Raw genomic sequence first — 72,089 nt, forward strand, 5'->3', positions numbered from 1 at the left:
TGTAGAAAACATTTCTCACAATAAGGTGTAAGTTTCTTTTTAACGAATCAATTATTTTCCTTTTAGGTTTCTCTTTCTTACTTTTCTCTTTTATATTAATACTTTTGTTGAGGTACTCATGCTAAATTTGACCCTTACAGATGCCCTAAGTGGATTTTTTTCTAGAAGATGGGACGCAAAGGAGTTGTGAGTCATCAGTCTCCATTAATGCATGCTAAGAAGGCATTTTGTGGTGACACTTCAAAGGACACTTGTCAAGGCTTCCCTATGCATTCCCTGACTATAAGTACTCCCCTTGTCTTTAAATTAGAAATTTATAAACCCCAAAGATTAATTTCTCAGTCGTTCTTGTTGTTCTTGCTAGAGAGAGAAAGTAGTCAAAAACCAATAAATTTTCTAAGTGTGTGAGGTGAGTGTGAGGAGTCTTTGCAGTGGCTGATCCTTAGACTAGGATCCGCTGCGTTGTGTTAGAAAGGTTGGTAAGTTTTTAAATTTTCGTTTGAAAGTGTTCTTGAGCCATTAGGCTTCGTAAATAGGTTTTGGTAAAATTAGGCTGTAAGCGGTTGAATGTATGTTCAGGCCATGATCGTGGCCTATCTTCTGAGTGAAGAAATAGGTGGATTCTGGGGGATGTTTTTAATGTGTGTGAATTAACCGTGTGTGTTGCAGGAGAAGAGCTTAGATCGGGTGGGTCTTGAAGCTAAACCGAGAAGCGGTTTGTGTGTGAACCGTATGGGTGTGTGGTAGACCCCATGCGTGTGTATGATTATGTGATTGTGTGATTGTGATTATCTGATTTTGTGTTGATGTTGGTACATGCTTGTGCGATCGATTGTGTAGTTATTTGCATGCTTGTCTAATAGTAGTGGAACAACATGTGTAATGTAGAAATGGTGAATCATACTTGTCTATACATTAAAAGTGAGTAGCATGCATTGAGTATTGTGATTATAGTATGCCTGTAGATATCGTGGTTAAGTAGCATGCAATGTGTAGTTGATTTGTAGCATAGCTATCTACAGATTGTGGTGATTTGCGTGTTGATTGAGTAGTTACTCTCACATGCCGTGAATTGTGGTATATGCATGTGTGATTGCATATTGGTTAGTCGATAGTACTGCATGTGTTGCATATAGTTGTGTGGTTGAGTCTAGTTTAACCATGTAAGTGGCTGCGACTAGTGTGTGTGTTGAGTGGTTGCATGTCGAGTCTTGCGTGACCATGTAGGTTAGCTCAGTGCAGACATTGACAATTTAAAGGCTGAAAGAAACTTAAAAAAATAAGGCATATCAAAAGTAAAGATATCAACTAATTCATATTTAATACAGAATTAGCCAAAGCAGAAAGTCAAACCCATCACGTTTTAAATAATTTTAGGTGCATTTACCGCTAAGCTACTTAGTGACTTTTAAAAAAATTCGGCCAGTAAACTACTAAATGAAATGAGGACCGGAAGCTCAAGCTTCCTTGGATTCATTTCAGGTTTGTCTCTGGTTAGCTACAACTAGTGTGTTGTTTTGAGTTGCCAATTCGCGGAGAATAGTGTGTGTGTGTTGAGTTATCTATTCCAGGTGTAATAGGGCATGCAGCTTCTTGAATCTTTAAAAGAATAGGGAATTGGAAGAAAAGTGTTTTCTTCTCACATTAGATAATGCTACAAGTAATGACTCGATGCAAGATATTATCAAATCACAGCTGATGTTGAGGGATGACTTGTTGTGTGGAGGCGAGTTTTTCCATTTCAGATGTGCAGCTAACATACTCAACCTCATTGTGCAAGATGATTTGAAGGTTAGTAGAGGCTCTTTGCACAAAGTAAGATAGAGAGTATAAAATATGTTACAACAATAGAGGCGCGCGAGATATTGTTTGGAAATTGCATTAATGTTGTGGGTATAAAGCTGAAAGCATGTTTGATTTTGGATGTGCAGACAAGATGGAATTCTACTTACCATATGCTTAAAAGAGCCATCCAGTACCGTGAAGTGTTCGATAACTTGGAAATATTTGATAGCAGAACCTACAAGTTCTTGCCTACAGCTGAGGAATGGATAAGAGCCGAGAAGATGTGCGGTTTCTTGAAGCTTTTTGCTGAGATATATTGTTTGATGTCAGGTTCAAATTACCCAACTTCAAACTTATATATCTACAAGGTCAGGGAAATCCATAATTGGCTTCAAATGAATGAGGAAAGAGAAGATGATATATTCAAACACATGGTCATACCAATGAAGGAATAGTTTGATAAGTACTCGGAAGAAGTTAGTGATGTTTTCACTGTGGCATCAGTCTTTGATCCACGTCTGAAGCTTACACTTGCAGAATATTGTTTATTGAGGCTTTACATGAGTACACGTGATTTGAAGTTGAAGAATTTGAGCTTTAAGATGGATACTCTATCTGAATCCTAATACTCTATCTGAATCCTACGATAAAATATCAAAGTTCGGCTCACCGTCTAAAGAGCGATGTGAGACGGTTGCAGAAAATGTTTATGATGAGAGACCTAAGGCAACGTTTAACAACTATGATGTGAGTGTTTCTTCCAATTAATTACATTCTGATTTTTTTTTTAAAGGATCAGTTCTGATTTTTTTAACTTCCATAGGATTTCTTTGCATTTCATAAAGTCAGTGTTGTTGTAAGTGGAAAGAGAACTCTACAATCTTATCTTGATGAACAAGCATTGAACTGTGGTAATTTTGAGAGCTTGTATAGTCCCTACACTACAAAAAAACGAGGTTTGTAGCATCACTTATTTTTAACTTTTATATCACTTATTGAATGACACAAATGTATTACCATCACTTAAATAAGAACAATACTTAGATTCATCCCTATGGTGAATGGTTAAATTCACCACACTCTTCATAACCAACCAAAATACCACGTAGGAATAGTTTAAAAAGGCGATAAAAATAAAAAATTAAATAGCTGTAAAAAAAACAACACCGACATTAATTAGCGCCATCTAGAAAATTCTAAATTCCAAAAACCCAAACTCTAAAACCATAACTCCTTAATCCAAAACACTAAACCATAAACCCCAATCCTAAAATCTAAACCCTAAACCCTAAATCTTAAACCCTAAACCCAAACTCTACACAATAAATCCTAAATCCTAAAATCTAAACCTTAAAGCCTAAACCCAAAACCCTAAACCCAAAACTCTAAATCCTAAAACCTAAATCTTAAAATCTAAACCCTAAATCCTAAACCCTAAACCCAAAACTTGAAATCTTAAACCCAAAACTTTAAATCTTAAACTCAAACCCTAAATCATAAACCCTAAACCGTAAATCTTAATCTTATTAACTAGCAGATGGGTTTACGGTTTAGAGGTTTGGGTTTAGGGTTTAGGATTTAGAGTTTAGGGTTTAGGATTTGAAGTTTTGAGTTTAGAGTTTAGGATTTGAGTTTAGAGTTTAGGATTTAGGGTTTAGATTTTAGGGTTTATGGTTTAGAGTTGTGGGTTTAGGGTTTAGATTTTAGGATTTAAGGTTTATTGTTTATAGTTTGGGTTTAAGGTTTAAGATTTAGGGTTTAGATTTTAGGATTGAGATTTATGTTTTAGTGTTTCAGATTTAAGATTTATGGTTTTAGAGTTTAGGTTTTTAGACGGCGTTAATTAATGTTGGTGTGGTTTTTTTTTCAACTATTTTTTTTATTTTTATTGTTTTTTTTAACTATTTCTACATGACGCTTTGATTGGTTATGAATAGTGCGGTGAATTTAACCATTCACCACAGGGGTGAATCTAAGTATTGTTTCTTAAATAATTGATTCCGATAGTGGCGATGCAATATAAGGCATCGGTTATAGTAACTGATGGTTATACTTCTATCAATTATAGGAAATGATACTATAATGCATCCCTTATCATAACTGATATAAATATTTGTGACGCTTAGCATAAATGATTTAATTTTGTGCATCGATTATTCTAAACGTTGTAAGTACTTGCGTCATGTTTTTTAGATGATGCATTTTTTTATCATTTGAAATATGTGATGTTAATATTAGCATTACTTCTTATAAACGATGGAAAATGTGTTATCAGTTATAACAATTGATACTATTAATTGTAACGCTTTTGTTTAAGTGATTGGAAAAAATTGTTTCACTTATTTTAATTGTTGATGTTAATATATCACTGTTGCATCATTTAATATACTTGCTACTAATACTCACGCATCACTTATGTAACTGAAGTAATATATTTTCATTCAATAATTACAAATTAAATTCATTAAAATCATAAAAATATATTAATAATAAAAAGAAATTATTTTTCAGATAAATATCAAAATGCATACAAAAGTCTAATATTAAAACGAGAACCAAACATAAAAACCATAGTAGCTAATAAAATAAATAATCTAACCAATGCTCTAAACTTAATTATTAAAAGTGCATGCGCCGTACTCTAATCCACGTGATATCTGTTTTGGGTTGCCTGTAAAAAAATATCAGATTAGATTTATTTCTTTTGAAAAAAGACTAATGCTTAAACTAAATAAATAAATGTTTAACATAAAACTCGTAAAGTAGCTCAGAATTTTGTTGGTTCTTACGTCTGCTCCCGGCATTTTCATTTCTACTCTATTTTTTACTCTAAAATAGAGTAAAAGTGAATATGGAATAAGGAATGCTCCAACCCAACTTCATATCTTATTCCATAATGAAATTTACTCCATAAATGGAGTAATCTATTTTTTGTTTGTTCATCATTCCATTATGGAGTGGAAAATAGAGTAGAGTTAAAGCAATTTTACTCCATTTTCACTTTTACTCCATTTTGAAAAAAAAAATGGATTTTTACATTGGAGATGCTCTAATACACTTAGAATCCTTACATCTGCTCCCTAATACACTTAGAACATAGTTCTTTTTTGTTTTCGGGTTATCAAACTAGAATTTTGTTTGTAACAAAAGCCATAGATTTTTTTTTACAAATTACTAGTTTTTTTTTTGGCAACAAACGGCTATTCTATTACTCAAACTTGAGGTGGCCTGGGTAACGAGACCAGAATAGAACAACCAACAAAGCACAAAGACCTATGAAAAGAACGTGCATTCCTAGCTAATGAATCAACAATTCTATTTTGCACCCTTGGGAAGTACTCGATTTTTAAGTCCGAAAAACACATCTTGAGAAGTTGAATGACCTCTAGCTCGGTTGAGAAATTTGGCCATGCTTGTGGATCTACTACCATTGCAATCAGGTCCTTGCAATCCGTCCCAAATCTCTGACATGTCGAGTGCTGTAGCATGCTCTACATTGCCCATCTTAAAGCTTCCAGTTCAGAGTGTAGTGATTTCTCACGCCTCCTTAGATTCCTTGTCCCCATTAATTGGATCTTCCCTCTATCATCCTTCCACACCCATCCAATTCCACTGAATTGACCTCCAAGCTTAAGGCTTATGTGTCTTGGCCCATTTGTGTCTGTGGAGGTACAAGTATAGAATCCTTTGCATTGTATCATGCCTGGCATTCATTCTCTGCATATCTGACTAGTTAGAAAAGTATAAAACCAATAACTATGTTGCAAGAGTAATAATATTTTTTGTTACCAGAATAATGTCCCAGGCTTTGTCCTTCCTGTGAGGAGCGAATACCTTCCAATCGGCATAGTCAATTGGCAACAAATTAACATCATTGCTCAACTGACCTAACCAAGACCCCAATAAACCTCCACAATCTTCATCAGGCTGGCTACAATCATCATCAAAATGAACTATCACTCTACCGTTTTGCAGTTTCCAAACTTCTTTTGTTGTCAACGTTTGTTCTTCTATTTTTCCATTTGCATCTATTTAATAATTAGACAATGCAATAGTTATCAAAACTAAAACTAAATATATATCAGTTACATAACACTAATATGTGTCAATAAAAAAACTGAACGTTACCTCTGAGTTGCACTTTCCATTTGAAAGTGTTACACTCTGGAGCAAACTGTGGCGGACAACTGAAATCCAACTGCGTCTCTAAAAACTGTGAGTCCTCCGATGCTTGCGTATCATCAGAATCTGTAAAATCCATAACTCTACATAGAAAAATATAAACCTAATATTGAGAAATATACTGATGAAATCACATTAACGATAGTTAAAACTAGTAATATTTGAAATAACTATGTTATATAACCTGAACCGTAAGCGCTATAAATATTTACTTCTTCAAAAAAATATTATGATAGGCTACTATCCCCCATGTCATATAAATCTCTAGGTTGGACATGCACATCAATATTCCATCCTTGCTCACATGGATCTTCTACATAATACACCATTTTTGCTTGAGAGGCCAAGACATATGGTTCGTCTTCTTCTTCATCCCCCGTGTGTAACAAACGATCAAAGTTCACCATGTTATGACCATAAACATCATGTTTGCAGCCTCGACTACTGCGAGTATCAGTCTATTTACGCTTGAAAAGCACAACTCTAAAGGTCTCATAATAGTTTAGTTCGATAACTTCTTCTAACTTCCCATAATAAGCTATATCTCCTGCTTTAGGATTTTGATCACGCGAGCTCGCATAACTCACCGTATTAGCATTCACATAAACACCACTGTTTTGTGTTTTCAGGCCATCATCTCTTCCTGATGCTCTAAACTTATAGCCATTGATACTATGATAAATATTTCACTACTTTTTCAGACGGGCCCAAAGCTAAGCATCTAATATCGTGAGACACACCTTCAACATCATTTTTTCTACCCTATCTTTAAGCCATTTCAAACTCCAACTATTCAAACGAATCAGAGATTAAACCTAAATCAGATAAGAAATCTAACTACAAAAATGACGAAGCAACAATCAACTGACAAATACTAAATAAGGATTAGATTGTCTAGAGAGCAATGGATTCTTTTAATACCAATGAATAAGAAATCTATGAAACCAAATCAATAATTTACTTGTTTACAGAAATAGTCATGTGTCAATAGTCTACCTTCACTATATTAACAACGTAAAGAGGTAGTATAAATTACCTCGCTAAACGTCGTAAGCTGATTTGATTCACGAAACTCGTCAATGATAGGTTTCTCCTGAAAAGCCCTAAATCAAAATACGTTTGTGGTGAGTATTTGATATATAAAGATATTATATCTCCCTTATATATTAAAGGAGAAACATTATAATAAATGCGTTCATACTAAACTGGAAAAATGTCACGTGTAGAAGCATTATAATAAATGCGTTCACACTAAAATGGACGCATATGACATGTAGAGAGCTTCTCAGCCAAACTCTACATAAATATGTTTCACATTATGTACTTCACGTTTTTTTAATATAAAACTCACATGCGTGGTTCTTCTTTACGTTATTTTTACTGTTTACGAATAGAGCTGGACAAATTATTCATAAATTTTGATTCGATTAATTATCCATTTTGATATCCGTTACTCTACGAAGCAAATCAAATACTAAAATGCAATGTCCGTAAAAAAAGCAAATCACAAATATCAATATTTATAGGAACGGATATCCAATTGGATCCGTTATATGATATATATACATATATTTAAAGATTTATATATAAGTTATATATTATAGTTTATATAAATTTTAAAATATTTTTGTTTTTAGATAATTTCATTTTAAGAATTTTATTTTTCATGCATTATTTTGAAAAAAATGTCATTTAATATTAATTAACAGTATCTTTATATATTTGTCAACCATCTTTATATACTTTTACATACACTTACATGTGCACATTGACGTGAACACCTTATAACTAAGTATTACCACAATTGAAATATCTAATTTCTTTTGAAAGTTAAAATATTTTTTTTTCTTAATGCTTCTTTCACTATCGACCAAATTATAGTAAAATGATTTGTCTTGATAATTTTCTTTTTTTTAAACTATTATCCGTTTAGAAACTATAATATGAAACCATTGGTTTGACATCACGACTATCTAAGATTCATAACATGAAAACAAACAAATAATAGTGATTATCACAGGAAAAAAAAACTAAAAACATCAAACATTTTAACCGAACAAACCAAATAAATAATGATTTAAAATGATAATTATATTTTAGGAGATTAAAAACCAAAAAACAACCTAAAACCAAACTAATATCCAGATTAAACAGATTAATATCTCTTTATTAAAAAATAACAAAACTAATACTCACATTCCGCTTAAGACGCGGGTTATTACCCAGCAGTGATATAATTCACTTCCCGCTTTGATCAAAAACAAAAAAATTCGCTTCCCGCCTAACGTAGAATATTTTAGGGGATCTGAAAACAAAATTTGATTTTAAATAATTATCAACACGAACAAATCTCAGCCACTATCTATTAAAATATACACTTATAAATAAGTTGTTAGATTCATTATTTATCTTCTCAACAGCATAGGGAAATGTTTTTTTTAATCATTAGTTTAGATGTACAAAATTTAACGGATATGCATCTTCTCAATTAGTTAATTAACCAAAAAAATTAGATAAATTAATGCATTAGTTATCTAACCGTTACAAATTCACTATATTAGCGTTATTGTCTGAAAGTGATACAAATACATATTTATTAGCGACACTTATAATGAACCGACGTTATATTAGTTTTGGAAAGTGATACAAATATGTATTTATTAGCGTCACTTGTAATGAACCGACACAAAAAGAATTTACAATGACATCACTTATTAACACTGATGTAAAACTGTGTAAATTGCATCATTTATTTTTAAGTAATTCTAATTTGTGTCGATAATCTTTCTGATACATTTTAACTGATGCTACAGACCTCGTTTTTTGTAGTGTTAGTTCTCGAAAGATAATACTCATATATGACTATTTGTTAGTAATGGCTTATCATCAACTTGGTATTCCTATTACAACAGTGACTTTAGAGTCATCCTTTAGCATTGGATCGCGAATTCTTAACAAATACAGGAGTCTACTTCCAAAAATATGTGCAAGATCTAATGTGTAGTAAGAATTGGCTAAAGGGAAATGAAGCTTTTGAAAATGGTAAATTATTCACATCTATCTATCTATACATATAAAGTAGGTTTTTTTTCTATTCTTATGAAATGTGTAAAGCTGATTTGCTGTCACATGTCCCATATATATATATATATATATATTTTACATTTTAAGTCTTTCTTTTTTTAGAGTTGCAATCTAGCCCAACACTTTCTAGTTGTGCACTTTTCTTCTTGGATTGGTCACAAATTTTTTAATAGTAGCCCTAACCATACATATGAATGACTCTTAAATACAACTCAGAACACTAAAATGATCAAAAATATGAGACGTCACATGCTACCTCCCATCTTTCTCTATCTCTAGATTTGAATCTACAATCATTTCATTGATCTAAATGATCACCAGAAAAAAAGTCTACGAATTCAAATTGAATTTGTCATCATCGAATCCACTATAAATGTAAAAACCTAAAACTCTATAGGTATTAAAAAATATTTGAGAAAGAGACTAATTTTTTGGTTAAGAAAAATGTTTTCTTTTTCCATTACAAATAGCAAACAAAAACGAGGTCTCAGCACACAATAAAAAAATGGTTCAAGTTATAGCGTCTAAGTGGCAACATGCAGAACAACTGCAGTGTAGTACTAATAGTAACAAAAACACATATATATATATATATAGGTATGTGAAGATTTTGTTACTAAAACAACAGTGTGGTTTGTAAATATTCAGAGCCATAGTTTCTTTTTGTTGGTTTAGGTATTTGAGATTTTGAAAATCAATAAAATAGGGTATCAAAGCGAGAGGTATTTAAAAGAGCATTTTTTTGTAAATGTCTATTTTTTCTTTTAATTTCAATCACTAAATTAAACATGATCAAATTTGATAGTATGACAGGTCTGAAGCTTTTAGTTAATCCTTTTCGTATTAACCATCATCTTATGAAGTTTTGATAAACTATTTTATTGGTCACTAAAATTCAAGATGAATAAATAAAATAATATAATATACTTTAAATATTTAATTTATTTACAACTAAAAATAACATAAAATTTTACTATATTTATTATTATTTACTACTTTTCTATAATTTATTTAGAAAATTACATATTTATTTGACTATTAAAAATCATAAAATAATCAAACTAACAAGAAGAAAAAACTAGAACACAACACAAATGTAAACCTAAAACCTCTACAATCACATAGAAAAGCAAAATGTCATAGTATCACTAACTCAATAAAGGTTTGACGCTGAAAAGAGATCAAGAAAGCGGGTAAGAGGAAGAATAATCACTGGAAGGCCAAAGTCACTGCAAACAAGATGACACATGCCTAAACCACCGGAAGCACAACCACCAGCTAAGAGGTAAGAAATACCTCATAAACTAAACAAACACTTACAAGTTGCTCATGCCAACGAAGAACCACAAATCTCTAGATAGAATAGACCAGAGCTCTAAGAGACTAACTCCGCACACATATACCAAGTGAAGCAGGAGAAGAAAAGAAAAAAAACCTGAGGGAGTGAGAATGAAAGACAACCACCAAGAAACCAGAGCCCAAGCTTGAGACAAGAAATAATCTTCCAAACCCACAGAGCGTACATGGAAGAAAATACTATCCAAACCTGGAGTGGCAAACATGGCGAAAGGGAGAGCCACTAAAGATATGAGCAGCGATGAAAGGTGCAACAAGATGAGAGAACAGAGAGGGAAGTAGAGAAAACTGAAATAAAAAATTTGTGGAGCCGTCCTTGAGCTATGAAAGAGAGCATAAAAGCTGATCACTAGAAACCAGATCTTGAAAACCAAGACGAGCAAGGACTATCGACGGCAAACCAACGACGAGGAAGATACCATCAAAGGAAGAATAGGAGTAGCCAATATTGACCGAACCATCCTACAAGGCCGTGAGGAACAACCGCACAACTGAGAAATCATAAATCTGATCTACAACAAATACCAGATAATCTCACAGGAGAAGAAGGCGAGGAAGAACAAGAGCATAGAGCTGAGTCTTTTCTGGTTATGGTGAGAAGCACCGCACACCGGAAAGGTAAACGAAAATGCATAGATGGTGACGGCTCACGATTAAAATATAGGGAGAGGATTAAAAAACAAAATTTTGAAAAAAATAAAATACATTTTTGACGCTGAAACCGTAAATCTTAGAATCAGCAAATGCCTAAATGAAAATTTATTAAAATTCAATATGCTTTAAATTAGAGGCTCAATTCATTGTTAACAAGTCCTAGTATACACACAACAACACATTATTGAAAAAACAAACACAAATTAAAGATATTAACCTATTACCTACTACTGCACAACACAATAAAAACATCAAATAATTCTCTTAATAAATAAGACGACCACATAATTATATCATCCAAAAATATTATACTTAACAACAATATTAAAAGTACCTAACCACTAATCCTTATTAACTTCAACCATTGATATTTTTCGGAAGATGAAATTGATGGTGACAAATAGACACTACCATCATTTGAGTCCTTTGTCAATGATGAAGATGGAAAAGAAGAAACTTGATTTGTTATTTCAATTTGGTGTTTTGCTTTCATCTATATGTGAGATTGATTGTTTGGATTTAGTTTTGGTTTCTATATACATTTAGGATTGATTAAGTGAATTTGGTGTTTTGTTCAATTTATAATGGTTAAGACATAACAAGATTGCAGCGTACGTTTGTGCTTTGGTAATCAACTGGTAATGACTATCATACGAGTAATACACACGAGCTACATACGTAAATGAAGCATTCGTAATGGTTTGGTAATGACTTGGTTATGAAGCATTGGTTTGTGAAGCGGATTACATATGATACACTCGAGCTACATACGAGTAATACACACAGCAAACTACAAATTACAACTTATACTTATGTTCTCTCTTGTTATCCTAGGTAAAGTACCTTTCTTTCCAAGCAACAACCAAGGAACTACAACTCTACAAAGTCCAAATCATAACAAACGTTTTGCAGCAGCTGTTGGAATTTGTAACATATGGAATAAGCTCTGCATTTTAACGGCCCGCCGGCTGACTCGCGGGCTAGCCCGCAAAGGCCTATGTAGTTAGCGGCGCAGGTTTGGGAAGAGGTTTAGGCTAGCCCACAAAGGCCTATATAGTTAGCGGTGCAGGTTTGGGCAGAGGTGTTGAGTACTGCAGTCACGGCGGGCTGACCCGCACTGATCCGCCAGAGATGGAGACGGCGAAGGGGCGGGACACGGCGGGCGGATAATTCTAATTGCCATCACTAACACCCAGTGGCGGACCCACTTGGTGAGTTATGAGGTCAGTTGACACCACTAAAATAACAAAAATTTAATTTGTTGGCAATGTTCATTAATCATTTGTGGTGCAGTTGGTTAGATAATTCACGATTGAACCCACAAATACCGAGTTCGAATATCTTCGTTGACACCTTGAAACTTTTTTGACCCCACAAATATTTTTTTTTGGGTCCGCCACTGCTAACACCATGTATCATATAAGAATAATTATTATGTAACATTATACTAACCACTTATTAATTAACATGTATCCTAAACGACGATGAAGAATTGGGAATCTTCTGGTACGTATGTAATATCGGGTAATTACAAAATTGCTAGCTAACATAAATGTAATTCATAAATGTTATTCGTAATGAAGGAATTTGAGGATGATCATGTTAGAACTCATCTTAAAGGAGAGAAAATCTGTAAATCGAGACTTCTTCAAGCTCAACGTCAACAATGACGGTGGTCTTTGCAATCACCAGCGCGGCGGATTCCAGATGAGTGAAAGAGACGTTTGATTTTTTATTGTTTACACGGATTTGTTATCTACTTTTTACCAGTCAACAAACCATGTATCGTGTCAACCAACAACGAACAAAACATGTGGAATTGAATTTTTGTGTTGTTCAACAAAAAGTAACTGAAATAAAAGTCCTACGGGTTCCACTGCATTCCAATAAACAGATATACTCCTTCCGTTTCATAAAGTTACATATTCTAGAGAAAAATTTGTTTAAAAAAGATCTATTTTTTGTATTTTTAATGCATGTTTTATTAACTAATTGCAAACTTTTAAAAACTTAATTGCAATTATTAGATTTTTATTGGCTTAAAAAGTTAAAATTATGGGAAAAAGATAATTACAAAAAATTATGCAAATTTAATGTGTTTTATTAAAATGTGTGAAAAGTCTAAAATATGTAACATTTTGAAAGGGATGGAGTATTTACAAAGGGATTGCTGACATCTATGTTCAACACATTTTTGAAAACTTCTCAAACACGGGTGAAAGCGAAAAAGAAAAATCTCCCCCATGAAGACAAACCACCGCTCCCTCCTTTCTCCTCCGGCCTGGTTATCGCTGTCACCGGTGCCGGAGTTATTTGTTCTTCTTGTTTTTATTTCCTTTGCTCTCCTCTCTCCTTCCTCTCTTAGTTGATATGCTTTCTCAGATTTGTTTTTCCGATCCGGTAACTTTGAATCTGGTGTGACGGCGAGACGAAAGGGGTGAAGGCGGTAGAGTAGGGTCGGCTTTTAGGGTATCTAGGGGTTGGATCTGTGATATTTTTCTCCTTCGTAGAGATTCAATCCCTTTAAGGAGGTAGCGTGTGGGGAAAGACGAGTCTCCTCCTAGCCGGATCTAGAAAAGGGCTTCGGATCTTCTCGATCTAAGGGTCCGTTGTAGGAGTGGGCATTGGCTAGGGGCAGATCCTTGTCTCAGCGAGTTGACTACGGTGAAGCTCTTAGTCGAAGCCAAGGTCATATTCAACGGGATTTTCTCGGTGACGCACGTGCGGAGAGGATTTTGGTTTTCGTGTGTTAACAAAGCTCTTCCGGCTAAGACGTTGCAAATCAAGGTTTGCAGTGCCGTGTAGGGTCATCTATGGCTCCAGCGGTGGCGTGTCTAGCGGTTGCTCTTCTTTAGAAATTTGGTCTCATGGCTTCTTCGCGTCAGAGCTTTCTCGGGAGATAGCGACAGTTTCTCTTTGGGAGGTTTTATCAGTTTACGTTCTTCTCTGTTGTGGTGGGTCTCCGTTGCTAAACAGATTTTTGCTTCGGTGGAGCAATATAGAGCCGTCCTTTAGTTCTTAAAGGCGGAACGCGAGAAAGAGATAGCGGATCTGGTGTTGTCTACCTGAGTCGTTTTTTCTCTTGGTGGTGGCGCGTTTCAATTTCACGCCCTTCCAGTTGTCAAAAGGCTGTAAATCTGGGTCCGTATTTGGCAGGCCGTGCTTAGTTTCTTGTTGTGCAGGTAACTGATTCTCGATCGATGTGGCGGCTTCCTCCACTACCCGATTTTATTTTGGTTCTTATAGAAAGGCTCTTCTCTTTTTCGTCTTGGTATCTTGGCGGTGATGTGCAAAATCAGGGTTTTGACTTCAAGGTGATGTGGTTTCGTGGCGAGGTTACTTCCCCGGTTGCGAATCAGTTAGCGCCGTTTCTGGTTTTGGGTACTTTTGCTCTGTGAATCTTTTATGTTTGTGATTAGGAAGCTGCTTGGTGAAGGGTTTCAGGTTGATTGGGCTTCAAGAGTTAGGCAGCTAAATCTTTTCGGTTCAACGAAGATCACACTCTCCTCCTCTCTTAACTGTCAGGACGCTGCGGTTCAGTCCAGTAGGGTTGGGTGGTTTACGGGATTGCGTTATCTTTGCCTCGAAATTCCAGTTGTGTTTCCAATTTTAGGTGGTTCTTATGGAGCTGCAAGAGCCGCTTGCTTCTTGGTTTCGAGGTTTGGCCGGAGTAGCGGTATCTCGTGGTAACATTGGTCTAACTTGTAACCGGTTTTACTACTGAGACATAAGCTGGTTCTGTTTTTTCAAGATGTGTTTAGTCACTTGTTCTCCTTAGTGCTAAGTTTAGTTTCTCCATCCTTTGCTTTTTGTTTTAGTTTTTGGTCTTTCTGCTTTCTTTGTCTTCATTGTACTTCTGTCACAAATGAAAATATGGTATAAATTTAACATTTAAACTAAAAAAAAAAAAAAAATCTATGTTCAACACGTTTAGTTACAGATTGACCTTTTGAAGATACGCGTCCACGAGGGTGAAAGATTTTATAATATCCTTAAGGGAAATTCTTTCGGATAACACTAAAATAGTTTTTTAACCGAAAAATCACAAAGAAGAAAATGACCAAAAAAGTTTTATTAAAGAGCCAAACGATACTTTTACCCTTATTTTATAGATATATAAATATAAAAATTTGTTTAAATAAATAAAAATTATATTTTATAGTTTTCGAATTATACATTATTGAATTCAAACTTTTATAAAAAAATTCAAAAATAATTTTTGAAGTTTTTTTGGGAAATTTTGTTTTGAAATTCAATTCTTTTTAAACTATTTTAAAATTTTTATTTTAAATTTTAAGCATTTATTTTTTTTTTAAAACAAAATTCTAAACCCCATCCCAAAGTTCAACACTCAAATCTAAACCTTACGTCTAGATTAGTTAAACATAAGGGTATAACTGTTTATTTACCTGTTTGAACAAACATTTTGGTCATTTAACAATTGGGGGCTATATTTGTAATAAAAAATAATCAGGGTTTAAAAATATCTCTATTCTTATTCAATTTATGGCTTCATTGGCAGAGCATTAAGATAAGCACTAGATTTTGACCCACGTTTTCTAAGCGCGGGTTTATTTTTGAAATTAAATAAATTCTTCTTATATAATTCCCATATAAGATATTGTATAGGTTTGAATACATTTACCCGAGTGCACTGAACCGTACCAAACTGAAAAAAAAAATCCAAAATTAAGCTGAATTTCATAAATAACCGAACATATCTTATATCTTTGGAACCGAAAAATAGAAATCAAACTAAGGACCAAATGAGTACTTAAATTTTTGAAATACAAATTATATACCTATTAAACATAACTAAACCATTAAAAAATATACTATTAATGGAACTATATGCGGTAATTATCACATCATGTGTAAACATGTTTGAATAATCTGTCACATATTCACGAGGATTTATTGCTAGAGTAATTATATCCGAACATATCTTATATCTTTGGAACCGAAAAATAGAAATCAAACTAAGGACCAAATGAGTACTTAAATTTTTAAAATACAAATTATATACCTATTAAACATAACTTATAAACCATTAAAAAATATACTATTAGTAGAACTATATGCGGTAATTATCACATCATGTGTAAACATGTATGAATAATCTGTCACATATTCACGAGGATTTATTGTTAGAGTAATTATATAATAGATATAGAGAATGATAAATGAGTTCATTTAAATTATGTAAATTATTTATATAGTTAGAGAAATATAAGGTAAGCCCAAATAAATATCAAATAAAATGGTCTAACAACCTTGTTTAAATAGATTTTTTTGGACTCATTTCCTTTTAATAGTATAAATTATGCTGTTTATTATCCAATAATTTTTTTTTGAAAAGCATTCAGAATAGCATTTAGATGATGCAAATGTTCTCCAAATACTTTCTACCAAATGCTTTCACATGAAGTTTTTGGTCGAGAATTTGGATTTAGAATATATAAATCTTTAAAATAATTTAATATAAATAATCTATTTAATCTAATAATATCAAAAAATTATTGTTATATCCAAAAACTATATCATTTTTTTAATTATTTTTTAAATAAAAAAATTAATAAAATAATTTTTTATCTTTTTAATATAATAAATTTTAATTTTTTCTAAAAAATAAATTTTATTTTTTTTTCTAAAATAAAATACCATTTAAATTTTGAAAACCCTTTTAAAAATCATTTTAATAAAATTATTTCACACTTAGAATATAATTCATTATTGTCAATAAAAATATAAAAATTAATATACATATATATATATATATATATATATATATATATTTCATAAATAAGAAAATTGTATATTTCATATTGATTTTATATGATAATTTTATTTATAAATCATTTACTACTCTAGGATCACTTTATTAATTGCATTTATGAAAGCATATTGCTTTTATAGCATAATGCTCGGGTAATAATAGGGAAGATCGCTTGTGATCGTAACCTTTGTCTTTATATACGTTTGTGTTTTGAGTAAAGAAGAGAAGACAAAAGAAAGAGGAGTTGGTGTGTATTATTCCATGAGTAATGAGTCCTTTATATACGATTACAATAGCTTGTGGACAAAGCCACTTGGAGAACAAGTGAAGCTTGGAGAACAAGTATATTTATGACTTGCTATAATGGCATCACCATAATATTCATATCACTTCCCCTTGATGTCCATTATGTGCGTAAGATGCTGCCTCGTTAAAAACCTCACCAGGAAAACCCAATAGGAAAAACCATGGTTAAAGGAAAAAGAGTGCAGCGTGCAATGACTTCCCCTCATGTGTACATACGTCGAGATCTTTGAGACAACGTAGTTCAAAAAGATGAGTGAGCTTCTTGAAAGTAGGAGGGGTAGCGTCTTTGTGAATGAAACAGCCAAATATTTACTCGAACGAACTTGTAGGAAACGAACTTCGCCATTCTTCAGTAGTGCATGAGTCTTCATGATCTGACCATTTCTTGGATTCTTTTTATCTCCAAAACTTTAGAACAATGATAGATTTTCATCTCCCAAATTGTAACATTCTCTTTGGGTGTCTATCTTTTGTGTGTTCTTTGTTGCCTCGTTAAAACCTTGTCATGGAAAAACCCAGTGGGATAAAAGTCATGATGAGGGAAAAGAGTACAACCACACATATTTCACATTTCTTCTCCGGAAAGCAATATCTTCAGGATATGCATTCCAATCAGAGAAATCTCCTTTTGAAATTGAGAATATTGTAATACTCTTTCTATTAGAGTATTCAAGGTCTATAGATTTCTGGTCCACAATTCTTATTTGATATAGACAATATTTTCTTGGTCTATTTGGACTTCAAACCAAACTTCTTACATATAATCGTCTAGACATTCGTCTCGTACATACGAATAACTCATTCGTAACTATGAAAGTTACTATTATGACTTTCTTTCTTGTCATATGAAATTACATCTTTTGGTTATGAAAAAGATTAGTAATTTGCTCAATAACGCTTTAAATATGGTACTTCAAGACCAAACATATATGAGCATCTTAAATAAAATCCTTCAAGGATCTTTATGATAACATCTAATTTTAGATCTCCGATTTGGAATACATAAAGACAATATTGTATTGTCAAGAGCTTTCTTCCAAAATATAATTTTCTATAACTCTTTAGGAGTTTTTGATTATATTCAAATCAATGATTCTATTGATCTATAATCTCTTGATAAATATAAAGATATATTGATTAACTTCAAATATTTCATATATCCCATAAACATATTTTGATCGAATATGATTTTGATATCATCAATCCTTCAGGGATTCTATCTTTTAGGGATTCTATCTCTTAGGGACTATCAGTTTCCAGTGGATTGTATAATCAAATTCTTCCTTTATTGTCAGACTAATAAGGAACATAAAAGTAGTTGCACCTACCACATAAGACTATGTCTCTTCACAATCAATTCCATATTAATCTTTCTTTGGTGCAACGACTCATTTATATCCCACTTGTTTTACACCTTCTAGTACTTGGACTACTGGTCCAAAAACCTCACTCTTTCACAAGAGTTTTTATCTTTGTCTATTGCTTCTTTTTGATTTGGCCAATCATCTCTTTGTGTAGACTTTTCAATAGACTTTCTTTCATGATCCTCTTTATCATTTATCATATCAACTGCTATTTTGCATGCATAAATATCATCGACGTCGATTTGTCTATTCGTTCCATTTTATTCTATACATGACAAACTTATTGAGATCTCTTCATTGTCTCAGGTACCTGAATTTCTTTCAGTCATGCTTAATGTCTCTTCTGGAGATCATTCAAAAACTTTATTTCCTCGTGACCATTATTAATTTATGCTCCTTTTCATTTGTGAGGATTCTTATCTTTGGAACCACATGTCTACCACGCTTCAGGCGTGACTTGCAATTTGATATTGTTCTTATAGAACATCTATTCTTATTGGAGCATTTACAGTCGGTATATGTGACTCGATCACTATATTTATTTGGGGTCAACAAATTTGTCTGGCAACTGCTTTACTAAGCACTATAATTGAATTATCTTTTGGACTTGTATTTTACATTTTCTTTACTCTGAGGATCAACGATAACTCATATCAACTTATTTTCTTTTTCAGCTGTTTATTTTCTCCCCTTTATGTTGGAAATGCTAATTCACTTTTAGCATTCAAATCGAGCCTTACTTATATCCTTCAGGGATGGCTATGGATTCTTAAGTATCAATGAAGATTCATATCCAACATATAATTCCAACCTCATTTGAGAATCCATCTTAATTAAAGCTCTATGGTGGAGCAAATGGAATGTATATCGCACATCCAACATTCTTTGATGGAAAATGGTTGATTTCTAACCCAATACCAATGACGGGGAGAACCAATGATTACTTGTTGGCTTGAAGCGAATTAGTGTTGCTCAAAATGGTTAACACTTATCCAATGATTTTCTATAGTCGCGAGAGACTGTAAGAAGTGGATTCAATGGTATTATAAAGATGCATAGTGGGTGATCAGTCCACTAACATCTCCTTTATTCATGCCAATAACTTAATTTGGCTGGTGAAAACCGTATTACCATTTTATCTTATGAGCAAGCAACATATGTGAAATCATTCGCAGGAATCTTCTGGTTCTTCAATGAATATTCACCTAAATCTTTATGTATCTTTTCGCATTATTACTGAACCAAAATGGTCTAACTGGTTCATGCCAAATATTTTGTAAACTTCTGGTTTACTATATTTTTTTATCTCCATTACACTAATCTTTGTCTATTAAAATATATAAGAGGATATAGATACTATCTCTAAAATACTTATACTGCCTTGAGAAATATTTCTGATTTGAAATGTATATAGCATTTCCTTTGCTTATTGTCTCAAAATTCCAGAGATTTACTTTGAGAATAATTCCTCAATCTTAGTTTTAGTGCAAACATAATCTTCTGGATGTCTCAATAGAAGAATCAAAGAAAATAATACATGACCCATTTAGATGCAAGATACACAATGAGCTTTAGTTAATCACTTCTGGTGATTATACCTTTCTTTGGATTTTTCCAAAACTCATGGATCTTTTAAGATCAAGCCTTAAGCTTTAAACTCTCATATATATAATGGTAGTGAAATATAATAATAAAATATATATTATATAGAGATATGTATTATCACAAGTATTTTACTACATTAAAAGTAGATAATATTATTGTAGTAATTATTTTATTGACTAGCCGTTTACTATCATGTCATTAACCATCTTAATATTGGCTATCTTTCAATGAATATTCAAACAAAATCAGATGACATGTATAAATTAATTTATCTAATCAAACTTTACTTGACAATAAATCAATATTAAACATGATAAGTAAAAAATACTTATCTCGATAATAGAGGTAAAATAGAAATTGAAGATCTGACATAAAGATGATCTTTAAGGCCTTTTATGTTTTTCGGCTAGTTAGAATCTCTGCAACACTAAATTTTGCTCATATAAATATGGCAATTTGTTAGTAGACATCAATATAAAACATGTATGCACATAAACTAATAGTCATGTAAACCAACTTGAATCACTTTTTTTTTTTAAACCAAATAATTAGCTTCTGGCCAAATATTTAATCACAGATATACTGTATTGAAGCATGGCTTGATAATCAATATTTAACCAAATAGGAAAATTACCGGTAAGACAATAGGCTCAATGAAGCTATTTAAAATATTAACAGTATATGATTATCTATTCACATACGGTCAGAATGAATCAACTAGGTTTAGTTAACAAAATCAATATGCTTAACCAAGCAGAAAAATTAAACCGTAACTTCACCATATTAACAGGATTGAGTTATAATAATTCACTCGAAAACACTCAGCCGTGCGAATGAACACTAACAACTCTTAATATATTCACAAAATTATTTTAATAACTCTTGGTTATAGTTACATGCAGCAAGTCGTTGCATGTAAGACAATATTAATAACTATATGCAATTGTAAACCTTGACTTATGCAATCGTAATATTACATGCACTGCAGCCGCAAACGTAGTAAATAAGAATACTATAACTATGGCATAGATTCAAACTTTGACAATGACTATGAGCCACAAACGTAGTGAATCTGATTAACACTAATCAACACTAAAAGGCCAAATCATACTGTGAGATGTATAAGTAACAATCGATTAACAAAATCTAATAAATTATGCATGAAAATAGTGATTTATGAATCGTGATTATGCTATTAGTTTTGATATGTAGTCATGCCGTATTAATAAACAATTACGATATGCATATGTATGATTAAATAATTAACAATATGCAGAAGTCAACAAACTATACGCAAACGAGTTATCAATATTCATGGTGTCAAGTAATAAAAAAAAGTTATACGAATATAAATATCGTAACTAACGAGATTGAATTTAGTTTATAAAGTCGATACGATCCCATCAAAGTGATCTAATAATTTTATTTCTTTGGAACAAGGCCAAATCAATATTATCGACTAAAAACTTTTAAACTCAATAAGATAGATGAACCATGATGAATCATGAGTTGATAATAAACATGATTCTAGTATCGATAAATAATACTTCAATTAAGTATCGATAGTATTAGATCCACTCTTACAACCATGAATTGATAATAAACATGGATTGAAGAAGGATTGAAAAAATATTAAGAACATAAAAAAAAAAAAAATTCTATACCTCTTAGCTCAAGATCGATAGAGTTTCGTGCCGATAACGTGTTTTGAGTAAAGAAGAGAAGACAAAAGAAGAGAGGAATTGATGTGTATTATTCCATGAGTAATGAGTCCTTTATATAGGATTACAATAGCTTGTGGACAAAGCCACTTGGAGAACAAGTAAAGCTTGGAAAACGAATATATTTAAGACTTGCCATAATGGCATTACCATAATATTCATAACAGTTCGTACATTCACTCAATTAATCAAGGAAATATACAGACTTTCGCTCAGAGTATTCAAGATGAATGCTAGTTTACTTTTTTGTTGAAGAGAACAGATATTAGTCAACTCTGCCTTGAATTTGGATGTGTCTGATTGACAATGCCTGAAATTTAATTTAAAAGGCTTTACAAATAAACAGTAAGACATCTCCTTAAGGTCAACCATTGTTCCGTTTTCCACACTGCCATGCATGAACATCGTCTGCACCGATGGGTAGTAAATGTCTGGATTCTTCTTGTACACCCGGATCGCTGTATCATCTACATAGAACCTGAAATTTTGAAGAAAATAACACTATTTTGTTATGTTAATCAATTGATTGTTTGTTCAAAAAAAAAAAAATCAATTGATTGATGATCTCATTAGGTGTTAATAAATACTCACACAACTTGATATGGGTTCCAAAGAAACCTATAGGAATGATAATCTTTGGTTGGATCGAACCAAAGACGAAACCTCTGATATTTATCTCCTTCACCGTATACAAATATAATTGTATTCAGCAAATACGCTGGCCCGTTTCCAAAAATCTGGAAACAGAGCCCGTCATTACGGCTTGATTTGGATCTTAGCTGCAGTATAGCATTCAAGATCAAAACATATTTCAAGAACTCCTCCAGGTACGTACGTAACGTAAATCTCACCATCATTCATACTTACGTAGAAGGAAGTAGTCACTTTCGTAGACTTGGTTTGGGGTGCCTTGATTCTGATGTTGAAAGATCCTGATCCGTATATCTTGTAGGACTCAAACCCGGACCCTGTCAAGGAACATTTGACCAAACATAAGCACCATATAGACACAAACACAAGTTCATAACACATATAGAGACAAAACACACACCCAAATAGAGAGAAAAGATAGAAACCAGATTTATGATCGAGGGTGAGCTGGAGCTCAGAGTCAGAGGTTTCATTAATAACCAAAGCTGGATGTCCCCATGTTGTGTAGTAGTTATCGCCCCATGTCACGAACCCGTCTTCACCTCGAACCGTCGCTGCAACTGTTACAACCATCATAACAATCAGTATATTCTTCTGATCAGATCCTCTCATCTTCATATCTCTCTTTCTTTGCGTATTTCTCATTTCCCTTGAACATAATAATAGAACACGACCCTCCTTGGCTGTATTATATAGCAGCCAAGTACGTTACGTTCTTTTTATTTTCACCAAATGGGTATCTATTCATTGCATCATCGTAGTCCATATTAATTAATTAAGATGTCTTTTTGTTTTAGTTAAGCCCATCTAGCTAGGATTTGAGCTGTTTGCCATAAACTTTTTCGTAGTGTGGTGAAAGCTATTAATAACTTATTTTAGGAAAAATCGCATTTTAAACGCCGAAAGTGTCATTTTCTAGAATTTCAAACACTGAAGTTTTTTTACTAACACTTTAAACCTTCAAAGTAACATTTTTATCATAATAAACCTCCAACGACGTTTTCCATTTCATAGACGACCGGTACTGTTCATTTTACAGATTAAAATAATGACGTGTCGGTTTCTTTTTTTTCTTAAAAATAAAAAAAATAAAATACAAAACGTAAAAATACAAAAAAAATCGAATGAAGTTGGGAAAAATTATAAAAAATTCAAAACAAAATTAAAAAAAAATTAACAATTCAAAAAAATAAATATTAAAATTTCAAACTTAAAAATAAAATAAAATATTAAAAATTCAAAAATAAGATCTAAAATTAAAATGTCAAATTTAAAAACGAAAATGAAATTTTAAAAATTCTAAAATAAGATCCAAAATATTTAAATAATAATAATTTGAAATTTTTCTTTATTTATTTGTATTTATATATTTAGAGCATAAGTGTCTTTTGCATCTTTAATGAAACATTTTTAGTCATTTTCTTTCTTAGAAAATCTTTTTTGGATAAAATTTCTAATTTTAGATCTTATTTTAGAAACTTTTTAAAAAAAAATTAAAAAATTTCTTTTTTGAATTTGACATTATAATTTTAGATTTTATTTTTGAATTTTTAGAATTTTTTAATATTTTATTTTATTTTAAGTTTGAAATTTTAATTTTAATTTTTTATGTTTTTTGAATTTTTTAGATTTTTAAAAAATTTTGTTTCGAATTTTTTACAATTTTTTCCAATTTCATTCGATTTTTTCTTTATTTTTCTGTATTTTTATTTTTATTTTTTAAAAAGAAACCGACAAGTCATCATTTTGACCTTTAAAATGAACAGTACCGGTCGTCTATGAACAGGAAAACGTCTTTGGAGGTTTATTATGATAAAAATGTCACTTTGAAGGTTTAAAGTGCGAGTAAAAAAACTTCGGTGTTTAAAATGTTAGAAAGTGACACTTTGAGTGTTTAAAATGCGATTTTGCCATTTATTTTATACGCAACAAGCAATGCATCACAAAAGCTACAATTTCCCGATTCATTTTTTGTTAGCCTTAAATAGTTATTGTGAGAACCGAAATTCGCACTGTCGATTTCCGTTTAAATTAGGAAAGTAGGAGAACCCTAATTTCCCAGAGGTCCCGGATATCTGCTAATACCACACGCCAAGCAATCAGAACACGAAACGAGAACAATAGTAAAATAAGAAATCGAAAAAAGAGAGCAAGATAGTTCTTATTCCGAATCTGCGTTTGAGCGTTTACAACAAGGTAAGTACCTGGGCTACGAGAGCTGTCGGCGAGATTCCTAGTTCTAAAACCCTAAGACGGCAAAAACCTAATTGAGTCGCAGCTCGAATAACAAAAACGGAAAATTGCCTAAAATCGCTCTAAGTGCTAAGTTTGCTATGTCTAAAATCCTCCCCATGCCTCTCGCCTAGGACTTCTTATATACTGGCTCCAAGGTCGGTTTACGCTTTTCCTCTTCTGCCCTTAAGCCGTCATAGCATAAAAATGGAGATATTCCATTTTTTCCGATCTTCGTAATTATCTTCAAAATTTCGTATTTATCCGCGGGAACTTGACATTTATCTTTCCTTGCGAACCAAGCGTAAACCGTCATGCGGCTTACGGGCTGTTGGTTAAGAAGTAGTAAGGTGGGCCTCGAGCCATGTCTTAGGTCCCTTTGGGCCGTCTTCTGACTCGAAGCGTTTATTACGGCTTCTTTCGATAAAGAACGAACTTTCCGTGGTTTTTACGGTAAAGCTTGATCGATAATTTAGAATAGCGGGGAACGTGAAATGGGTTAGCTACGGTCTTCGGGAGATAGCATCGAAGGGTAGACGAGAATGCATGGACTAATGTCGTATCGACGTTTCAGAAGAGCTCGGTCGCTACGTAGCGACCGAGCTTTGGCTCGAGCTCGATCGCTACGTAGCGACCGAGCTTTGGCTCGAGCTCGGTCGCTACGTAGCGACCGAGCTTTGGCTCGAGCTCGGTTGCTACGTAGCGACCGAGCGGAACAGACGCTCGGTCGCTACGTAGCGATCGAACTTTGGCTCGAGCTCGGTTGCTATGCAGCGACCGAGCGGAACACGCGTTCGGTTGCTGCGTAGCGACCCTTTTTGAGCTTTTGTCCGATGAGTCGCGTTTCCTCCGCAAAGCTTTTCGTATAGAAGAATCTATTTCGAAAATGTATTTGTCGAAGAAGATTTCTACGTTTTCTTCTTCGGGGATTTGGACGTTAACTTTGTCGTAACCGTTTTCGACCCCAACAGTTATCTATATAATATTAAGTCGAGCAACTCTATTTATCTTTTGGCTAGTAATCATTGGGTCATTATATTCTAAACTTTTTCATTATGGTAAATCATTGGTGATGTCTTGCAAGTCCTTAATACTAATTGTTTACAATACATCCATTTTCAATTTTAGTCATATTACATTTACTTTTTAGATCATTTTCTAATCTTTTTATTAAAGTTTGTTACTGCTTTGTTTTTCTCCTTCGTTCTGATCCATTTATCACGAGAATTCCGTGTTTGGTTTCCTGTAGTAGTCTCTCGTTGGAAAGTCGTAGTGTTGACAATTATTATGCTGGTAAACATGATATTTACATGACCATACATACCACTACCAGTCTAGTCGTACTCCTAATATAATAATATGAGTAATATTTAATGTAATTAACCAAAGGAAAGGAGGTTTGTCGTTGGTGATGTCTTGGTAAATATATTTAACCTTAAGTTATTAGGGAAGAAATTAATAGGATTAAAAAAATTATTATTCTTTTGATTAAAAAGGAAGATAGTTTTGATGTATAAGAAATTAGGAAGGATTGGGTCTAAGAGCTTAATCTCCCTATATAATGAAAAACCAGTCTTTATTAATATCAATCAATGACAAGGTGTAAAGTATTCTGGTTTTAAATTAGAAAAACACAACAATACCAACACATGCGCTTAAACCATTAAGTATAATTTTTTTTTCCGAAATGAATAACCTTATTGTGTTATTGGTGGGGTAAAAGTTCATGAAAATGTTCTATGCATTGGAAGAGGAAATTGGATTACAGAAAATGGAGGAAAGTTTCAGATTTATGAATATAGAAACATATAATTTCGCTCTTTTTAAGTAAATAAGTTCGGAGAGTCAAACAAGCCCCAAAAAGTGTAGTTGCCAGGATACTCAAAGGAAGATATTTATGTTCTACTATCATTCTCAATGCTGAGCTTGACAATACACCTTAGTTTATCTATAGTTCCCTGCTGGAGAGGAAATAAAGGTCTCAATTGGTTACTAGGAGATAAAGCAAAAACACATGTACATGATGATCCGTGGTTCCCAACTCATCCACCAAGGCCGATGGGTCAGCCTGCAGGTCCCGGAGAGATGATAATTAGTAGACCAGTTATAGATCTGAGCGGTGTTTCCATGAAGAATCTGTCTCATGCGAGGCAGACATCGGCTGTTACACGGTCCACAATGGACCTTGCAATCGATTTGACTGAATGGACGAATGGCTGAATGGTCGAGGTGAGAGAGATGGTCGACCGAATATTGGAAAGAGAGACTTGAGGAAAGGAAATGATTGATTGGAAACAAGCCAAGAAGGCATCCAACTACGGTGATTTGAATATCAATTCGAACATGGATCCAACGGAGAAAGAGTAGTGTGTTGGTACTCCTGATTGCATACTTGAGGTGAGTGGATGGATTGGATAAGCCATCACCCATAGATTTCTGATGATCCGATTGCGTTTATGGACAATTTGATGAACCGGTTGCATCCTTCTCTCTCTAACTTGATCGTTTACTTCTATTCTTCTGCATAACGATCAAGGGACTTATCCTTACGGCTGAGCAATGGACCATGTGTGTAAGCCGGTTTGATCATGTGATCCTTAGCCTAAGGGCTGGATGCGGTAGATCATGGATTATAGCTGAATAGCTTGATTGGGTTATGGACTATCCAATTAGTTATCCAGTTAGTTCGGTAGTCAGAAGGATTGATCTAGATCTGCAAACCGGACTTACTGACTCGCTCAAGAGACCATGAAAGTTGGGAATTATAAAGGGGAAACTCGGGTTAGACTTAGAAAGAATCTGAACATAAGATATGCATGTTAGAAACCAAACTCACTAAGTATCAATAGATTACTTATGTATTTGTTGGTTTCAGGAACTGATGGTGATCTTGGGAAGCAATTGGTCTAGCCATGAAGACTCGAAGCCAAAGAATATGAGTGGTGAGATAGCTGGTTTAGGGATCGAACATTGTAATACATTATTACACAAGCTCAACAATTATAGCAAATCTTTTGCTATATAAATAAAAAAATCAGTTTATCCTATCTATCTAACTTGTTCATATAGACTTTAAAATTATCAATCACAAAATGACCAAAATGAATGTTAAAAAAATAAGGCCTTAAAAGGGATTTTTCCGGCCTGCTTAATGCATGGTCGAACCATAGGAATTTCACCGGACTTAGTGACCAAAAATTATATGATGGATCAATGAAAATGGACAGTGATGCATTTATACCTGACTTACCCGAAGAATTATCATGGGCTGACGGGATATCCAATCTGGAAAGTCAAGAAATTATAATTGGCAGAGTGATATTTTTAAATATTTTAATCCAAGGAGGAAGAAACCAATAACTTTGAAAGGATGGCAACGCCGGCATGACAGTTAAAGAAGCTGATACTAAAACTAACCAATGGAATGAATCCAATGCTAATGTTTGTACAATGACAATTGGACCATTTGGATCATGAAATGCAAGAAGAAATCAATGGATCTCACTGTAAAGAAGAGTTAAAGAAAGTCATAGAGGTGTTATATCTCGTGAATGACGTAGCCAATTGGTGGAATGAAGTAAGGATGGAGTAAAAAAGGGAGGATCGTTACTTGGTAAAGTAAAAAGAGTTTCAAAGGAAATAGTTTCTACCAAAACCCAGAGAACAAGTGGAAAAATAATTCCATGATATTAACCAATGACCTAGGAGAGTAGGAGACTATGAAGTTGAGTTCATCAAAATAAAAAAGTATGGACACTACAAGCCTAATGGCGAAACATCAATGACAAATAAGTTCTTGAAGTGTTGCGGCCCGAGATTTGGAGTATAGCAGAAGCCTTAAAGATCTATAACAAAATGAAATAGTCTCTAAGTAATCAACATAGAAGGACTTAAGGCATGTTAGAAAGGTTACGGTCGAGGATCACGACCCTATAACCATACATGATCAGAAAATAAGAAGGACAAATCATATAAGGGACGGAACGATGCATATGAGTAAGAAGACGTAGTTTGTTTTTCATCGTAACACTTACCATACCTTCTCGATCTTTTAAAGGTCTCATTACATGTAAATATGGATTTTAACTCATTGGGTGATTGATTTCTTTTAAGTTGAGTATACTTGATGGAAATTATTATGATGATTTAATTATAATGATTGTATTGAATGTTGATTGATAACACTACGTGTGGTGCAACCGACCACGTTTTGTTTGTCTCGGGTGTGCTACCGAGACATTTGTGAGTGATGAGAGAACCTTTACGTTAGTAAATGCGTGTCTCTGTGTGTTCCATAGGAAACTAAAAAACCAAACCATGTCAAATAGGTTGAAAGTAATGTGTGGTTTGTAAAGGTGTCTTCTTGCTGGTTGGAAGTACGACTTCATGAGAGTCATAATTAGATAAGAGAAAGATAGTAACCCAAGTATAGAACCAGTTCAGTTTTGGTTGTGGATGTATATTATAAGGGGGAGAGGATTGTTTTAAGGGTCGCTGCAGTGTATCCCTTCATTAACTTACCATAGATGAAAGATATGCAAGTATATTGTTATGTAAGAGAAATAGATGTTTAGGCCACAGTTATGGAAGCATGAAATGTCAGTATTTGATATGTTGGTATGATCTATATGTTAGTAAAGGAGAAAGATAGTTATCGACAAAAGACAAGAGTTCTACAGATGCAGTGAAAAAGCGTGACATGGTTAACTGAAAAGGTTTAATAGAGTATGAAGCTGATATGTTGTTGGAAATAAAGGAATAATGAGAATAATGGGTTATCAAGATTATCTTTTATGAAGATTCAAAGAATCATAAGATATTATGATGGAGATGAATGAATAGAAATCCTTGGAGAATGATGGTGTAACATCCCAGTTTGTGGTATATGGAAAGACTTTACAAAATTGATTTGGATACCTATGTCACCAAAGTACGTTATTTTTTTGAGCACACATCCGTTTAGAATTCCATAGTTAAGCGTGCTTGAGCTGGAGTAGTAGAAGGATGAGTTACCAATCGGGAAGTGATTCGCGATATTGTGCGAGTGAGGCCAAAGCATGGAAAAGGTCATGTGGTGATGGAAGGGTCAGTAAACACGACTTTGGAGTCTTCCAAAAATTAACGCACCGCCCGTCGCACAAAATGGTGTCCACGGGCCGAGTGAGCGGACGTGGGAGACCTATTATTCGTTGGCGGTCAGGGCGTTACAAGTGGTATCAGAACCAAACTCAAACAAGTGTGGAGTCAGTGAGGGCTCACACTAACATGGGTCACGATCTTCGCCCGGAACGAGGACATTGCTTTCTTTAGACGTGATGAACTGTAACATCCTGGTTTGTAGTATATGAAAATGCTTAAATTTTTTGATTTAGCTACCTACGTTACCAAAGTGCGCTTAACGTTTTGGGCACACATCTGTTTAAAACTCCATAGTTAAGCGTGCTTGAGCTGTAGTAGAAGAAAGATGGTGACCTATGGAGAAGTGATTCGTGACATCATGCGAATGAGGCCAAATCACAAGGAAATATCATGTAGTGATTGCATGGTCAGTAAACAAAACTTTCGAGCCTTTGAAAAATTAACGCACCATATGTCACACGGAATAGGGCCCATGAGCCAAGTAAGTGGGCATGGGAGGCCCACTAGTTGTTGGCGGACGAGACGTTACTGATGGAGCCAACTTATATCAGAAAAACCAAGATCGGGATCCAAGGAAGCCGCAAAAAAGGCTTAGTGAAGCAAATAAATAAATTGGGAACCTATACCAACAAGAATTCCAATTAATGAATTGTTAAGGTGTGACAAGACTTTGTTGAAGAATTTTTCTATTGAGGAATGATTCCTAATCATAAAGGTTAAGCGAAGTAAGGATACATGAGTTAAAACCAAGCCAGTTGGCCTCAGTCAAGGATTTGCTTACGTTGAAAGGAAAAGATATTGAGAGAGAGAAATCTACCGGAGTTATCCCATTATTGTGAAGATTTTGATGTAACTGGAGGAAAAATCCAAAGAAAGCATATGTAATCTCAAGAAGATGAAAGACAGAGAATGATCAAAATAAGTGGAAGAATATAACTAAAAATCGGCCAAAAGTAGTTAGAAAACACACTATCTAACCATATGCCTAGGTTAGTGGTGGATAAAGTCAGATAGAGTTGTTTTTAGTAAGCCAAGAGAACAGAGATATCATAAGCAGTAAAGAAGAATATTTTGAACTAAAATAGTCCTAAAAATATTAAGGGATCCCTTGAAAATTAAATTATCATCACTTAGCTAGTCTGGGCACTTCGGCCTAAGTGGTTTACATGGTGGATCGTAACAGATGATCGGTTCACCCCCTGACATTAGTCGGAAGGTATTCCAAACTCGGGTCAGGCAGTGTGGTAGCCAGTCCACTCTGTAGCACTAAGTGCGTTTCTCCCGAAGCCGACCAGATCAGCCGATAGAGTTTATCAAAAAAAATATATATATTAAAGGATAGAAAACTTAATCTGAAAATAGACTAGTGTTTACGCAAAGGTGTTGATGGAGATAAAGGAATAATGAGAATAATGGGTTATCAAGATTATCTTTTATGAAGATTCAAAGAATCATAAGATATTATGATGGAGATGAATGAATAGAAATCCTTGGAGAATGATGGTGTAACATCCCAGTTTGTGGTATATGGAAAGACTTTACAAAATTGATTTGGATACCTATGTCACCAAAGTACGTTATTTTTTTGAGCACACATCCGTTTAGAATTCCATAGTTAAGCGTGCTTGAGCTGGAGTAGTAGAAGGATGAGTTACCAATCGGGAAGTGATTCGCGATATTGTGCGAGTGAGGCCAAAGCATGGAAAAGGTCATGTGGTGATGGAAGGGTCAGTAAACACGACTTTGGAGTCTTCCAAAAATTAACGCACCGCCCGTCGCACGAAATGGTGTCCACGGGCCGAGTGAGCGGACGTGGGAGACCTATTATTCGTTGGCGGTCAGGGCGTTACAAGTGGTATCAGAACCAAACTCAAACAAGTGTGGAGTCAGTGAGGGCTCACACTAACATGGGTCACGATCTTCGCCCGGAACGAGGACATTGCTTTCTTTAGACGTGATGAACTGTAACATCCTGGTTTGTAGTATATGAAAATGCTTAAATTTTTTGATTTAGCTACCTACGTTACCAAAGTGCGCTTAACGTTTTGGGCACACATCTGTTTAAAACTCCATAGTTAAGCGTGCTTGAGCTGTAGTAGAAGAAAGATGGTGACCTATGGAGAAGTGATTCGTGACATCATGCGAATGAGGCCAAATCACAAGGAAATATCATGTAGTGATTGCATGGTCAGTAAACAAAACTTTCGAGCCTTTGAAAAATTAACGCACCATATGTCACACGGAATAGGGCCCATGAGCCAAGTAAGTGGGCATGGGAGGCCCACTAGTTGTTGGCGGACGAGACGTTACTGATGGAGCCAACTTATATCAGAAAAACCAAGATCGGGATCCAAGGAAGCCGCAAAAAAGGCTTAGTGAAGCAAATAAATAAATTGGGAACCTATACCAACAAGAATTCCAATTAATGAATTGTTAAGGTGTGACAAGACTTTGTTGAAGAATTTTTCTATTGAGGAATGATTCCTAATCATAAAGGTTAAGCGAAGTAAGGATACATGAGTTAAAACCAAGCCAGTTGGCCTCAGTCAAGGATTTGCTTACGTTGAAAGGAAAAGATATTGAGAGAGAGAAATCTACCGGAGTTATCCCATTATTGTGAAGATTTTGATGTAACTGGAGGAAAAATCCAAAGAAAGCATATGTAATCTCAAGAAGATGAAAGACAGAGAATGATCAAAATAAGTGGAAGAATATAACTAAAAATCGGCCAAAAGTAGTTAGAAAACACACTATCTAACCATATGCCTAGGTTAGTGGTGGATAAAGTCAGATAGAGTTGTTTTTAGTAAGCCAAGAGAACAGAGATATCATAAGCAGTAAAGAAGAATATTTTGAACTAAAATAGTCCTAAAAATATTAAGGGATCCCTTGAAAATTAAATTATCATCACTTAGCTAGTCTGGGCACTTCGGCCTAAGTGGTTTACATGGTGGATCGTAACAGATGATCGGTTCACCCCCTGACATTAGTCGGAAGGTATTCCAAACTCGGGTCAGGCAGTGTGGTAGCCAGTCCACTCTGTAGCACTAAGTGCGTTTCTCCCGAAGCCGACCAGATCAGCCGATAGAGTTTATCAAAAAAAATATATATATTAAAGGATAGAAAACTTAATCTGAAAATAGACTAGTGTTTACGCAAAGGTGTTGAAAGAAAAGACGTGATCAAATTACATGGTATTGGTACTAGAAACAAGAAGAAATTAACAAGATTATACTAAACCAAAGGAGGCCATGTGAGTATACCATCTACTCATGTCTAGACTAAGCTGATGGTGAATGGAGACATTTGGGATAAGCAAACTTATGAGTAAGTTTAAGAAGATGAGATTACAAAGTAATCTTAACATAACAATCTTGAGGGAACAAAGATTATAAAAACTCTAAGGAATGGCAATTTTATTCAAAGGAAGGATGATACGACAAAAATGTTAAACACAAGGTTATTAACCAGAAACGTGGGAGAAAGAACATGGGAGATGTCTTGAATCATGTTGGATTGATAGGAAATAAAAAGAGAAGTTAACATTAAAGGATGATGGATGGGTGGATGGATGGATGAGATTATATGAATAGAGTCTGAAAAATGGCAGACTGTTTAGACTTCAAGGGATATATGATACCAGAAGAATCAAGCTGCCCTATAAAGAGTGCTTAATTTGTCTATCAAGCCAAATATGGATGACCATGTTGAACTCTGGCATGTTGGATAGAAGTTGGAGAAATGAATGCAATGAAACCTGGCTAGCTAAACGAGAGAATCGAAAGATTGAAACCATTCAAAAAAAATGAAGAAAGACCAAATTAGGCAATATCATTTGTGGTCTGGAACAAATTAGATTGGTTGATTGTGCATGTTTCTGTTTGATTGTTTCACAATCAATCAAGTTAACTTTAACTAGAACATAGGTGTTACCTTCAGGTATAACACGTCACCACATATTCTATAGTTCTATGTTGTGGAGATATCTTTGTGATCCAAATATAATAGAACAAGAGTAGAAAGGATACCACCAGACCAAATTTAACCTATTCGAAAGGATCAAAATGGATAGGAGAGGTGAAATAAAAGTGAGAAGAAGGATTTCACTAGTAGATGTTGTCGCGAAAACATCATAAATTGTGGTAAGATGAGGAAAGTTTTGAGTGACTTATTCAAGTTGTTTGGGAATCCAAAGAAGCTTAGGGATTTGGACCAACAAATATTAAGAATTCGGGACAAATTCTATTAAGTAGGGGAGAATGTAGTGATCCGAAGAACTGACACGTGGCCACAAGAAGACCAGTTAGACCAGTAATAGTCAATAAATTTGAAGGAGATTACAAGCATTTAATGAATACATTAAGTTTATAAATGGCTTAAATAAATCTTATATGTACTAAGCATGATTGTGTTGTAGATAAGAATTATATGCAGTCTAGACGAGTTTCTCAATTCGTCCATTAAAGAGATCAAGCACCCAAGAATGGTCAGAGTTGATCCAGATATATTGGACTTGATTTATATGGTTCGGAAAACCTTAAGGAAACGTAAGTATTAGGTAGGATGAGAATACATGAAAGAATTGTTGAAGAGAATTAAAGCCGTAGCCCATTCAAATAGTCTATCAGAATGTTCAATGCCTTTCCAGAAGGATAGGAATGACTTATTAAATTTAAACAAGATTTATGAATTTTAAAAGGATGTAAAAAGGTTAAAGAAGCTAATGTAACCATGAGAAGTGAGTTTGGATCAAAAAGACAATAGTTGGTATGTACAAAATACTAGATAAACTATTTGGAGCATATGTCGGAAACCAGGGGTGGGCAAAAAACCGAACCGAACCAAAGTCTATTTCAAATCATCCGGTTGAAGATTTCTCTAACCTGCATGGTTCGGTTTGGTTCAGTTTTATACCGAACCGAGAAACCGATGTGTTTTGTAATGATTTAAATTAAATATATTAGTAATACCAATATACTAAAATTCTAATACTAAATCACATATTTTCCAATTTTCATTCATTAACATATATTCTTCTAACCTAATATGTAATCATCAAAATATTTGATTTTTTAAAAAATAGAAAAGTTTGTATTCTTATATTCTTATATATGTAAACATGGATGTTAAATCTAAACCTAAAACCTAAAACAAATTTTATTAAAAACAAAAGTTCTTTTCCACGGTGCTTTCCTCTACGTCTCCTGCATATTTTTCCTGCATCTAGATCTTTTTTGTGGTGTCAATTCTAAATAATGAAATCATGGGTTTAGAGTAGCAAAGATATAAATAAATACTCGTATAGTTTGTGTATTGACATATACTAATTATTGATTTGTTGCAGGTTTTTTGATGATATCACATGGAAGATGATTCATTGCAGGTTTTTTAGTTTTAATGATATAAAAGACATTTCTAATGATGTTGGTTTTTTTACTTTAGTTATCTTTCATTTGTTTTAATTCTTATATACTTTTTGTGACTTTTTAAAGGTTTTTGTTTCAGTTTTATATTGAATTTAGTTTACGTAGTTTATGTTTACATAATTTATGTTTACATAATTTATGTTTAAAAACATATTTTTTCTTAAAAAATTAAACTAAAAAGAACCTAATTAAACCAATCCAAAAAACAAAACGAACCGAATTCAAACCAAACCGAATATAAACTGAACCGAACCAAACTAACTATGGTTTACTTCAGTTGGGAAAATACTATAACCGAACTAACCAAACCGAACCGAACCGAAAAAATAACCGAAGTGCCCACCCCTATCGGAAACTATTTAAGTAGAGACCATTCGAATTGGTTTATGCTAAATTTGAGCATCATACTGAGCCTCAAAGGAAAAATGAGATGGGTAAGTTAAGGTTTTGATTTGAGAATTCTTGTTAATTGGACAAGATTAAGCTGGTTGGTGGATGTTCTGCTTTAGCAGCTTGTCCTGCTTCATCTACATTCTTGTATGCTTTACCTTCCTGTCTGCTTCACCTTCTTGCATGTCATACCACCTCGTGTCCTGTTTCACCAGCTTTATAAGCTGCTTGCTTCAGCTGCTTTTGATGATGCGAAACCGGATGTCGACATTTGTCACTTCCTATGGTTGTTGGTGGCTAAGGAGGTGAGTCAGACCGACCTTCTCCTTTAGTATAAATATGGGAGTTCTGTTTCATTATGAAACCAGAGCTCAAATACGAAACCAATAGAAAAATTAGTTAGACGTCTAGCTTACTGTAGAAGTCCTCGGAGAAAAATTCATGGTCAGTTTAGGTTGGAAAATCTTCGAGTAAGTTATTTTAAGTTTAATTTTTATTTCCAATTTAGTTTTTCATCCTGGATCCAAAATAGATTTTAGTTTTTCATAATTATGGTCTGCTCATCATAGAATCTATTTTTTTTTTGTCTAGGAGACTCGCAAACCCGATTTGACCCATAAAGCGTCTTTATCTCATTCTGAAAAGTTAAGGTGAGTTGTGGTTATGCTTGTTATTTTAATGAAAAAAAAGTATGATATATTGTTATGTTGAGTGATGGTTATGGTGGTGTTTATATTGATTGTTCATGCTTGAATGAAATATTGTTGGTAGCATGATTAGGTGGTTAGTAAAGTGAATGAACATGACATGTTGTAGTATTGTTAACATAAACTAGAGAGCATTACCATAAAATAATTTTGTTTTAATAGGTATAAGTAATAATGATGGTCGTGATTTATCTTGATGATCGTGAATGATATTGGGGTCTTATATTACAAGATATTTTTCCGGGATGAACTAACTATTGAATGTATCTCAGGTTGGAAAGCCTTGAGCTATGTTTATTAGGATATGTGCGTTTAGACATTTAATTGGGGTGTCAGGATTTGTTTTGGAAAACTCAGTTAGATGCTTAGGTACACATCTGTGGCATTTTTTATTTATTCTAAATTAAGTGATTGGTCGTGCATGTTCTTGTTCGATTGTTCACGGCTGATCAAGTCAACTGTGACTTAGACCCGATCGAGGTGTTATAGTCTTTTTTAGCGCTTCTAATTCGGAATGTAACAGAGAGATAGTGGTCGATGGCAACTACAATCTCCTGAAAGTAGATTACCTCTCTTTGAGTCTTTCCACACTTGACCATATCCAATAAATGGTGAATCATTATGCCAAAAACCACCAACGAAACAATATTTTTGTAAGTTAAGGCATGTACTGGATGTAGAACAGGTAGACTAACGTCATTGTCTTGTACCAAGTAAGACATTCATTTTCTACAAGTCAAACATGGGGGAAAAGTCTCAGTCAATGCTTTTGAATATTTTTTACTTTTGATCTTTCAAATAAACCAGACTTTCGGCGATAAAGATCCATATCCTCGGTTAAAACTATTTTTCCTCAAAAATAAGTAATCTATATTTGGAATACATCATATATATTATATTGAGTTATTCTTGGGTTCACCAACCAATAGAAAATTATCATTTTAAATCTAGTATCTTTTAATTAAGGAAACCAAATTACTTGGCAAATTATATTATTTTTTCAAAATAAAATTTAAAAATAAATAAAAATAATATATAAAAAACGAATTCAAAAAAAAAAATGTTGTCAACAAAACACTAAACCATAAACTCTAATACTAAACCCTAAACTCAAATCCTAAACCCTAAATCCTTGGATAAACCCCTAAACCCTTGGAAAAACACTAAACTTGTTGTCAACAAAACACTAAACCCTAAACTCTAATCCTAAACCCTAAACCCTTGGGAAAACCTTAAACCCTTGGGTAACCCTAAACCCTTGGGTAAACCCTAAACCCTTAGGTAAACCCTAAACCCTTGGAAAAACACTAAACATTTGGATAAATTCTAAATTATAAATGTTAAACACTAAACTCTAAATCTTAAAAATAAATATTTTTTTTAAATAATATTTTTTTAGAACTATTGCTATTTTTATTTATTTAATTTTTTATTTTTTATTTTAAAAGCATAATATAATTTGGCAAGTTATTTTGTTTCTTTAATTAAAAGATACTAGACCTAAAATGACAACTTTTTATTGGTTGGTGAACCTAAAGGTTCACCCCAGGGGGTGAACCCAAAAAAATGTCTATTATATTTATCTAAAATTTAAAATAGTTTTTTTTTTTTTTTTTTGGTCAAACATTCATTTATAAAAGCTTAAGCTACAAGGTTCTCTCTTCCCAAAGAAGAGTTTGATACAGAAAACAGAGCCTCTTTGGCCAGACGATCAGTGATCGTGTTACAACGCCGAGGTACAAATTTAAAAGAGATAGACGACAAGGAATTACTCAACACACTGATGTCATGGAGAATTCCTTGGAGAGCAATCACAGACGTGTTTCCTGTGATCAGATTGATCAAGCCTTTTGAGTCTGAGTGACAGACAAGGTCTTTGATATTAAGGGAGATAGCGGCTTTGATACCCGCCTTGAGTGCCAGTGCTTCTGCAACTAGCGCTGATGCCACTATGGGGCACGGTGAAGATCCTTGCAGGAGAGTAGCACCGGCAGAGTTAGAGCATGTCCAGCCCAAACCTCCTGCACTAGAAGCACTATTCCAAGCTGCATCTGAGAAGCAGAGAAACTCGTTCTCTCGGGGCTGAGCTTGAGGCACACTCGCAGAGCAGTCTTTCTTCGAAACAGAGTGAGGCGAGGTGGTTAGGTTCGAGTTGTGCCACTCTCTAGCATGTTTCAAAGCTTTTCCTAAGACCTCTGTTTCCGAGAAAGACTTATCCTCAAACACCAGCTGATTTCTACTTGTCCAAAGGAACCACAAGAGCCACGGGTATAGGGGCGAAGAAAATCCCAGCGGGGGAAGGTTAATCATCCTGGTACAAGCTTTCAATAAATCTTCCATTGATCTCACTTGCGAAGCACCAGGAACCAAGTGTGCTGGGACCTTCTCCCAGATTCTCCTTGCAAAAGGGCAGTGAAACATAACATGGGCAGTGGTCTCAACTTCCCCGCACCTACTGCACTTTCCGTCTACCATAATTCCACGTTTGAGGAGAGTGTCGCCAACTGCTACCGCCTCATGCTTGAGTTTCCACAGAAAGTTCTTCACCTTCGGGGAACACTTCACATTCCAGATACATTGGCCCCAGTTGAACGTCTCACGGGTCTCTGATACATTGATCTTTGCTAGAGCGTACCCGGATTTAGTAGTGTAGTTTCCGGTTTTCTCCTGCAACCAAACCAGTTCATCGCGCATTCCGCAATCACTCGGGACCAGCTTCCTGATCAGGTCTTCGTAGTGGGGAAGGACTTGCTTGATTTTGTTAACGTTCCACTCTGCTGAATCAGACATCAGTAGTTCGCTAACCAGCATATTCTGATCTTCCTCTCGAGTTGGTCCCATTGGACAAATCTGTTGACTCGTAGATAGCCAGTTATCTTTCCATATTCTCACAGATTTGCCATCCCCTATCACCCATCCCAGGCCCCGCTTGATAATTTCTCTCCCTGCCAAAATCCCCCTCCATCCATGTGAGGCGGCATTTGGGGCTGAGCAGTTTAGAAAATGATCATGGCGGCAGTATCTATTCAGCAGGGTTCTTCCCAAAAGAGAGGAGGGATTCTTGAGTAGTCGCCAAGCATGTTTAGCCAGTAGGGCATCATTGAACACTTCAATCTCTTTAAATCCCAAGCCACCAGCGCCTTTTGGAAGAGTGAGTTTATCCCATGCGACCCAACACATCTTCCGCACGTCCGGTTTAACGTCCCACCAAAAGCGAGTGAGGATCGACTGTATCTGTTTGCATAGCGACTTCGGGAGCTTGAAGCAAGACATTGCATATGTTGGCATAGAGGCTAAAACCGCCTTTAGGAGAACCATTTTTCCAGCACCGGAAAGATATCTTGCTGACCAACTGTGGGCTTTTTGTCTAATCCGGTCTAATATCTCAGCAAAGATATCTCTTTTCTTTCTTCCGAAGTGTTCCGGTAAGCCTAAGTATTTGCCAATCCCTCCCTCGTTACTAATGTTCAGCTCCTGCTTAACTCTTATCTTTGCTGCCATATTAGTTTTCGACGAGAAGGTGATAGCCGATTTTGCTCTGTTTATACATTGCCCTGAAGCTGCTTCGTATCTGCTGAGGATCGATGTGAGAGTCTTGCAGCTATCAGAGTTTGATTTCCCGAAGAACATCGTGTCGTCGGCAAAGAGCAAGTGGTTTATTGGTGGACAGTTTCTTCCGACCTTAACCCCCGGCAGGGTTCCTTGTATCATCGCTTGGTGGCAAAGCCCCGATAAGACTTCTGTACATAAGATGAACAGGTACGGGGATAGCGGATCACCTTGCCGGAGCCCTCTTGATGGGATCACTCGTCCCTGTGGTCCTCCATTGACCAGGAAAGAGTAAGAGACTGAGGACACACACTCCATCAGCCATCCTATCAGAATCTCATGAAAGCCCAACCGCATTAACACTGCCCGCAAGAAGCTCCATTCAATTCTATCGTACGCTTTACTCATATCTGTCTTCACTGCCATAGATACGTGTTTCTTAGCTCCTGACTTGCGTAGATAGTGAAGGATCTCGTGAGTAATGAGAACATTATCAGCTATCGCCCGACCCGGGACGAAAGCGGACTGCGATGGGGAGATGATCGAATGTAACAGCGGCTGGATCCTCTTTGACAAGAGTTTGGCAATGATCTTATAGTGTGTTGTACACAGCGCTATAGGTCGGTATTCAGACACCCGCTTAGAACTCTTCGTCTTTGGGATCAATCTAATATGGGTTTCATTCTGTCTTGGGTGGAGGTGGCTTGTTTCAAAGAAACCCCGGATGTCGTAGTAGATGTCCTCTCCAACTATGTCCCAAAAACTTTGATAGAAACCCGCAGAGAAGCCATCCGGGCCTGGTGCTTTGTCGGGGTTAATGGCAAAGACAGCCGCTCGTACCTCCGCTTTATCTGGTATGGCAATAAGCTCTCGGTTTGCCTCCCATGGGATCTTTGGAGAGAGGACCTCTTGCACCACCGCCAGATCATTGTTCCCCGCTGTAAAAAGGCTCTGATAGAAAGTTACAAAGGCGTTAACAATCTGATCCTCCTCGTGAAAGGTTTGCCCTTCCTCATTTTCTATGACAGAGAACTTGTTCCGGGCTCTGCGACCTCTAGTAACAGCGTGGAAGAAGCCGGAGTTCCTGTCCCCTTCACTCAGCCACTGGATTCTGCTTCGCTGTCGCCAGAAAGCCTCTTCCTCTGCATAGGCTGCTTCCAGCAGTTGCTTCAGCTCAAGAATTCGGTCCTGGTCTGGGGTTTGTTCCGAAAGAGCCTTTTCCAGCAGGTCTTGATTTTTAAACAATTTATCCTTACTCTCTGCTGATTGTGCTTTAACCCACGCAATCAAGCTTCTCCGAATCTGATCAAGTTTTGTTATGACCGATGCTTCCTTTTCCAAGTTCCATGTCCTCTCCACTAGTTCTTGAATTTCTGGTTTCTTGCTCAAGGTCCGATCATATCGGAAATTGCCTTTCTTCTTCTTCAGGTTAAGGTCAAAATGTGTGAGCACAGGTCTATGATCAGATCCCTCAAAGCGAAGATACTCACTTCTGGCTGCCGGAAACATCTCCATCCAGGCCACATTAGCCATTACTCTATCAAGTCTCGATTGGATGAAGTGTGTATATCTAGTTCCCCGCCATGAAAGAGAATTCCCCGAGAATTGGAGGTCCCATAATCCGTTTTGAGCTACAAAGTTTCTGAAGGATAAGAAAGAGCCTTCCCATCTCAGCGGCCCACCCACCTTCTCCGAGTTATCAAGAAGGTCGTTGAAGTCACCGGTGAGTAGCCATGCTGACTCTCTTTGCGCTCCAATATCCGAGATCTCCTGCCAGAATCTCGGTCTGTTTTCACTTTGAGGCGCGCCATAGATGTAAGATACAAAAAAGGTCATTCCATTAAAAGTGATCCTTGTATCTATTACATTAGCTGAAGCCATAAGTACATCAACATCAACATTATCTTTCCAAGATAGGGCCAGTCCACCACTAAGACCATCCGGTGGGACTGTATAATGATTTGTAAAATCCGTTCCCCTATACATCTTGAAGACATCCTCATCCTTTCTCTTAGTCTCCATAAGGAACATTATGTCCGGGGAGTTTTTGGTTCTGAACTCCCGCAGACGACGAACTGTCAGGTCGCTCCCGATACCTTGACAGTTCCAGCTCATATTGACTAAGGAAGAGGTTTTGGACCGGACCGAAAATCCGTTCCCTTCTTCTTTGTTGCTGGTATAATCGTGGTTCTTGGTTGTGTTCCTTTCGCTACTGCTGCAGGTTTAGAGGATTTATTCCCTGCACCACTGATACCAGCTTCCTTGTTTAGTCTTCTTTTTGGTGAGCTTTGAATCTTTGTGACTCTCCTCTTTTTCAATTGCAGTCCTTGGCTTTGACCCTTTGGGCCTCTCTTTCTTGAAACAGAAGAGCATGTGTCCTTTGTGCCTACTAGTTGACTAGCAGTATTCAAAGGTGGAGGCATCATGGCTGCACTTGGGAGGTTGAGGTCCTCCTCCTCTGTATCAAATAGAGGTCCCAGGCGAAGAGACACGTGGACCCTATCTTCACTGAGGGTTCGAATTGGGGAGCGATCCTGGGTGGAGTTGTACTCGATCTCCCTGCTACCAACTCGCTCTCGTGAATTAGCTGGTAAGTTAGTACCCCCTACAGCGCCCCCACCGCTACCACCCGGGTTCCGTGAGGTAGACGGTACACTAGAACCTTTTTGCACTGTCAGAATTTCTTCTAGATAGTGAATATCAACTTCCTGTAGCCTTCCGGATGCAGCGTTTGCAATTCCGTCTTGTAGTAAGGGAACACGTTCTGTAGGAAGAGATAGCCGTTGAAGAGCAGATCGACGATCGTTTGAAAGAAGGCTTCCTTCTCCTGAGTTGTGTTTATTAGTCTGTGATAGAGCTTGCAGGCTAGAACCTCCTTCTCTCTGAGGTCTAGGCGAAGGGGTGTGTGACACCAGTGACTGCGCAGATTTTGTTTGGCTCCTCTGTTGGGACCCGCTGGCCACTGGTCTCCATTCAGTTCTCTGGTTCTGTGGGATCGTTCTAGAACGAGCCTCCATATGAGCCGATGAAGTCTCCTCCTTAGAGAAAGATAGTCTCTCTCTCGCAGGCCGGCGTTTATCTTCTTCTCCAGACTTGCCAATACGCAAAGAGCTCGAACTATAGTTTGGGTCCCTTCTTGCACCATAGGTGAATCGAAAGTTCTTCTCTTCCTTCCAATCTGGCTCCCTGCTGGTGGGTCTTTGCCATTGGGAGGAATCAGAACGGGATTGTTTCCTTTCATATGCATTCCTTCTATCAGCATCCAGTCTTTCAAGAGTGCGCGACTGAGAGATCCCTAATCTTTGAGGCTCAGAGACTCTGTTTGCAAGAGCTCTTTGGGAGGGGCAGTCCTCCTTCTCATGAGATAGAGAGTAGCAGATAAAGCAGTGTTTTCCCAGGTTATCGTACTCCAACTCGACTTGTTTTATCTCTCCTGCAACACTGATGTCAAGCTTCATCTCAAGAGGCTTTAGGCCGTTAATCAATACTCTGATTCTCCCTTTTTCCACTTCATACCCATCTACTGGTCCCAGTTCATTTCCAATAGTGTCAAGAGCTGGCTTGGTCCAACAATGGAGTGGTAAGCCGTGGATTGTGATCCAGAACGGAATGAGAGCTGGGAAGAAGTCAGAAACCACAGGTTCCCAGCGCTGGAGAATTAGCATCCATCTCTTAAAGTGGAAGGGGGCCTTTGATAGAATTGTTTGAAGATCTTCCTCAGTTTCAAACTTGAACTGGAATAGAAGCGGTCCCAAGTCTCTCCCAGTAATAGTACCCGAAACCCGCCATTGACTGAGAAAGAAGTCCACCAAGGCTCGAGTTTTCTGTATCTTGGGGTTCGTTACTCGACCAATGAGAGTAAGTTTGTGTTCTTCAATGAGAGAAGCTGTATCTCCTTGTGGGATTTTAATAGGTGGGCGACGGGCTTCTCTAGGTGGGTCTGGGATCCACTTTCCTTTATCTCTTCTAGAACTTCGGAAAGCCATAGTAAAACCAACAGTATACAACTGTAACGTAGAAATACGGTTTCCAACTGCAGTGAATAGCAGTAAATTTTGCAAAAACTACTTCTTGAGCAGAACCTTAGTGTTAAGGTAAAAGTGACTGTACGAGACAGTAAAACCAGAGTCAACCCCACAGGGGGTAGGACCAATCTTCCTGCTGGCCATACGGGAGCGAGCAATAAATTTGATCTTTCAACTGTAACATCTTCCCACCCAGATCTTCAATAAATGCCAAGGCTGTTTGCATTTCCAGCTCGTGGGGGTAATGTTCGTACTCCAGGGGCTTCAGATCTGGTGTAGATCTACGTCACCGGAAAGTAGGTGCGGCGGTTCATGGTTAAGGTGCGGCGGAGCGAGGAGGTAGCTACGGAGGAGAAGCAGGGTTGACAAAGAGAGCAAGACCTTGGTTACCGTGCCTGGGAGCGTTTTCTATTATATGGTTTGATTATCTTATTGGAAAAAAAAAAAAAAAAAAAAAAAAAAAAAAAAAAAAAAAAATTTAAAATAGTTATATATTGTCTTTTCTCTTTCGTCTTAGGGGTTTAATCAAACTCGTTGTAATGTAAATATATATATTTAACTATCAGTAAAGGTTTTAGTGGTCCACCAGCGTTTTACACGTGGTCTCTTTCGACCATATTAGTAGGGCTGGACCTAACTCCATTCATATGAAATATTTAAACATGACTCCAACATTTACAATGGTCCCTATTTTCTTAAAAAGAATACATTAGTTTATAAAAGTATGTGTTTTTTAACATAATATATAATGAACCATATTTTTTTCCAAAAAACTGTGTAATAGTTAATTTATTAAATAAGTTATTAGTGTAATATTATGTAAGATATGTACAATAAATATTTTTAAAAATGTTTTTATTTGATTTTTAAAATATTGGATAGGGCCCCCAAATTTGTGAAACCCGGCTCTGCAGATCATCATGTCCACCAGTGTTATGGAATATATCAGAAGAGAATAAAACAGTAATTAAGAATAATAAACCCAAATAAAATAGTGTACTGGATTCCACTACACCACTAAGAAATTTTCTAATAGAAGTTAAGTAACTAACGTGTCTTTATTTATTCGCATTCAAGGGTTGGCATTCACTTTGGAAGATCATATATTCCTAATCCTTTTTTATCCTTTCGCTATTTCAACCATGTGCGTTTAAATCTATCTATATATATAAAGTTGGGTTTGCTTGTCCACGTAGACGGAAACGTCACTAATTCGAGTCTTGAGAAACCGACACATGTCTGCGTCCAAAACGCGGCATTTCATTAACTCGGAGTTGGAGATCGTGTGGGCTTTTGGTGTAACTCATAAACATGCGGGAATATTGTTGTGTGGGCTTTAGATCAAATTAACAATAATATTTTTAACAGTATACTTTTATATTTTAGTAAACAAATAATTTTGTGTTCTTCGTCTTATGAATACGTTATAAAAACAGTTCTTATGATATTGTTGATATTCAATCCGATCATACTGGTATGGCAAATTAATGTAAATCAACAAAGCCGAGTACGATGATTTTAATTGGATTTACATGTGTCGAAAATATAATAAAATGTTTTTATTTATTTAATGTGTAAAAGCACCCGTAAAAACCAAAAATCCTAGATGAACCAATAGGTTTATAGTATATTAGTGAACGTACATATAAAATGTATAATATTATATAGTGAATGCAAAATTGAATTTACTAATTTGATATACATATACTGAGCGTTTAACATATGAATAATGTTTTAGCAACAAAAAAACATAGGAATAATTATTTGATTTACCCATTTACATCAATTTATTTTTTAAGTTCCATGATTTCACGATAAATAGTGCTCCTAACTTCTTCTTTTTTTCATATAATAGCGCAAACATATTATTATATATTACTCCTACTTAGCTATTTGAATAAACGAACACTCAGATATTTGAAAATTTTGAACGATTCCCTTTGTACGGTAAACAGTTTTATTTCAAAGTATTAATAAACCAATGGAAAATATATTTTTCAAGATAATTACACGCATCTGCAGCATAAACTCTTTATTACATACGAGCATGGATTCTATAAAAACGTCCATGCAATATTATCATTTAATTTAAATATATTGTTAATTCATAACACAAGTTTACACAGTATTCATAACTTCTAAATTAATAGTAAAACCTATCTAATAAATTCTAAACTTATTTAATAACGATAGACCGTATTCAATTTAAAGAGTGGCTGGGAAGTTGAAGTATGACTTTCATCAGAGAAAACTATCACATTTTAAATAAAACATATACACAGACCAAGTTACTCACACTAGCAAAAAGTTGTTTGGCTTAGATAATATAAGTTTTTCTTAACATATTTCTCTGGCATGATTATTGCATAATTATATGCGGACATCATTAATCTTATTATATTAGATTGTTCTTCATAGAATAATTAAAGTTAATGTAATATTAATTCAGTCCAAAAATATTTATTAAAAGTAACAACATGATCTCCGAATTTTTTTTATTTACTTTTGTTTATAATATCGTTTTCAATCTACATTTTTTTTAAAAAATACTTCATAAGATTAATATAAATTCATATAAAATAGTTTTTTTAACTTCCCGCCCATAGGGCGAGCCGACCCTAGTTTATTATATAAATAGGTAATTTTTTCTCAGTGTCTACCTCATCAATAAAAAAGAAATTAAATCCAATATTGCTAACTCATTTAGTACATACATATTTATATTTCTAATTTATATTAATATACTTTACAAAACGTAACAATACAAACAGCAAAAAATTTATAATGTTTTATCTAATAGCTACCAAAATTACTAGTTAAAATGACTACAGTTACTTGTAAAAGTGTTCAAATATAAATTAAATTTAAATATTAATTAATATATAAATATAAAGTTATATAAAGTTTCAAACATATACTTTTATTTATATAAATTTGTTTATACTAAGTTAGATTAGAGAACATTATTAAAACATATGCTTTTAGGTATTTTTTAAACGGTACTTTTTAACGCTGGATAATTATAATATTATAAACTATGAAAAATATTGCATATTAGTTTACAGCAGATAATTCTACCTGGTTTATGACGATTCATGCTTAGTGGTACTATTTTCGCTAAGGTATAGATTTTTTGTAAGATTTTTTTTATTAATTCGCAAAATTCCACATTTTAAACAGCGCTTAATTAACGTTGGAAAACAACAGCTGTAGATTAATACGCAAAGTTTTATAGTCCTAAGCTCCTAAAAGAAATTAAATATACAGTTCGGAAATTAAATTGTTTCTGGTGATAAAATTATTTCTTGGCCATCGAATCACTCTTCAAATATTTCTTTTCAAAACAAAAAAAAAAATTGCCTCCAGCTCAGCATATGTGTTCTATATAATCATCTAACTGGTCTCTACTACTCCATCAGTTTATTAAAGAAGAGATAGATAAGAGCAGCAAGTTAGCGAGTTAGGGAGAGAATACAGACTAAGAGTGTGAGACTGGGATAAGACACGTTTGATTACTAATCATGGGTTTTATCGATGGAAAATCGGCACCGGTGATAATGATTATCGTGATTAACATGATTAATGGGTTGGTTAACGCTTTGACTAAGAAAGTTCTTGATGGAGGCATTAATCATATGATTATTGCTACCTATCGTTTGGGTATTTCTACATTTTTTCTTCTTCCGATCGCTTATTTTTGGGAACGGTAAATCTAATTTTAAATTTTAATAATTATTTTGCTTCTTAGTCTTCAATCTATATAATATTAACTGCTTAATAAAAAAAATTCAATACTTACTTCCTTATTGATTTTTTATGTGTAGAACTATAGACAGAATCATAATTTTGTGTTCCGGACAAAATAAATACTCTATTTCATATTTGGTCAGGAATACAAGGCCGAAGCTAACAACAAGCGTCTCGTTTCAGCTTTTCGTCAGTGGCCTTTTTGGGTGTTTTCTCTTACTCCCTTAGCTCTTAATTGCTTACAATTCAGTCCCACTTTTATTGTTAGACTCATTTTCATCTTTATCGAACTATTATTTTGGCAGGGCGAGTTTGATGCAATATTTCTACTTGCTTGGCCTCAGCTACACTTCTGCCACCTTGGGATCTGCTTTCTGGGGCACATTGCCTGCTATAACTTTCATTATGGCATTAATATTTAGGTACACTTATTATTAAGCATTATTACAATTTAAAGGATTTTTTAATTGAGAGTTTAAAATGATTACTGTTAAAATCACATTCGTTGTTATTCAAATATGAATTCTAAAAATTTTCTTAAAATTTAGTGTTATTAAACCATTTACTGTTATTAAAAATAAATTAAGTTATGAAATTTAAGAGGTCCTTATTGATTTTAAAGTGTTTTTGGAGTTTTAGTTAAAATGGTTAAATTTCAAATCTAATTGTTTTAAATGATATTTTATATTGCTTTAAGTAAAATCATAGTCTTTTCAATTCACATAAAATCATATATAAACTTATTAAAAATCAAATTGCTCCAAATCATTGAAAAGTTATAGACTTAATACACCTATATAAGAGTTTTGATACATGTTATCATTTCAAGTGTATAAAAGCATATTTTCAAAGGGTTTCTAACTAGTATGAAAAGGAAACTAATAAGGACGACAAATATAGAAATGTGAGAAAAGTATCTTAAATGAGACATTCAAAAATTTTTTAGAAACTCATTTTCACATGTTATTATATAATCGGTTTAGCTTTTTGAACTTAATGATTGAAATTTAATTAAAAAGAAGTAATCATATTATATTTGGTTGGATAGTTAAATATAGTGGGGGTGTTTAATTTGGATTTCGATTTGATTTTCATTTTTTTTTCTATTAAGTTTTTATTTATAACGATTAGCTACTACTTTGGTTTGGTTCAGCTCAAAAACCTTTTTGTTGTGTATTTATTCGGCTTTAACCAAAACATATTATCGTTTCTATATTAAATTTTGTATTTTTATTTTATATAGTTATAAATCAGATTTATTATAATATAATATTCCAGGTTTTTATTAATCCATTTATTAAATATTATTAATTGCATAATATTAATTCAAACAAGGACTCATTAAAGAATCATAATTACAAATAACAAAAAATTATTGATATTTTTAGTCTTAAATAAATAAAGTTTGACACAAAATTTGCAATATAAGAAAGACAAATATATTTTATTTAATATCTATGAATATGAGAAAATTAGAATTTAAATAATATAATATTAATAAAATCCAAATTTTAAATAAAAGTTATATCAATAAAATCATTTAAATATAAATAATACTGTTTATATTATATTATTTACATATAACAACACTATTATCTGCTTTTATATTTTAATCAATCATTTTTCTGTTTTGTTTTTGTTCCATTGATTTATATCTAAAACATATTTATATACAATTTCTTGATAACAACATTTAAACTATATGGTATAAGCAAATTTGAATGTTTTTTTTGGTTTGATTTCGATCAATATGTTTGGTTTTACCGGACTGAGAACTCATATAAATTATCTATCCTATAAATTATCTAATCAATAATAATGCTATAATGTAACACATGTTAATGTTCATTTTTTCAGATTCGAAAAGCTAAGTGTGAAAACAAAGGCAGGGTACGGCGTCGTATTTGGAGCTATGATAAGCTTAGCTGGAGCTTTAATTCTTACGTTGTACCAAGGCATTCCATTATCGAACTCTCAGGAACACGCAACGATTTCACACATCCAAAAAGGACATGAGAACTGGATCAAAGGCAGTTTTCTTTTATCCTTAGGAGTTATATTGTTCAGTTCATGGATGCTTATACAAGCCAAGGTCAACGTGAGTTACCCGTGTCCATACTCAGGTACGGTCATTTTATCGGTCTTTGGGACGCTTCAGTGTGCTCTTCTTAGCTTGATCAAGACTAGACATGTGGAAGACTGGATTCTCAGAGACAAACTCACCATCATCACCGTCATTATAGCGGTATGAATACATATATTATGTAAATTTACGACAGTAAAAAATTTATCGTCTATTTGTGTATATATATGTCTATAGGGTGTGGGTGCACAAGGGATGTGTACGGTGGGAATATCATGGTGCATCAAACAACGTGGACCTGTCTTTACATCAGCATTCAGTCCTGTCACACTTATGTTCGCAACCGTGTTCGATTTCTTGATACTTCATCGTATTATTTATTTGGGAAGGTAAAATAAAACTTTGTTTTTAGTTAAAAAAAAATTGTGCAAATCCCCTGAACATTATTTCTAAAGTGTTTAATTTTTTTTTACTTATGTGTTATCATTACCATCGTCTTAAAGAGAGATGAGATACCCTAGTGAAAACTATAACATGGTTTCAATCATATAAATATTTTTATATGATAATATACATTTTTAAATTAAGATAATAGTTAAATATGGTTTAATTATAATTAATTATTGTTCTTTTAAGATTTCTAATAACTAAATTTGGTTGCATACCAAAAATTTAAATTAAATACATAATTATTGTTAAAATACCAAAAACTAAGATAACAAAAATATAAGAAATTTTTCATTTAACTTAGAATAAAAGTTAACAAGTTTTGTATCAAACACAAATTAATACGAAAACATTATTTTATCTGTGAAGTGACTTTTTAAAAATTTCTTATATGTCACCACTACATTCAATTATAAAGAAAAATAGGATATGGCTTAGTAAAAAAAAATACGACATAGCTTCAATTATATTATGACATCTACAAATTTAGTGATAAATACTTTTTAGTAATATTCCTATAATAAGATAATGGTTAAATTTGGATTAATGATATATATATATATATATATATATATATATATAATAGCTAAATTTGGTTAAATACCCGAAAATAAATCAAATAAACAATTATTTTTTAAATTATAAAAAGTAATATTAACACAAATATAAGAAATTTTCACGTAACTTAGGATAAAAGTTAACAAGTTTTGTATCAAACATAAACTAATCTAAATTTATTTAACATTCAAAATTTAATTATAGTTAAATGTTTAAAATGTATAATTATACCCATAAATCAACATAGGTAGACGAGATCAATCGAGTTTCTATCTTTTATGAAAAATAAAAAGGGTTTTCTGCAAAAAAACCCTCAATGTGGTTTTTTTTTGCAAATTAATCCGCGAACTCAAAAACCCACGGGTCAACCCTCCAAGTGCCAGTCAAACCGCAATATAACCCTCGGCCGTATATATGTGTATTTGACTGTGTATAATTTTAACATTTTTTTCAATACTAGGTCGTTTTGGCGCTAATTTTTAATGAAAAAAAATTGTTGAACTCGTGGTTTGAAACTTGAACCTTAAACACCATGTGCATGTTATATAACCATCTCGGCCAACAAATATATTTGTTTACTTAACAAACGCAATTTTATAGATTTCTAAAAATTCATTCCGAAATGACCTTGTTTCTTCTCGGACATGGGAGCTTGCGTAAATGCACAATGAAGGTGGGGTTCAACAAATTTTTTTCATTAAAAATTTAGTGTCAAAACGACGTAGTATTGAAAAATGTTAAAATTATACACAGTCAAATACACATATATACGGCCGAGGGTTATATTGCGGTTTGACTGGCACTTGGAGGGTTAACCCGTGGGTTTCTGAGTTCACGGATTAATTTGCAAAAAAAAAACACATTGAGGGGTTTTTTTGCAGAAAACCCAAATAAAAATGATAGTATAATAATTGTTTGTGATATCATCATGTGAAATTTCATGTTTACCACTTTCATGGTACCATTGTTCATCTTTACCATCACTAAATGAACATTTTCAAAAATAGCTTTTTCATTGTTAGGAAATTTTTGTGTAAGATCTTTGTGAGTACTACGAAACAATAGAAGAGAGAGACCACATATAAGAAATCGAGACTAAAAGATGTTTTATTGATGAATTGAGCAGGAACTACAATGGTTGGTGTATAAACCCTAGTTTTAGACGCTTAATTTTAATCTTTTTGTCTCTGAATGTCGATCCTTTATTCTAGGGTGTGGGATCCCCTTATATAGTCGTAGAGAAGTCAGTTGAACAGGTCACTCTTCCATATTCGCAAATATGGAAGAATCGCTCTTAGTAGAAAACTTCCATTTTGCCCGGAGGCGGGTTCGGAAACAGGGGTAGGAGCCGGTTTCTCATATCGAAGGAGTTTGGAGGCCAGTATCCTGCCCGAGGCATGGAGAATAGTTATACCTGAGTATTTTTCCCCAACATTCATTACGCGACAAAAGACTCTTTGCACTTGTTCTCTATACATATAAAAAATAATTATTTAAACAAATAAAATAAAAATAAAAATATATTATGTTTTCAGATTAATTTTTTTTTCCAAATTCGACTTTTTATAAAAAAAATTTTGAATTTTTTTGTTACAAAATTGTTTTTTTTTTAAATAAAAAAATTATGTTTGAAACTATATTTTAATTTTTTTATATTTTAAGTATTTATTTATATATTTATTAAAATTTTAAATTTCACATTCCAAAAACCCTATCCCATCTCTCAACTCTCAATCCTAAGTCTAGATTAGTTAACAATAGGGATATAGAAATCTTTTATCCTTCGTTAAAAGTGATGGTAAAAATGGTTATTGTAAACAAAAAAGTGGTACTATGAATGTGGTAATTTCACTATCATCATATTCATTCATGAAAAGGATTTCATGTGTTTAGTATATAAAACTTCAATTTAAACAAGAATAAAATTTAACAAATTTTGTAAAAATATCTATATTTTATCAAAATTATAATAATTCATTATTTTAACAATACATAAATTAAGAAAACTTTGTTTAAAATTTAAAACTATATTAAATTCAAATATATTTAATATGGTTAATTTCATAACTAAACACATTAATTAAGTTTTAAATTTAAATTTAAATTTATATTCAAATTTTATATATATATATATATTTTTTAAAAAATTAAATTTAAATTTTAAATACTTCGTACAGTGTAAGAAACCACTGCGTTAATGTCAAAACAATCTACACGTTACTAATTCAAATTTTCTTTTGTTATCAATGCAGTGTTGTTGGATCTGTAGTAGTTTTTATCGGTTTATACATATTTTTATGGAGTAAGAGAAAACAAATAGATATCAGTAAAATCACTAAGTTACCTACTACTACGGTAAAAGAAGGAAAGGAAGAAGAAGACCATACAAATGTTAACAATTAGGTTGTCTTTTAGTTATCCCATGAGTACTTTCTCTACTTTCCTAAACCCTTTTTTTATCCAGAAAGATCGATATGACCTACGAATCAACTATGAAGAAGATACGAAAGTGGTCATTTGATTGTTATTGGAGTATATTATCGTGTGTGTTGCAGTGTTAACCTTTTGGATTTTACTTTCCAGTGACTTAATCTGGATATTGTAATATTTATAAAAAAAAAATATTTCTTTGGACAATTTTCAATTAGAAGATTTCTTGGGACATTTGCTAAAAACGACCTAAATATTCAAGTCAAACCTAAAAGTGTATCTCACTTTCAGTCAAATGCAAAGCCAACCTAAAGGGATAGTGAAAGTACTATTTAACCCTTATGACCAAACAAAAAAACAGAAATATATTTTACGTTTTTATCCTTCGGAAGTCTACACGTAATAAAAGAAGTCTACATATATATAGACTTCCTACGAAGTCTACCTTATAAACTTATTTTGGAGTCTACACTCTAATTTGATCTAATAATTTAATTTTGAAAATGTATAAAAATAATTATTGTGATATTTTTAACTAATCATCAATATAATGGATAATATGAAGTAAATAAATTAAAATTTCATATAATAGAACAATTTTGAAGAATATATACTAATTTGGTTATCATGTGTTAGACAATGTTCATAGTTTAGAAACAAAAGGTTGTAACATGTTATGTCTTTTAGTGGTTGATTTCATAGGGTTAGATTTTAGATTTTGTTTTGATTTTGTTTTATTAACTTAAATCTGCATATTAATGTTTAGTAGTTTATATTTTGTATAATTGAGACTTTTTGATTATCAAGCAAAACATTTAGGGTTTGAAATTTGTGGTTTAGGGTATCGTAGACCTACAATAAAGTCTATTTATTTGAAGACGTCTTTTTAGTCTATATTTTTCAATTTTTTTTACAAAAAATCATTATATTTAAACTAAGTTAAGTTCCTTAAAATAAAAAAATGAAATCATAAACTATAACTATTAAAAAATAAAGAAATAAATTTAGTAAATCATATATTAAAATTATTAAAATAATAAAGAATAAGAAACAATAATGAAATTATTATAGTAGACTTCTAAAAAAGTCTACTATGTTATAGTAAAATCTACTCCAAAATTTTAGTTTTATTAGACTTCAAAAGAAGTCTACAGCATCGTAAATTTTAACCTAGTTACATTTTTGTCTCCCTATATAAACAAAATTAATACAGTCTCTCTCTAAAGTGACTGCTCAAGTTTTTAAAACTCTCTCCATTCTCTCTAAAACTCTCTTCCTTCTCCCTAAAATTCTCTCAATTCTTTCAAAACCTCTCTCATTTCTCTTCTTTCTCTCTAAAATTTTCTCAAGTCTTTCTCACAATGTTATCTTGTCATTTTAGATATTATGATTCATGGTTTTCATCTTCTCCTTTAAAAAATGTAAGTTTTAGATCTATAGATTTTAAATGTGTATTTTTATGTTATTTATTTCTAACAATATTATCTTTTTTTGTAGGTATTATCACTCATGGATTTCATTTCTCCTCTAAAAATGTAAGTTTTAGATTAATAGATTTTAAATATGTATTTATATGTTTATATTCAAATAAATTTATAGATCAAGCTATGTGCATTAATTTGCTACTAGTTTATCTTATAAATTCTATTTTGAAAAGTATTTTCAGATTTAAAATTATTTTCAAATTTCAAAATGTATAGATTTTTTCAGATCTGAAAATTATTAGACAGTGTAGACTTCCAAAGAAGTTTACTAAAGCTAGTAGACTTCATATGAAGTTTACTAAACCACAAAGTTTAAGCAAACTTCACTGGAAGCCTAAAAAAATATGACTTTAATTCTTTTATAAGTTTTTTAATAATTTTATCTTGTTTTGCAGTTATTTTTTTTCCATAGTTGTTTTCTTCTCCCAAAATGTAAGGTTTACATCTATAGATTTTAAATATGTGTTCTAGTATTTATATTAAAATAAAGTTACATATTCAAATTCTATGTATTTAATTATTACTATTTTATCTATTAAATTATATTTTTAAAAGTTTTTTAGAATTTAACTTATTTCAGATCTAATTTTTTTTTGATAGAGTAGACTTCAAATGAAGTCTACTCAAAAGTTAGGGCTGGTAGACTTAAAAAAAGTGTACAAGCCTTGAATTTTAAGCATATTTCATTAGAAGCTTACTCAAAATATGATTTTAATTTTTAATCTTTTTTTGCAGGTATTCTCTTCTAAAGTTTTAAAATCATCTTCCAAAAAATGTAAGCTTTACATATATTCATTATAAGATATTTTGTGTTTATAATGAACTAAATTTAAAGATTCATACTTTATGTTTTTGCTTTGTTACAAAGATGACAAAAAAACTATTTTTGAAATATCTTGCAGAACATAATATTTTCAAATTTTCTAAATGTACACTTTTAGATATGAAAACTTTACGTCAGTGTAGACTTCAACTAAAGTCTACTAAACAATAACTTTACGTAGACTTAATAAAAAGTCTACTAAAATATGATTTATTTTTTTATCTTATGTTTTTCTCATAACTCTTTCTTATTTTGCAGGTACTTTTTTCGAGACTTTATTTGAGGCATCAAGATTATGAAAAATCAAACATACTCAAGAATACTTTTTAATATATTGCTCTGTAATAATTTCTCATAATAAAATATTAATTTTTAAATAATTGTTTAATGCATAATCTATAAAGATTGTATTCATTTTTAGTTGTGTTTCACTTGTATGATATTATTAATTTTTTGTTAGATATCAATTTTTTCACAAGATCTAATCAACCAAACAAGTAAAACCACCATAGGCTAAAATAATAACTAACACACATGTGAGAAGAAGAAAATCTATACAAAATTCTCAAAAAGTTTCAAGAGTAAAACTAATCAATTTTTTTTTGCAATAAGTTCCAAGTGTATAATTATAACACATTAACTTTTGAAATTCACCCAAGACCATTAAATTACTAACATACACTGTAAAATAATTAAATCATGAAAAAATATGATGAATAATACACAATTGCACTTTTAATAGAATTTACGACGTAGACTTCAACTTCAGTCTACCTTTGTAGATTTACAAAGACGTCTACACTTATTATCTAACACCAAAAATTTCTAGTTGGCTCTGACTTGATACACAAAGGCGTACAAAGTGTGTCTTAGCTAACTCGATCAAGTTCTGCACTTGTCTATCATTCGTGACATGCATAGGAGGAGTATCCGGAGCCATTTGCTGTAAAATGACGTCTGGTAAGGAATATGTTAGCACCACCTTCTCGATTTTCTTGTCCAGACCATAATCTTCTAGTGCCATTTCAAGAAGTTCACCATGTGTAAAACCACCCGACATAAGAAACATTCTCCCTCATTTCCGATTATTGACCACAAACTCCCGCAAAGAGCCTTTCACCACCCATTCTCCGTATACAACAGGTATCTGAACCATTTCCTGCAAAAAAAATACAGGTTTACATAATCAGCAAAGAAATATTTCATGTTTCATAAAACTATAAACGAAGACTTACAAATACGTCTACAATTATTAGCTAACAATATTGTCAAATCAAATGAATTACACTTTCATAATTATAAAACATTTTCTTTTCAAAATCACTCAAACCCATTAGGATTAACTAACACACACTGTCAAACTAAAAAAAACTAAAAAAAACTTAATGAATAATACACAAATTCACATTTTTATAGATTTTTCTATGCAGACTTAATATTCAGTCTCTGAAGATCTAAACGTTCGTTTCAGTTTACAGACGTAGACTGTCAAATAGATCTACTCTTTGGGTTGGTTTTTGCAATTGACCATTTTACGGGTTGCTTTCTATAGTTGAAAAAAAGCTGTGATTTTGTAAATGTAGACTTTCATTTCAGTCTACAATTTAAAAAGGTTAGTTTTTGCAATTGACCAGAATACATCCAAGATTTGACTTTCAGAACCAGACTTCATATGCAGTCTACATGTTTGAATTTTTTTGAAAGAGGTTAGTTTTGCAATTGACCAAGTTTGACTTCCAATCAGTAGATTGAAATGAACGTCTACGGGTGTGTAGACTTCTTGTGAAGTCTACTCTCAAATCCGACGGGTTGGTTTTGCATTTGACCAAAATAAAAAAAGTAGACTTTATATGCAGTCTACATTTTTTTTGCTAAGATAAGAAGACTGCATATGAAGTCTACAATTTAATAAATTTTTGATTGCTTTTTAAACTTTTTGGTCAAACACAAAACTAACCTATTCAACGAAGTCAAAGTTTTGGTCAAATGCAGAACTGACCTTTTATAGACTTTGTTGGCAGTCTACATTTTGTAGACTTTCGTTGAAGTCTATTTTGAAAAGTCAAAAGTTCGGTCAAATGAAAAACTAACCTCTTTTAGGTAGACGTCTTAGTAAGTCTGCCGAAAGATTTATTTTTGTTGTCAAAGGTAAAGACGGAGACTACTGGGGAAGTCTGCGCTAGAAAAAAAATTTGTTTAGTCAATTGCAAAACTAACCCGTGCGTTGACAAATAGACTGCATCGTAAGTCTCCACGGAGGCGTTGACATACAAAACAGTCTACCGTCGCGACACAGATCTGAAAAAGAACGAAAACCATGTAAATAGTTACCTTTTTCATGTGTAAAGCTCCTTTCCAACCTTTTCAACCGCCCAAACTCCAAATATGAGCAAAAAGAAACATCTTTGACAATTCACTAATGAAGAAACTCGAAAATATGAAGTTTGTGATTATGAAAATGAAAGTTATGAGAGTTTTTTAGATGGAAATGTAGAGGAGATGAGAGGAAATGAAGTTTTTTGGGTTAGAATGAGAAAAAAAGAGGTTGAAAATTGAATTCTTGAGCTTTAGAGCTCAAAAATGGTGGTTCATGGTGGTTGGAAAAATTGATGATGATGGCATTTTTGTAAATAAGAAGAAATGGTTAGGGTGTATTTGGTTTTTTGTTAATTTCGAAATTAATAAAAAATTAAATAAAAATGGCAATTTTGTGAATAATTCAAAAACATAAGGATAATATGAAAATTTTATTGATGAATAGTAATGACAAAAAAAAAGAGGTTGGTTTTGGGTTTGACTATAAATTGTGGGTTGGTTTTGAAAAACTCTCAGATTTCTTTAGTATGAATCACTAATGGAGAGAGAGAGAGAGAGTTGTGACCTTTCTTTACCGCCACCATCACTGCTCGACGCAACACCACCACCTCCACCATCTCTCCTCAACCGGTTTTCAGGCGAGAATAAAGGAGATGAGAAAGGAGCTTGTGAAGATTGTTTGAAGAATCACGGAGGAGGAGAAGAAGAGAATCTGATAAAGTGGTGAAGAAAAAAGAGAACGAAAAGAAAAGTAGGAGTTGAAGACGAGAGAAAAAAAATTTGTGTTATAAGAGATGATTAATCATTGTTGGGATCAAAAATGAACACGACGAATTTAACATCCAAATATCCGTAAAAAAATAGCATGAACGTTTTTACGAAAAGTATTCTTCATAAAGATTACTTTTACGAAGAGTCTTGCGGTGAAATATTGCACTAATCTTGGTTCATTCATCGAAACTAAACACTCGAAGCCCAAGAACACGTTCATAGAACATCGGAAAAGTATCCAAACAAGGTCGCCGCGTAGCGACCGGCCCGCGAACGAGCCGGTCGCTACGTAGCGACCGACCAAGCCATCTGGTCGGTCGCTGTCGCAACGTAGCGACCGATCCGCAAACGAGTCGGTCGCTACATAGCGACCGACCAAGCCATCCGGTCGGTCGCTACGTAGCGACCGACCAAGCCATCCGCTCGGTCGCTACGTAGCAACCGACCAAGCCATCCGGTTGGTCACTACGTAGCAACCGACCCGCGAATGAGTCGGTCGCTACGTAGCGACCGACCAAGCCACTCGGTCGGTTGCTACATAGCGACTGATCCGCAAACGAGTCGGTCGCTACGTAGCGACCGACCAAGACGTTCTTTAGGTCGCTACGTAGCGACCGATCCATCGCGGACCCGGTCGTTACGTAGCGACCGCATTGTCTCGGACATCGATCAACGGGTACGACCCAAATCTGTGCATTCTCGTCTGTTCCTCAATGCCAGCTCCCATGTACCACAGCCATATCATTTCTCTCTCCCATCGATTGGAGTTATCACTAAAACTTTACGATAAAAATCGCGGAAAGTTTATTTTTATCGATAAAAATCGTAATAAACGTTTCGAATTGAAAGACGCCCCAAATAGGTCTAAAACATGATTAAAAACCCACTTAAGATTTTAAGGAAAAGCCCATAGATACTATGGCGGTTTATACTTAGTCTGCAAGAAAAGATAAATGTCAAATTTCCGCAGATAAATGTTAAGTTTCCGCAGATAATCATGAAGATCGAGAAAAATAAAATATCTCCATTTTCGGGTTATGACGGCTTAAGGGTGGAACAGGAAAGCTCAAACCGACCTTGGAGGGAGTATATAAGGAGTCCTAGGCGAGAGGCACAAGGAGAGAACTTTTTCAGAGCAAACTTAGCATTTAGAACAATTAGGCAAGTTTCCGTTTTTGTTATTTCAAGCTGCGACTCAACTAGGTTCTGCATTCTTAGGTTATTAGAAGTAGGGAACTCGCCGACAGCTCTTGTAGCCCAGGCTACTACCTTGTTGTAAACGCTCATACGCAAATTCAGAATAAGATCTATTTTGCTCTCTTTACGATTTCTTATTTCTTTTCGTCTTTATTTTCGTGTTCTAATTGCTTGGCGTGTGGTTTAGCAGATACCCGGTACTTCTGGGAAATTAGGGTTTTCCTAACTTTCCTTATTTAAACGGAAATCGACAGTGCGAATTTCGGTTCCTACAATCTTTTATAGAACACTTGTCCCATGATCAGTATTATGTTTGTCCTAGTCACCAGTACACATGTTTTTTTTTTGGGTGTAATTATGAATGTGTGTCGATCATTTAATCTACTATAAATAGTAGTCACTTTATTTACAAGAGAAACATGAAAATATAAAAAAGCACAAGTCTTGTTTTTCTCTCTCTCTCATGATTTTTCTTCTCCAAACACAAACAATATATATAAAATATTATAATAAACACTAATATATAAATATATTCTCACTTGATCTTTTAATGAATTTCATTTAATTTAATTTTATTATTGTTCTGGAGTGATATACTAAATCTTCTCTGTTTAATTTTTGGGATGCTAGACGTTGCCTTCTACAGTTTATCGTTATGGTAGGCTATGCTTTCACTATCAAAGGATTACATAGTAAGTTTCACCTCCATGAATAAAAGGATCAAAATAGTATACTGTATATCTACGGACCATATGGAAAGTTTTGCCTTCTTGAATATAAAAAGATTCAAAATGGTAGACCATGTTTCTTCGAACCATATAGAAGGCTTTGCCTCATTGAATAAAAAAATTGTCAAAATGGTAGACTATGCCTCCTCGAATCTGTGGAAGGTTTTGCCTCTCCGAATAAAAGAAAAAGATCATTATGGTAGAGTATGTCTCTTCGGATTATATGGTAGGAACGCCTCCAATTTTCTTTACGTTTTTTAAATTTCTGCAGTTAGTTTCCGCATTTAAATTCTCTTCTTTATTATGTTTTTACATTACTGTTTTATTAATACATTTATCATGTCAAATTTAACAAATCTCGAAATAAATGTCATTGATATTACTGAGAATAATTATATGACCTGGGTAGTTGGTGCAAAGATGGTCTTACGTAGGAATGGCAAACAGGTTGATCCATCCCGTCCCGTCCTGTATCGCAGCGGGTTCGTATGGAAGCGGGTCACAGCGGGTCAAGCTCGCGGGCTGCGGTCTTCAGAATGGCTGACCAAACCCGTGCCGCAAAATATGTAGGCCTTTGCGGATCAGCCCACGGGACGTCCGATCTTGAACTGCCTGCACATGAGATAGACTGTGTTATGGACCGACGTATTATGTTATGGTACTAGCTCTGCCATTCAAGACTAGCTCGTTTTAGCTAAAGTACATAAGTAACTTCAGTACTTTAAAGATGAGAATTAGCAAACAACAATAAAATGGTTCAGGGTACGGATTGGCATCAACACACGTGAAATTGAAGCGAAATAAGTTCATAACCAAAGCAAGCACACAGATGACTACTCTGTTTGTAGGTAGCTATTTTCAATCACAATATAGCAATATTAAGCTCTTTATCACAATACAAAGCAAACACACAGAAGACAAAAAATAAAAAAAGCTTAACAACTTAACAACAAAATAATTTAATTGTAAAAACAGAACAATTCAGTTCAACATTACAAAAACTTAACAACAAATCAAATCTTAAAGCATTTTCAGGTATTCAACAAGGTTTCTACTCATGACCCGACAAGGTTTTCTTCTCAAGGGTGAAGACCCGACAAACAAACAAACACTCAAATTGACAAACAAACAAACAACTAAATAAATTCCTTAGATTGAAGATTCACATATAGTCAGAGACCAACAAATAATGTAACCATTTCATCAGAACTAGTGAGAAGATGAAGCAGGTAAAGGCAAACTCTGGCGTTGAGAACGGTTTCAAAGAGATGAGAAGAAGATTTGTGGTGGTGTTTTGAAACTCCAAAGTGATGAATTAGACGAGTGACTGAGTGAGGAAGAAAACAAGGTCTGGTAGTGAATCGGAACTAGAAGGTGCAGAACAAGACGATTCATAGTGGACTGGAGGTGGATCGAAGAGTCGCCTCTCGGTGAAGAAGAAAACACGAAGAGTCAACAGAATTCACGGGTTTACGGGTGTCCTGCAGTACATCCAAGGCCATTCCGCTTTTGACCAAGTCGCATTTCAACCTGTCCCGCAAGGCCCGCTTTTTTATGGGCCTAAAAATGTCGGCCTAAACGCGCCCAACAACAGTAATTATTGGGCTAGACCCGCGCTCCAGGTTTCCAATTGCCATCTTTAGCCCTAAGAAGAAAATGAGTTTTTAGAAATCATTGATAATTTGAAAATTTTATCGGATGAGAAAGGGATATTTTACACAATTTCAGTGATGGTTTATAAGATAAGATGTATCATGAGAAAAGATCTTGGAGATCTTTGAGTGATTAAATCTTTGAAATAGGATTCACCAGATAGTTGGAGTTGATGTAACTCCTCCGTGTAAATTGAATACAAAGAATGAACTTGTGATAATAAACCATCATGCCCGTTCTAATGGATCTGATCCACTCTCTGAAGTGAATATTACATTATCCAGTTATAATACTTAGAAAGAACGAGGACGTGGATGCAGTAGAAACCGCTATCGTGGTCAAGGATGAAAAAGATAATTCCATCTTTATGATGAAATAAATAAAAGAAACCATCATGGGAGATGAATCATAATGTTTATAAATTTCATTGGATATGATTTCTTTAAGACGGCCCCAAATCATGATCCCACACTAATGAAAACTCCCTGGGAATCAACACTTGAAGATTGGTAAATGGATAGGCTTTGAATCGAATAATCGATCAAAGGAAGGTGGAACGAAGGGTCACACAAAGGTTTCAGAAGACCTTTGATTCACCCATTCCTAAGCCCAATGATATGACGCACCAACAAATCCTAGGAGGATTTGTTGCTCGGATTCACAGACCTCACAGTAGAAGTACGATGTCCATACAGACAAATGATTCAACAAGTCTAAGAAAATGTTTTATTTGATAAAAAAAGTTGAATGATCTGAAATTAAACATACAATGGATTTAAATAGAAAACAAATAAGGCTTGCATGTCTACCTTGGAAACAACACAAGGCTTGCATGACAGCTTTGAAATAGATAAAAGCAGAGATTGCAATTTGGAGGATTGGCTGCGGCCGGGCCCGTTAAGCTCTGCAGCGGGGCGGGATTGGGCATGAAGATTCAGGCTCATTTTCTTAGTGGGCCTAGATGGATAGAGACTGTGCGGGATGGGCTCAAATGAGCCTGCGGGAAATTGAGGATCCGCATCATTCTCTCCAGTAGTCTCTTCACCTGAAAAAAATGAGCAGGGTGAGAGAAATGTGATTCAGAGTAGATCTTTGCCGATGATGGTTCTTGGGGAAGCTCTGGTGATGGCGTTTGAGCTCCGACGGTTGTTCTTGTGGTACCTACGTCTTCGATCTGCACCATCAGAGGCTCACCGACAAATCAAAAGAAGTTTGGATCACTGAAAAAGCTCCGATAGTGGTTCTTGTGCTCCGGCGACGACGATTCAAGCTCCAATACTTTAGTAAGTTTTTTTTTTCTTTTTTGCTTAAAACATCGATTAATATATCGAACTTCTTTTTGAAGTTTTCATTGTGATGAAACTATGGCTAATCTCTTGATTTATTTGTCTATCCAAGTGCCCGTGTACATGAGATGGCAAAAAAGAGGAAGCTTCTGTCAGTTGAAGAAGCTTGTGTCTTAGCAAGAAGAACAATCTACCATACGACGTTCCGTGATGGAGCCAGTGGTTTAGTTATCTCAAATGTGATACCAAACTTTCAAGATACTAAATATTTGGCTCATATAATAATATTCGTCTCTTGTCATATGATCAGTGTACAATGTGGGTCCTAATGGATGGAAAAATTGTCAGGAGACGATATTGACGAGCCTTGAAAATAAGCTCGACAGCATGGAGATTGTTTTAATGTGTAAGCTCCGGTGATGTTTGTTCTGTTTCTGGTTATTTTTGTATGTTTCTGTGTACGCTTGTCTTCTTCTATCTGCTCCATTAGTCAACTATGCTCCATTCCTACGATTCCCAATGCTTAGGCTGAGCATCATTGTGTTTAACTGATTCATAAAATGATTTATGTTGTGTTCTCATCTCTATTGGTCTCTTCTTCTTGCAGGTGATATACGCAGGTGTTGATGAATATCAGAGTCATGCGGGCCTGAACTGACAAGGCTTGTGCAAGTCGCGGGTCGGGATTGGGCAGCACTTCTATGGACCGCATCCCGCGCGAGCCTGTACTGCCAAGACCCGGATTGACCGTGTACCGCGGCGGGCAGGACAAGGCAGGTCAGTACAACCCAATTGCCATCACTAGATAAAAGCATAAAGTAAAAAGACTTAAATGAAGTAGGTGCTGGTTGAGACAATGGTGGTTGCAGCCTTCTCCTCATGAATTTCGACCAAGCTTCTTCTTCACTCTTCTTAGCCCATTGTCTTGATAAAACACAAGCCCAAATCCTCATTTAAAAGCCCAAAATGTTCATCATACAACCCATAAGCCAAGCCGTCATTTGATTTGTTTTTGCTCCTGATCTGGGTTACATCATTCCCTCCTATTTTAAGAGGATTTGTCCTCAAATCTGTCATAGTGTTTAGAACCAATGGCCATGAGAGTCATCTCACAAGATCGCCTTGGTTCACTGCCTTCGGGTTCACAAACCTAGCTAAATATCACGAAATATGGAAGAGTTGTCTTGGTTAAGCTTTAGAAGGGATAATCACTTGGCTTCTCGCTGAACTCTTTTTTTCTTTAAGAAGATGGAAAGATGAGAATGATGAATGACAGAAGTGAACAACGAACCCTAAAGTGTGGTCTGATACCAAATAATGAAAACCGCTCGGCAATCGGCACTTGAAGGTTGGTAAATGGATAAGCTTTGAATCGAATAATTGATCAAAGGAAGGTGGAACGAAGGGTCAAATAAAAGGTAGCATAAGCCCGAGGATATGACGCACCAAGACGACCTAGGAGGATTTTTTTCTCAGGTTTACACACCTCACAACAGAAATACGATGTCCATACGAACAAATGATTCAACAAGAGTAAGAAAAAGGTTTATTTGATAAAAACGTTGAATGATCTAAAATAAAACATACAATGGATTTAAATAGAAAAAAATAAGGCTTGAATGTCTACCTTGGAAACAAAACAAGGCTTGCATGACAGCCTTGAAATAGATTAAATACATAAAATGAAAAAACTTAAATGAAATAGATGCTGGTTGAGACAATGGTGGTTGCAGCCTTCTCTTCATGAGTTTCGACCATGCTTCTTCTTCACTCTTCTTTTCCCATTGCCTTAATCAAACACATGCCAAATCTTCATTTAAAATCCCAAAATGTTCAGCATAAAACCCATAAGACAAACTGTCATTTGATTTGTTTCTGCTACTGATCAGGGTTACATCACACACTAAAGGATTTGAAACATAAATCATAACCCAAAATGAGTAACATGATATGTTTCGGTTCTAAAAAGGGATTCAGTTCCAGATGGATGGTCATGATGTGTAATTATCTCGAGGGGGAAAACTAAATAATCCAAGTGAATGAAACATCCAAAAGTTTATATTCGCACTCGAAAATGAACTAGATAAAGTAAATTCAAATATGATGAAATAATATCTCCATGATCGGGTATAAACATGTAGTTGTGCTTGTAATAAAGGCATATACAGTAAAAAATGATATATATGGAATAATATAGATATGTTCGCAAGGTTGCTAGAAGCATATATGCAGCAGATAAATAAGATACGTGAAATGGATTATCATAGAAAGTTATGGATCCTCAAATAAAAATAAATATGAACCTGAAGTTCATAGGATAATCCATTTACATAATTGACTACCAGACATAGTCAAATTTGTGAAATCCCATATTCCATCTGAAAAGATACCAATAAGAATATAAGTCCTGGAAGAACAGTTTATAAATATATGGCACTTAAGAAATGTGATAGATTGTTTTGGTTCCAAAGAATCCTCAAAAATAAGAAAATATATGAATAGAGGATAAATTTCCTGAAGAGGCCGTTGGTATAGTTAAAATTATAATCAGGTACTGGAGTGAATCATTGATTATGATAAAGAGATCTTGATTAACCATATCATTACATGTAAAAAAATGGAACCAAAAACAAAATATATTGTCCACCAATAAATGAGAAAGCGCGCTATATACATGAGGATCATGGATCTACCTCTGTGTATGAGTGTACAAAGAAATGATTGACCAAAATTGAAATGAGGCAATCAAGTCTATATAGAGCTTGTAAGAAAAACAATAAATTCTTGGACTAGAAGTCCAAACATCTAAATGGTATATATTTCTCCAGAGAATGAAATGAAAAATGATGTTGCGGTATGATAAACGTCTTGTTACAGGGTCAGTGGAGAAAATTATATAGATGCAATATATTTGATATGTCTGGCATGACATAAAACTTGAGTTGCATCTTAATATTTAATAATCCCTGAAGAATGAGTGATATCAAAAATTATGTTGCCGGGAAACAAACATTGGTTACGACTTCTTTGAATCATGCAAAAACTATTGTTCCTCGGAAAGCATGTCGAGAATATGTGTGTCTTAGGTCAATGAATCACAATATACGAGAAGAAAGTGGAATAGTTATTAAGAAGGAACCTACAATTCTTTTTGAAAATAACTCGGCTTGTTCCGTTCAACTCAAAGAAGGCTATATCAAAAGCGACATAACAAAGCACATCCCTCCAAATTTTTTTTCATACATACAAAAAATCGAGAAAAATCAAGAAATAGACATCGATTTTGTATGATCTTGCAATAATCCTGCTGACTTGTTCACAAAGACTCTTCTCACTACAACATTTCAAAAACACCTTTATAATATTGGAATGTGCATGACTTATGAAATAAAAGGTTTGTCTATTTTTTCTAGAAAGAGATTACGTCACTGTACTCTTTTTCTCTTATGATGGTTTTTATTTCATCGGATTTTTCATGATTTTTAACTATTAGTAAGTAGTACAAGATGAATATTCAAAGAGGAGTTTTATAAAAGATGATTGATCATCTATAGAACACTTGTCCCATGATCAGTATTATATTTGTCCTAATCACCAGTACACATGTCCTTTTGTATGTAATTATGGGAGTGTGCGTCAATCATTTCATCTACAAATAGTAGAGTCACTTCATTTTTAAGAGAAACATGAAAATATAAAAAAAAACGCAAGTATTGTTCTCTCCCTCTCTCACGTTTTGTTCTTCTCCAAACACATTACAATATATATTATAATATTCTCACGTTTTGACTAATGATAATTTTTTTTTTGCAAAAAAAAAAATTTAATTATCATTAGTCAATTGGGCTTGGCAAGAATCACAATATCAACCATTGGCTCACTTGAATCAAAAAACCACAAATTAACCAACTTGTTGTGAATTTATATCAGGTGAGAATATATTTTATATTAATGATAATTAAATTTTGTAAAGTTAATTTTGCGAGGGATTTATTTTCGTCAAAAATTTGCGAGGAAATTGCAAGGTATTCCTCCCAAACCCACACAAATTTGTGATGAGTTTTTCAGAAATCTTTTCCAATTTCTTAGTAAAATAGAAAATGGGGTTGAAGGGTGTAATTTGGGGTTTTGTTTCATTTTTGGTGGACTAATATATATTTTATGTATTTGGTTTTCTGATAAGTTATTTAACGTAAAAATATGTTTAAATCTTCCTGAAAATTTAGTTGATGTACATTGACTGTATAGATTATAGGGTTTTGATGTTAAGAATTTCGCAATATCAAATGTCGGGAATTGATTTCATAACCTTAGTCGATTAAGTTTCCAAGAAAATATTTATTGGTGTACATGTTAAAAATAAAATGTGTTCTCCAACACCAAAATCTTTGACAAAACCCTAAACCGTTCCAAGTTCTGCAAACATGAATTTGCGAGGGAACTGAGAGGGATCCCTCGAAAATCTGTCACAAATCCACATGTCTGTATTTTAGGGTTTTGTTATGTCTTCGGTGTATTAATTTGTATTCTCTGTATATGGTTTCAAAAAAGAGTTAAACGTAATTTTTTTAAGAACTTTTCGGCAAATGATTTGAAGTATATTGATTGTAAAAAAATATAGGGTTGGTGTTTAGTACTTCGTAATATTAGTTCAAGTGTCTGAAATTGAATTCATAATTGTAGTTGATTATTATTTTTTTTCAAAAATATTTATCGACATAAATATTAAACACTATTTGTTTCAATTAAGTATATTATATGACACCAAAAGTTTTGATGAAACTCCGAACCGTTCAAGTGTGGGAAACATAGATATATGAAAAAATTGCAAGGGTCCCTCGCAATTGTTTTGTAAATTTGCGAAAAAATTACGATGCACCATGATTAACAAGCAAATTCCCCGAAAATCCCATGCAAATTTGTGACGGATTATTTTTCTAGCACAATTACGAGGGATTAGGAGGGGAATGATAAATTTTCTCGCAAATTTTTAAGGCAATATTAGAATTTTCTTCCAGATCCGTTGCAATTTTGTGAGTGAAAGATTCCCTTGCAAATAAGTTTTTTTTCTCTTGTAGTGAATATACATCAATCAATATATCAGCTACCAAATCATGTAACAAACCATGTATCATCTAACACACCATGTAGAGTTGCCAATTTGGAAAGCAATCCGCAGGCCAAGTGGAACACTCCAACCCGGAAATATTTTAAAAATACTTTCAAATTTTGAAGTAAAGATCGAGTCAAATTTTAACAATGAAATAAAGAAACACTACTACTTTATTAATGAAATACAAGACAAATACTGAACAATTTTTTTGTCTACGGGAAGAATATCTTTATCCAAGTTCAAAATACTGTTTCCCGATGGTCTTTATAGTCTCGCACTCCGGTCCACACAATTAACCATATCTGCATCGCACAAGGAGGCATGAGTATACAAAATTACTCAGTGAGGACGCTTAAAACCGTCCACATGCAACTCAATAATAAAATAATCAAATTCCACGTTTCATTCTAACAACCTAATAATATCATTCGATCAACCTAGAAATTTGTTTCCATCATTCGTTACTTAGCCATTTTCCAGTTACTTATCCATTTTCATGCATTTAAACCTAACAACCTATCATCCGGTTATATTATTCCTTTACTTTAGCATTTCTTAACATTCTGACCCGAAGGTCCATCAACCTGCGTCCGTAGCCAAACCTGCGGCCGTAGCCAAACCTACGATCCGTCGGTCCATTACGGGCCATAGTCAACCTGCGGCCGAAGCCAAACAGCGACCTGAAGGTCTATAACGGCTCATAGCCAACCTGCGACCCGAAGGTCCATAACGGCTGAAGCCAACATACACGGCCAGAAGCCAAAACATGATCATAACATCTTTAGGGCTCTAAGCCAAAACATACTTTCCTTATTTAATTTCGTTTCTTAATCATGTACTTTAGTTTCAATCTTCTATTCCCGTAATTTTCTTAATTATTCTCATCCTTAATTCATTTCTATAACGTTTTCCACTTAACATACCCATTCTTTTCAAGATCAATTCTACATTCGTTTACGCAAACATATCCATTTAAGCATATCATCATCACAACAAACTAACATGCAATTATCCTAAGGAGGTAAGAAGATTCTTCGATCCTAGAGAATCATCTTGAAGAACGATAAATGAATTTCCATAAATAATTCCCCTAACACATAATCTTCATCCTAACGAGCCAACTCTAACCAATATACAAATTACTAAGCTGCCACAAATCACACCCTCATAATCTTCGTCCTAAATCTCTAGGATTCGAAGACTCTGAACTATCTAGTGTTTTTGACAAATAACTCTTTAGCTCCTCCTCCTTTGACCCCTCTTCTAAAACTTCTCTTTCTATCAACTCGTTCCTGCTCTGACTTTGATATAAACACGTTTTTCTTGGTTGTGTGAAAATTGAAAGCTCAATGGGTCCTTAAGCTTCCTCACCAACCCAGTCACTTAATGTCAGTTTCCTTATTTGGATTGGTAAAAGATCCATTAATGGCTTAACTTGATATCTATGATTCTTTCCTTAGTGGACTCTCGCAGATCCGACCTTCCTTTTGTATAATCCCGCAATGATAGGTAGTCAAACTTTTCTTACTTGGAACCTGGTATTGTCCAGTAGCCGAACATCACTTAATTGGCCTTGCGGTCTCGATATTTATTTACGTATGTTCCGATCATTATGTGATCAGTTTACTGTAAATAAGCCCATTTCAATCTCATTCGATGAGCTTATTATAGATCTGACACTTAGTTAAATAAAGCTTAGTCTTCCAACCATCATGAATCCAAGTGTTTCCACACCTAAAGAAAAAAAATACTCTTCCAGTAGAATTAAACCTCTCGCGATCTATCTATTTTAAAACTAAAATACTCCGAGAGTGGGTCGTTACACCTAACCCGTAGAAGGCCCATGAATGGTAGGTTTTGGCAGAGATATTCTAGGCCCATTTTGGAGTGGGCCTTGGGGGACAAGGCTCATGCGGTTTGGGCCATTGCGGGACGTACCTGATTTGGTTTTGCGGGAAAGAAAGAACCCTCAAAACTTCCTCATTTCGTAGCTCCACCTGAAAAAAACAAGAGAGAGTGTGAGAAAGGCGATTAAAGTTCTCTAGAGTCACGACTTCCACCGACGAAACTCTAGGTGCTCCGTTGTAATACCCCTGGTCTTAATGGATAAGTCAACGGAAAGTCAACAACTTGGCATTGATCAGCAGTTGTAGTAGTATGACATTAGAATACATGATTAGAGGTTTGGTCGAAGAAGATTGAAGATTGGTCGAGTGGAAATCGAATTGGCCAAGGAGAAGACCCGAGGATGCGATATGGATCAAAATAAGACTCAATACTAATCATCAATGTGGATCAAAATAAGACATTTGGTCAAGTAAGGATCCAGTTGGTTTGAGTGGAATGGCAAATGGTCGATAAAGGTTTTGGAGATGGTCGACTAATATTATTGGTAATGATCGAAGGATGATATAAATCCAGGAGTTTGGGAGTCAAACTAGGAACATATCCTAAGGTATTTTGAGGCAACGCCATGGTGTTTTTTCCAGGAAAAACTAAGATGGTTTGGAGGAACCTAGGTTTGGTATCAATATGGTCGAAATCGGCTAATTGGGTGAGATGAAAGCCAAATGAAGATGTGAAAGCGTGATCTATAGATTCAATAGTGTCTTAAAAAAATATGAACTCTCAAATCATGTGAAGAAAAGTCAAGAAATGTTAACCAAGTTCAAAGGTGTAGATTGTGCCACATGGCACCTCCCGGTCCGACGGTTGAGATCAAGCCACGTAATAAAATTCTTTCAATGCAAGGTATGATGTGGATTAAATAAAGAGATTTTATGATGAAAAAATGAAGTACAAAATATGCAAGGAGGGCTTCTAAACATCAAGATTCTTTTTGTTCACAAAATGAGAACATTTTCATCTAAGGGAGAAATGAGTGAAAATGAATAACTAGGAGGCAACACACGACATCTAAGGAATAAATAGGACCTTTAGGGACTATTTAGGTCAGTATGAAGCCACATTAGAAAAGGTTAATTGCATGGATATGTTCATTTACCAAAATAGGTAAAAAAAACACATTTGGTGCCAAGGAAGAAAACTTGGTGGAGATATGTCATGCACCAAGGAGGGAATGCATATGTTCATTGCACAAATGATAAGGTCTATACTGAGAATGATGAGCAGGCCTAGGTCATAGGCTCAACACATGTTATGGTGAAGTGTGGATTTTGGACTGAAAATGTGATATGTGGCAACTTGACTTGGAGATCAAGTTTTTCAACAAAATTTTGTACAATGAACCTTGGTAAGTAAGAGCATCTGCAGTGATAAATTTATGTACCCTAGTCTTTTAACATAACTATATTAATATGGTAATAGATAATTAAAGTTTAATGCTTTAAAATTTGTTGTCTTGTATGAGAAATGACACATGTAGAAAACATTTCTCACAGTAAGGTGTAAGTTTCTTTTTAACGAATCGATTCTCTTCCTTTTAGGTTTCTCTTTCTTATTTTTTTCTTTTATATTAATACTTTTGTTGAGGTACTCATG

At 34.2% G+C, this 72,089-nt stretch overlaps 2 protein-coding genes across 6 annotated transcripts; one reads left to right on the forward strand and one right to left on the reverse strand.

Moving 5' to 3' along the window:
• Positions 1–16,915: 16,915 nt before the first annotated feature.
• LOC106362899 (probable xyloglucan endotransglucosylase/hydrolase protein 11) lies at positions 16,916–23,536 on the reverse strand. Of its 2 annotated transcripts, none has more exons than XM_013802728.3 (4): positions 22,910–23,446; positions 22,701–22,801; positions 22,425–22,612; positions 16,916–22,311 (listed from the first exon to the last, which is right to left on the reverse strand). In XM_013802728.3, the coding sequence occupies exons 1-4, from the start codon at positions 23,127–23,129 to the stop codon at positions 22,014–22,016; spliced, it is 807 nt and encodes a 268-aa protein (XP_013658182.2). In that variant the 5' UTR covers positions 23,130–23,446; the 3' UTR covers positions 16,916–22,013. The 2 variants fall into 2 exon arrangements, with proteins under 2 accessions (XP_013658182.2, XP_022550745.2); XM_022695024.2 differs by having other exon boundaries at positions 22,207–22,334; positions 22,910–23,536.
• Positions 23,537–47,242: 23,706 nt separating this feature from the next.
• LOC106366630 (WAT1-related protein At4g01450-like) lies at positions 47,243–53,365 on the forward strand. Of its 4 annotated transcripts, XM_048745723.1 has the most exons (7): positions 47,254–47,658; positions 47,843–47,905; positions 48,005–48,121; positions 49,557–49,729; positions 49,823–49,944; positions 50,020–50,171; positions 53,040–53,365. In XM_048745723.1, the coding sequence occupies exons 1-7, from the start codon at positions 47,474–47,476 to the stop codon at positions 53,188–53,190; spliced, it is 963 nt and encodes a 320-aa protein (XP_048601680.1). In that variant the 5' UTR covers positions 47,254–47,473; the 3' UTR covers positions 53,191–53,365. The 4 variants fall into 4 exon arrangements, with proteins under 4 accessions (XP_048601681.1, XP_022550744.2, XP_048601680.1 ...); XM_048745724.1 differs by having other exon boundaries at positions 47,243–47,538; positions 49,557–49,944; XM_048745722.1 differs by having other exon boundaries at positions 49,557–49,944.
• The last annotated feature ends 18,724 nt before the right edge of the window (positions 53,366–72,089 follow it).

The sequence above is a fragment of the Brassica napus genome, chromosome C1, assembly GCF_020379485.1.
Source record: "Brassica napus cultivar Da-Ae chromosome C1, Da-Ae, whole genome shotgun sequence".
In the NCBI taxonomy this organism is placed as follows: domain Eukaryota; kingdom Viridiplantae; phylum Streptophyta; class Magnoliopsida; order Brassicales; family Brassicaceae; genus Brassica; species Brassica napus.

Coding starts and splice junctions, on each gene's coding strand:
- LOC106362899 (XM_013802728.3), bottom strand. CDS start 23,129: ATGAGAAATACGCAAAGAAAGAGAGATATGAAGATGAGAGGATCTGAT. Junction 22,613..22,700: donor AAGTGACTACTTCCTTCTAC/GTAAGTATGAAT, acceptor GCTATACTGCAG/CTAAGATCCAAATCAAGCCG. Junction 22,312..22,424: donor TGGAACCCATATCAAGTTGT/GTGAGTATTTAT, acceptor TCAAAATTTCAG/GTTCTATGTAGATGATACAG.
- LOC106366630 (XM_048745722.1), top strand. CDS start 47,474: ATGGGTTTTATCGATGGAAAATCGGCACCGGTGATAATGATTATCGTG. Junction 47,659..47,842: donor ATCGCTTATTTTTGGGAACG/GTAAATCTAATT, acceptor ATATTTGGTCAG/GAATACAAGGCCGAAGCTAA. Junction 48,122..49,556: donor ATTATGGCATTAATATTTAG/GTACACTTATTA, acceptor TCATTTTTTCAG/ATTCGAAAAGCTAAGTGTGA.